The 72089-nt window shown below is 37.7% G+C and overlaps 2 protein-coding genes across 4 annotated transcripts; both read left to right on the top strand.

Annotated features, from left to right (window-relative positions):
* Window positions 1-36775: 36775 nt before the first annotated feature.
* Window positions 36776-37546, top strand: LOC121245816 (uncharacterized mitochondrial protein AtMg00310-like). The gene has a single exon (XM_041143686.1). The coding sequence runs from the start codon at window positions 36776-36778 to the stop codon at window positions 37544-37546; it is 771 nt and encodes a 256-aa protein (XP_040999620.1).
* Window positions 37547-41338: 3792 nt separating this feature from the next.
* Window positions 41339-60438, top strand: LOC121254285 (histone-lysine N-methyltransferase ATX2-like). 3 transcript variants are annotated; one of them, XM_041154277.1, is made up of 25 exons: window positions 41339-42292; window positions 42450-42501; window positions 42607-42681; window positions 42863-43082; window positions 44738-44861; window positions 44994-45098; window positions 45826-46028; window positions 46384-46476; window positions 46622-46719; window positions 47384-47554; window positions 48359-48502; window positions 48596-48643; window positions 49229-49346; window positions 49428-49493; window positions 49574-49635; window positions 49882-49938; window positions 53106-53174; window positions 53266-53464; window positions 53927-54211; window positions 55373-55434; window positions 55519-55596; window positions 56362-56457; window positions 57039-57142; window positions 57218-57364; window positions 57529-57648. In XM_041154277.1, exons 1-24 carry the CDS (start codon window positions 41682-41684, stop codon window positions 57357-57359), a joined length of 3282 nt encoding a protein of 1093 aa, XP_041010211.1. In that variant the 5' UTR covers window positions 41339-41681; the 3' UTR covers window positions 57360-57364; window positions 57529-57648. The 3 variants fall into 3 exon arrangements, with proteins under 3 accessions (XP_041010211.1, XP_041010205.1, XP_041010217.1); XM_041154271.1 differs by lacking the exon at window positions 57529-57648 and adding an exon at window positions 60155-60438 and having other exon boundaries at window positions 41340-42292; XM_041154283.1 differs by lacking the exon at window positions 57529-57648 and adding an exon at window positions 60155-60438 and having other exon boundaries at window positions 42196-42292; window positions 42450-42512.
* The last annotated feature ends 11651 nt before the right edge of the window (window positions 60439-72089 follow it).

Below are 72089 nucleotides of genomic sequence, written 5' to 3'. Positions count from 1 at the left end.
TACTACGGAAATAACTTTGATAACTATTTAGTTATCAGAAATCTAATAAATGCTATTATCATTAAAATAATCTTAACTTATCATAACATAATTTTATCAAATATGGCAATACGACTTAGATTCATTTCAAAAATTAACTTAATTATATTTAAATCTTATATCTCTATAAACTATTATTAAAACAATAATTTAATATTTTCAACATATATTGTAGTAGGAAATTCATAAATTTATTAAGCATTAGTAATTCATAAAGTATTCTTAATAATATCTAATTTAAAACCATCAAGGACTTGTATCATATAATCAGCTTAGTGTTTAAGAAAAATTAAATACTTATAATTTACAACTTAATAAAATACTTATATCAAATTCAAATAATGTAACAAGCGGAAAACTCATTTAATGGAATTAAAAATCTTTTTATTTACTATTGAAAGTAATATAATTATACTTAAAAAAAAAATCTTCAATATGCCTTTCAAATGCTATATGACAAGGGATTAAATTTAACATGATATAATTTAAATCCTCGTTTATTTTCTTTATACGATCTTATATTAAAACAAAACCTTCATAAATTAAGTATAATATATAGACAATGACCTAAAATAGAACCCTCCTAATAACAGGGATATTTTAGGGAAAGATCATAAAATGCATGGGCAGATTTCTGGGATTACAACCACCCCAAACTAAAATAATGGGACAGAAACACCATACTCACCGAGAGAGATGGCTAGGGACAATGAAAGCAGTAGCTGGACTAGATCGACAGTGTAAGGCGCGGTTGAAGAGCAGTGAGAGTGAGAGAAAGAAAACGTTACTCTCGGCTGGGAGGAAGAGAGAGTTTGAGGCTGGAAGAAAGAGAGAAAACAACTAAGAAAAAGAGGGAGAGAGAACTTGAGAGGTGGGGGCTGCAGGTCGGAACGTGAATTCTTAATCTCCAGAGTCATCTATTGCCTACAATGCTGCTTGAGGGAGGTGGGTGATCGTGCGGGGGCCGACGTGTGTCTGGGGCAAGTTCCCGTTTGAGGACATGGAGAGGTTGGGCCATGGGGGTTGTCCCGCGGTGCTGCAACTAGGTGCGATTGGTTGCTTCCATCATGCGTTCTGTATAGTCTTAAGGTGGAAGGTGGTTTGCGGAGAAGGAGATGTGCGGCAACTTGCTCTCAAGTTTGGGGTTGAAGTTGCTCTGTTTCAGTGTAGAAAAACAGAGGATGAGGATGAGGCATGCATACGGCGGTGCGTGAGCTAGAAGACTATATGTGGGAGGCGTGAGGCGGTGGTCCTCCGCTTGGATGCTAGTGGCAAAGATACGGCTTGGCAGCAGCATGTGGTTGCAAAAATGGGTTGTTAATTGTCGTCATGATCATGGTGTAGTAATGCCATGGGTGTGGAAGTCGTGCAACAGTGGAGGTTTTCTTTCTTGGTTTTATGTGGGTCCCGTTGCTGGCTATGGAAGAGCAGGCAACGTTTCTTACTTATGATGGTGGGTCCGTTACAAATGTTTGCAGCAAGCAGTATATAGTGGTGTTAGAAGGTGGCTACGGTGAAATTCACAAAGAAGAAAAGAGAGGGAGAAGGAGAACATTGGGTGCGAAGTGGGTGCACGTTTGAAACAGGATGTGAGTAGTGCATAAAGAAAAATAAACTAACAGAGAAGATTAGAGAGAGAGAGAGCATTTACAACATTAAGTTTATGTGAGAACCCGAAAAGGCATCGAAGGCGCACGAGAGAGGGAAATAAAAGGATGATGGAGAGCAGTTGTTGAGAGAAATTAGGATGTGGATAACGGGAAATGAAAACTGTCGAGGAAACTGTTCGGTTGGGGAGAGAAGAAAGGGAGAAAAACTTGAAGAAGATAAAATAATAGTAATAATAAAATAAATAAATAAAGAGTGCACATACTACTTATAAATGGAGCAGTTTTCCTTAGCAACAAAGTTTCTTTATGGGCTTGGACTAAAATTGGGTCTTCGTGTTACAATAAGGATTGGGAAAAGGGACATCATGTTACGTGCTGTGATTTCTCCAAGTTTCTGACAAGGTTCACAGGCCTTGCAGAAAGACTCCACATCTCTAAAAATGGTGGGCTAGTAGAGTCCACTTTGTAGAATTTTGGCAACAATTTTCTTAGCTGCATAATGGCCTCCACAAGCCCCAGTATGGCAAAAGCGGAAAACAGAGGTAAACTTATCATTGGGAATACATCGACGCACCAACTGATCAACATAATACTTAAAAAGATAAGGAGCATCGAAGTAATAAAATTGTACCTCTACAAGGAACTTACACTTGTCTTGAACTGTCTAATCATCCAGCATCCGATCAGTGACAAGGTAATTAACAATGTCCGCGAACTATAGAGCGCACAATATTGCAAAAAGATGCTCATCAGGAAAATCGTCATTCAAGAAAGGAGTGGATGTAGACACATCAGAAAGCTACAATCGTGACAGGTGATCGGCTACCACGTTCTCGACTCCCTTATCCCGAATAGTAATGTCAAATTCTTAGAGCAAAAGAATCCAACAAATCAGCCTGAGTTTGGCATCCTTCATTGCCAACAAATACTTAAGAGCAGAATGGTGAGTAAAAATGATAATAGGGGACCCAATAATATAAGAATGAAATTTATCTGAGGCAAACACAACAGTTAACAACTCCTTCTCAGTGGTGGTATAATTTTTCTGTGCATCATTAAAAGTACAACTTGCATAATAAATGATCAAAGGATTGTTGTCCACTCTTTGGCCAAGAGCGGTACCAAAAGTGAAATCACTAGCGTCAGTCATAATCTCAAACGACAAGTCCCCCCAAGGATATTGTATAATAGGGGCAACTGTTAAGCGTTTCTTTAGGGTCTCAAAAGCATGTTGGCACTCATCAATCCAAACAAAAGCAATATTATTTTGCAACAAAGTGCACAATGGTTTTGCAATACTACTAAAGCCTAGAATGAAACGCCAATAGAAGCCATCGTGACCAAGAAAAACAACGAATATCCTTCACTGTCTTAGTAATATGTAGTTGAAATATTAATTCCATCTTGGCCCTGTGAACTTCTATGCCGTGTTCAGAAACTAAATGTGCAAGTACCAAACTACTAGTGACCATAAACTAACATTTCTCCCAATTTACCATCAGATTTTTCTCCTCACATCTTTTCAAAACAGTAGCAAGATTTTTCAAATAGACATCAAAAGAATTACAAAACACAGAAAACTCATCCATAAAAGCCTCACACATGTCATCAAGCATATCAGAAAAAAATACTCATAGTATAACGCTAAAAAGTAGCAGGTGCATTGCATAAACCAAATGACATTCTTCTAAAAGTAAAAGTACCAAAGGGGCATGTGAATGTTGTCTTCTCTTGATCCTCTGGTGCTATGACAATTTGATCATAACCAGAAAACCATCCAGAAAACAATAAAAGCCATTACCAGCTACTTTCTCTAAAATCTAATCTGGGAAATGTAACGAAAAATGATCTTTTCTACTAACTGAATTCAACTTTCGGTAATCGATACACATTCTCCAGCCCGTTACCTTCCTAGTCAAGTTCAATTCACCATTAGCATTTTCAATGATAGTCAAACAAGGTTTTTTTTTTGGATTACCTGTGTTAAACTTACACACTTGCTATCGGAGGTAGGATAGATAATGCCCACAACTAACAATTTCAACACATTTTTCTTCACCACCTCCCTCATGGTGGGATTCAACCTCTGCTATGTATCACAAACTGGTTTCGCATCTCCTTCTAAAAAAATATTGTGGGTACAAATTGAAGGGTCAATACCCTTGATGTTTGCGATAGTCCAGCCTCTCATTCCTTGATGTTGTCTTAGCACTGTCAATAATTTGGCTTCCTGCTTCGAAGTAAGCTAAGAAGAAATGACTACCGTAAATGTGCCCTCACCTTTGCCCAGAAAAATGTACTTTAAGTCCTCGAGTAATGGCTTCAACTTCAATGTTGGGACTTCTTCTTTTGTTGACTTCATGCCTTCTAGAAAATCAAGAGCTTCAAAGACTGGACTATGCCAACTGCTTGTGTAACTCACATCTGATAACTAAGGAGGCCCATTTGTCTCTTTCAAATCTAATGACGAAGGAATTGTCTCGACAAAAGCCTCAGACTACTCGGGAAAGTCATCCTTAAATGCACCCCTGAATCATCGCATCCAGTAGGCATCTTGCAAGCGTTGAACACATTCATTTCCAATGTCATATTCCCAAACATGAGTTTCAGTACTCCATTTCGACAATTGATCAATGCATTAAAGGTAGCAAGGAATGGGCGTCCAAGGATGACAGGCACATGGTAAACAATGGAGACTAGCTGTTGCATATCAAGAACTACAAAATCTACTAGATAGTAAAATTTATCAACCTAAACCATCACATCTTCAACAATACCCCTCGGCACCTTGATTGATCAGTCAAGGTGCTGATAAACTGAGAACGGTAGTAAGTTCACACTTATTCCCAAATCAAATAGAGCTCTCCCAATGCGTGACTCACCAATCATAATGGAAATGTTGGGAGAGCCAAGATCTTTGAGTTTCTGAGGAGTCTCACTTAATATCAATGCACTGACTTGCTCTGTTAGGAAAGCTTTCTTATTTACATTCAACTTCCTCTTTATTGTGCACAAGTCTTTCAGAAACTTGGCATACAAAAGAACTTCTTATATAGCATCCAAGAGTGTAATGTTAATCTTCTCTTGCTTGAAGATTTTCTGAATCTCAATATTGTATTTATTCTTTTGGCCAGTTTCCAATTTTTGAAGATAGGGAACCATAGGTCGATACCCCTACTAGTTTCGGCCCCTGCACTCACAGGATTTTTTGACTCTGGTCTCACTTTCTCTGATTCTTTTTCAGTTTCATCAGTCTCTTTAGATCTTCTGGTGTAGGAGCAACTACTTATCTATCCATGGACATCTTAGGTTGGGAACTTCCTTTCCACTTCTCAAAGAAATAACAGCCTTCACTGTCTCAATAGCCTCCCCTAAGACATTATGCACTTGCTATCGTTGTTGCCAGTATACTTGAGGATTAGGTTGAGGTTGTACTAGAAATTTCTAGAGTGCTCAATATCTTGCTCATCTTATTAATGGTGGTCCGCAATTCATTTAAGGCCCAAGTGTTCTGATTGTTTGTGGTAGCCTGAATCTACATGAATTGCTGAAGTGTATTGGCCATCTCTGCCATACTGTCATCATAAGACTTCTTTGGTCGAGCAGATGGTTGAGGTTGAGAACTCTGAGCAGCTACATGAGACTAAAATCTTTGAAGTGCTACAAAAAGATAGCTCTAAGAAGTCTGATATGGCTGATACTGGTGTTAAGGAACTGCATGATGAAATGGCTGTTGAGAAAGTGGCGGAGACCGGCTAGGTTGATCATTACTCCATGAGAAATTCAGGTGATTCCTCCACCCCAAATTATATGTATCGCAGAAAGGCTGATTTTGTGCTCTATTAACCCAGTTTGCTGATTGCATTTGCTCAAACCCATTTTCTTGAAATACTGGCATAATTGGACAATCCTGGGTCTTATGGTTGGTTTCAGAGCATAAAGAACATGCCTCTACTGCTTTCACGACCTTCACTTTTTCTATCTCCCTCCCTAACCTCCAATATTCTAGTCAATGCAGCTATTCAGGCTTGAATGTCAATATCCTCCTTAAGCTCATATCTGCCCCCACTAGTAATAGCCCTCAATGGTTGTGTTGTCAACAAAACTCAATTAGTTTGAGTGTTCCATTGTTGTGCACTCTCGACAAGATAGTCAAAAAATGGTAATGCTTCATTAGGTTTCTTGCTAAAAAAAATTCTTCGTTGGACATAGTTTGAAAAACTGCTTGCGTTCTGGAGTGAGATCAGTGTAAAAATAGTTCACTAGCCAAGATTTGAAACTGTGATACAATCAAATGTTTACCAAATCCTTAAACCTTTCCCAACTGGATTGGAAAGTCTCGTCAAGTCCCTAATTGAACTAGCTGATTTGCTCTTGTAATAACTGAGTCCTCTGCGAAGGAGAATATTTCTGTAAGAAATCACGCTGCATGTCAAATCAACATAATTAGGCCTCTAAGAATTAAACTAAATTTTTGCTTTATCCTTTAAAGAGAAAGGAAATAAACGAAGTCTAATTAATTCATCAGTAATGGTTCTATTGATAAAAGTAGTGCAGGCCAACTCAAAGTCCGACAGGTGCTGATAAAGACTCTCGAAATCCATCTCGTGCAATTGAGGTATCATTGACATCATGTCATGCTTAATAGAAAAAGTAGGCGCATCATCAGGTAAAATAATACATGACGGTGTAGTGGTGCGAGTGGACTGCAAATAATCCTTAAGAGTGCATGGTGCAGGTGCAGCCATGGATTGTTTAGTTTCAGTGTCCTCGCTTGTAGAAGAAACATAAGAGTTATCTATCTCTGAGCTGTGTATATTACTCACAATGCTTGATGTAATTTTGAGCAACCTATTTAAATTGTTTCTCACCCAAGACATAAAACATCAGCCCAAATAGTAAGGTTGAAGCGACTAAGTTGTAGGTGACAAGTGAAATGTGCAATTCAAGATAAAGATAACGAGAAACAATTGAGAAAGGAAAAAAAAAAAAGAGTTTAAATTTAAGTCAAGCAACTTTCCCCGCAACGGCGCAAAAAACTTGACTCACTAAAAAATGAGCAGCACAAAGGCTATCCAAAGAGCAGGAGTGTGTCACGTAATAATTCAGAATAAAATTCCTAGGTCGTCTCCTCGGGAAAATTTGATGAAAATCAAACTCGTGCAAAATGGTGAAAATATTCACAAAAAAAATAAAAGTGGTGATATATGCAATGAATGGAAGAGTGCAACGAGAATGAAAAGGCACTGGTCATGGACCAGATTCATAGTTTTGGATTTTGAGTGTTGCAAGGAAAAGTAAAAGACTAATATACAAACCAGTTAACTAATAATTAAACTAAACTCGCTAAAATTAATTAACCAAGAAACAACTTACTAAACTAATTTAATTAAGAGCACATTCTTTTACAGCATGTATGAGTCCTTCCCAGCCTGCGCGTTCTTTTCTTTTTGTCGTGTGTGCATTTTTATTTTCCTTCTACGTGCGTGAGTTGGTTCAGTGGCATGAGTTCTTTTTTCTTTTTCTCCCCTCTTACATCAATGCATTTTTTGGCCTATATGAAAAAGTAGAAACGAGAAAAAATTAAAAGGAAGAATAAAATATCAGAGATGTATTGTGCATGTGTAACACCCCGCTCCTTCTTTTTGACATAAGTAAATTCCAATGACGGAATTTATTTCAAGGAGGAGAGGATGTAACAGTTCGCCCCTTCTTTCTAACGACTGTGAGTCTCATTCTGCGTGTCGAACCTCGATGATGTATTTCTAAAAATATTATGTGATTTCTAAAGCTAGCTCAGTGTTTTAAAGGCACAAGTATTTTAAATCGGATTTTCTTAGTATTATTTGACTAAGCCTAATTTTAAGTAAGACAATTATAATATTTTTTTAATAACTCCAAAAATTTTATAATTGTAGAAAATCATTTTATCAATGTGATCTTAGTTATTTAAAATATTATGGGATTTAAATTATGTTGAAAACTCTAAATTAATTAAATAGTTTTATTTTCTTAAAAGTAATTAGCAAAACTTCATCATTTTATTAATGATGAAATAATATTATTTTATGAACTAAAGTTTAGTTTAAATAATATTCTATCTTAATTCTCCTAAGTGTTTTAAGTTAAATCAATGTTTTAAGAGAATACCCAAGCCCTAGCCTCTTTCCCTCATTTCCTCCCTTCCCTCTCTCTTTCTCTCTCTCTCTCCTCCCGTTCTTCCTCAACTTACGCTGCAAACACCCCCTCCCCCTAGCCTAATCTCCTCCAGCTCAGCCTAGTGTCGTCATGCGCCACCCAACCTCACCGCCGCCACCTGCGACAAAGCCAGCCACCACCGAGCTCCCCCACGCACAACTCTCTCTCTCTCCCCTTTTGCGGTAGCCCAACCGAAATGGGTTTCACCCATTTCTCTCCCTCCTAGCACCGCCGCCGTCAGCCAGCACCGCGACCGAGCACCACCACAATACTTCCTTGGCCACCTTCTATCGAACCCAGCCGCCTTAGCTCCTCCCTAGACTGCACGCACGCAGCCTCTACAGGCACGAGTTCACCATACCCATGGCCGAGCCCCTCCTCCTAGGACCACCACACCACCACCAAAAGCCTCATCCCTCATCGGCGACCTCTCCTAGCCACTCTCATGCTCAGCCGAGCCTCCTACCTCCCTCGCGCTCTCTCCCTCTCTCACGGACACTCCTTCACGCATGGCCTAAATTCACCGTCATGCCACCTCCACCTCACCACCATAGCTTCACCGTACCCCTCTCAAGCTCTCCATGGCCAGCCAATGACCAGTCGAGCTTTCCCTCCATTTCTCCTATTTGAAACACACGGATTCCACTTGGAAACCCACGGCTCCGCCACCACAGCCACCATGAGACCACCCTTAGCCTCTCTTGACCTCCTCTAGCCTAGGCCTAAGCCCAAAACGCAACTTTACGTGGTGGACAACCACCATACATGGTGAGTTGCCCCTGTACGTGGCAAATTGCCACTGTACACGGCCATAGCCGCTACCCACGGACTCCCCACCATGTTGGCCACCTTTGCACAACCTAAATCTATTAGCCAGAATGCTAGATCCGATCCCCAAGATAGTCCCATCATAACGTCACAGTAGTGACCGCTACCGCCCAAGCTAATGGCTTTCGACGCCACTAGCCATGCCGAACAGTGAGTAGCGCATGGGTTGACTGCGACGATGGTATAATCCTCTCTCCCTCGTTATTTATGTTATACGTTAATTGGTTGGTTAGGTTGTGGAGTTCACTATGTAATGTGGTGATGTGATGTGATGTGTTGTAGATGTAAAGTATTGGGTGTAGTTAGAAACTATGTTGTGTAGTGTTGTGGACTGTGCTGGAAAGTGTGGTTGTGGAGTAAGCACTATAATGGTGACGTGACATTGTGTGGAATAGGAAGAGTACACGTAGAGTGTACTCTGTGTGGCGTAGTATGTGAAGGGAGTACACGTGGAGTGTACTCAATGTGGTAGAGTGATGCACCATATGACGTGTATGCCGTAGTGATGATGTGGCGTAGCGTGTGTGAAGGGAGTATACAAAGAGTGTACTCCATGAGGTGAAGCGATACATCATGTAAAGTGTTAGAAAGATAAGAATGGTTGCGTAGTTGATGAGCGTAGAGCATAATGTGTAGTGTCGAGAACTGTGGAATAGTGTCTCAAAATAGTTGTGATGTGGCCTGTAATCTAAGGTGACAGGTGTCACGGTGTAGTTGACTTATGGTTGAGAATATGTGTTATGTGACAGAATAATGTAAGAGTAGTGCAACGAAAGCATAATGGGGGAATGTTATGAAGTGACATGGTTAAACAAAAAGTCGTGCTTGTAATGTTGATGAGTTAGTGTAAGAATGGTGCAACGAAAACGTGACAAGATGTCACGATGTGATAGGAGTATATACTCATGATGAGTTAAGAATTGGCGTAGAAATGATGTAGCGGGATGTCAAGTGACGTGACAGGATCACAATGTAGCTTGAGAGTAGTCTCGAGCTATATGACGTGACGTAAAGTGTAGTTATGAATGGAGTCTTGTTGTGTTAAGTGTTGGGATGAACTGTCAAGAGGGACGAGTAGCATGAAGAGTCATACTAGCTAGGTTAAGAGAAGGTTGGTATCAGAGTATAGACTTATTTACTTAAGCAGGTGATCAACGTGTTATTTATTGGTCTTAAGTGATAAAGGGGTAGGGTACATGTGCATCTAGTTAGACACATGTGCCAGACAGATTCACCATATGTAATGGGTAATCTGTCCTAAGCATCCTTATACAGTGTTAAGCCTCAGAGTTGGCTTAAAGCCATGTGGCGTGTATGGATGAGAATGAGAATTTAGTATGAGTTAAAATCCATGAAGATAGTGACGAATGTATTGTCTAGGATTGGGATGCGTGACTTTGTCAGTCAGAATCATGTATCGGCATGTGGTCAATAGGAAGAGTAAGATGAAGGTCTTGGTGTCTTAACCCTAAGGTGAATCATGAGATTCACTCTAATGGATAAGCACTCGAAGTAGAATGGGTTGTTTACAAAATGTAACCTCAAGAAGGTCACAGAAAGAGGAAACGTGATAAAGGAAAATATAGAAAACAAGATAGAAGGAGAGTGTTTCCAAGCGAAGTGTAGTTCTACTTCTCATTTAGTTGCATATGCATTTGATAGAGAATAATGTTAAGGTTATGTATATGCATGTAGGTTGCCATCTGACACGCATATGAATGGATTGCATGATATGAAAGTAGCATAGAGTCTGGGTAAGTAATATGTTCATACTTTTCTAGAGTTTTCTAAAAAGTATGAAATGAAAATGATATGCTTTCTATTTACGATGCTTTACGAAATGAAATGAAACGATGTTTTATAAAAAGTGTACTAAGTGTTCAAAGGTATACGTATGTATTGCCCTTGTTGGCAGCCTTTTTTTATGCAACCAAAGTGTTAATTATATGCATTTGAATTGATGACTATACGCAATATCTATTGTATGTATTTTCATGAAATGAGATGTGAGACTTATGCCTTGTGCTTTAAGTTATGCTTTAAATGATGCGAAGAGAGTGTTTCAAACATCCCTATGAACCGATGTTAAAATGTCCATATGAACTGATGTTTTATGGATGCCATGAAAGATGATATTTAAGCCCATTCTTTTAAATGACTTTTTCATGAACGGACCGTTAAATGAAAATGACTAAAAAAGAAATGACTGAATGAAAGGAAAGGACTGAAAGGAAATGAACGTTTTAATGCATGAAAATACGTAATGGCCATGACTGAATGAATGATGGTACCAAAGGACTGGGTAGAGTGCAATGCCGGGTAAGTAGTACTAGTAGCGCACCCAGTGCTGCCCCTTGACTAAAAGGGATTCTCAACCCGTGGCCACGGGCGAAATCTAGGTCCAAAAGAAAACTGTTAACCCTAACACATAGGGCATAACAATGTGTACTGGCAAAGAGAAATGATAAGAAAGAATGTATGAATGCATTGAACTCTTTAAGAAATGAAAGCACTGACAGGAGATGTTTTACTAAAAGAAAACCCTTTTATAGAAAAACCTCATCTAGTGATGTTTTTAAAATGAATGCATGTCTCATGTATGTATAGTATGTATAGAATGATGAATAAATGACTGAAAACCTATGTTAATATATTCTAACTGTATGAAGTAATGTTTACTGAGTATTCGACTCATTTTAATTTTTATGTGTGCCCCTCCCCTACAGGAACTAAATTAGTAGAACGTGTTAGGACGGACACGACCCAATGGAAAGAGCACGGAAGTCTAGGCATGAGAGTTTTAAATATATGAGAGGCCTTTTTATTTTAAGATTTATGTTTTTCCGCTGTAAACATCTATTATTCTCAAATCACATTTTATTTTATAACAAAGAGTCTTGCACCCTAAGTATAGAAGTAAAAAGTTTTAAAACGAACGGTAATTCCTGTCGTCCTTTCTTAAAATCATTTTATAATAAATTCCACTACAAGGACGAGTGTTACAGCATGTGAAGAAATATTGTCCAATTAAATCACAAGTTATAAAATTAAGCATAAACTATGCTATCAACCCATTTAAATCACAACATAGGTTTAGCCACTTAATAATTTTTCCATCTAAAATTAACAATAATGTCATGAAATAATTGAAATATATTGGTTCTAGATGTATAAAATGTGCAATAATTCATCTCAATCACTTGGAGGATAATATATTTACTTACCCCCGTTTGGATAATGAAAGTGTTTTATCTCATCTCATCATTACAACTTTATCAAATTTCCACACAAAATATAATAAATAATTCAACTTTTTCAAATCTCAAAATAATAATAATATTAAAAAATAATATTCCAACAATATTTTATTCAACTTTCAACTTTTATCTAAAATTATCTCATCTCATCTCAGTATCCAAACCGCACCTAAGTCTAGGGGAACTTATTTTATTAATAATAATTTTTTATGTGTCTAATTTAAATTAGTGTACTTAATCAATGACACTTGATATTTGTGGAGTATCCTTTTAGAAAAATTTTGTTAAACAAATTTGAAGACTTATTTTATAAATCTGCTCCTACTAACACTTGATCTATTATGAGTATCTTTTTGGCAGTCATTGGTTGAGCACAAATGAAAATTTATTTTATGTATATGTTCTTGGTGTGTTTCCCTAATTGTTAATGGTTTTAGAGAAATTGAAGATGTCTACTGGAGCAGGGAGTTTTCTCCATAGTTTGTACTTATAATTGGGGAATCCTGTTTGGGAGGTTTGTCAGGATTAAGTCCATTAGATGTATAGTTTAGAGGTTTTTTCATAGAATTTTCAAATAGGGACATCGTTAATATAAAATTTATGAGTTGGCATATGAGTGTGACAAAACTTTGTTTATTTGACTTTTGATTTTCTTGAGTTAAAACTTAAGTCACGTGATATATTGTTGGAAGAAAACAAAAGAAAAGGCCAACTAGGGACATCCGGTTAAGAGAAAGCTACACAAAAAAATTGCTCAACTCTTGACTTGTCAATGGCTCAAACAAAGCTCAGACAAAGAGTTCGCTCGACATGAGTTCAACTATTTGTTCTAGCAAACTTTAGATAAAAAAATCCGCTCGACAAATGCTCGATTATTGCCTCAAGCTAACATTAGACGGAGAGTTTGCTCGACAAATAGCATGACATTTGCTCGAGCGCGAAGTACACAGATTGTTCATTGGATATGCGGGCAATAGTTGCTTGAGTAAAATACCAAAGAAATAATTTTTACCAGGGTTTTGACTCCATAAGTTATCTACAGAAATCCTAGATATATATAGAATAATATGTACGACTTTTAGGGTGTGGAGAGACCAAAGTATTCGTATTCATTGTATTCCTAAGAAAAAATCCTAAGGAGATTCATTGAGTATTCAAGATCGATTCTCTCCTAATAAATAGACCTTCATCATATTGTACTCTTCTTCGAATGTTACTAAGTCTATTGGTGTGTACGTGTTTTGTGGCAGGAAGGATTTATAATGTTGCCTAGGTGTAGAAATTGAGTTGGTGCTCGTGGTGAAACTATAAAAAGATCGGTGGTTTAAAACTACCATGGTGCAGAGAACGAATGAGATACTATTGGTGTTAAAAGCTAAATTTAGTTAATTCAATGGTTATGTAAGTGTTCCTAAATTGGCTATAAGAAACTAAATTTGTATAGTGAATTTTAGGTGGTAACTTACTTCTCGTTTATTTTCACAATCATTCTCATCTCATCTAATCATTACAATTTTATCAAATTTTCACACAAAATAAAATAAGCAATTCATCTTTTTCAAATCTCAAAATAGATATGATATTAAAAATATATATTCTAACAATATTTTATTCAACTTTCAAATTTTAACTTTTATCTCAACTCATCTTATCTGCGAAAGGCCTAGATTTAGAGAGGTTTTAGATTTTGAAGACGACTTTTAAATGAGTTTCCACTTTGTTATCAAAATTAATGCGTTGGTTTTTTTTGTGATCTGGTTCATTGATTGTTTGATTGATTCATTGTTAATTTAAACAATACAATATCTTCAAAAAACAATTATTAAGCAACCCTAGGTAATGTTTGGGACCTGGGCCATTGATTTTTCAACATTGAGCACGAAAATTATCATTCATATGGAAGGATAAAAATACAAGAAAATTTGGTCTTAACCCCCATATGCTCATTTGTGATTAGCCTCTGTCCTTTATTTTTTAGGATTAATTCCTTGTGGTATTCAATAATTTGGATTAGATACATATGTCATATGTTTCATCCATCTCAATTAACAAATGACACATGTCATTCTATGAGCCTGTTATGTTTAAATTATTATTATTTCTTATTTTTAAAATCCAAAAGGAAAATAAAAAAAACAATGTTTTATTAAAAAATGTAAAAGAAAATTAAGAAGATGTGGTTTGTGGGAGCAAATACCTCCTCCCCTCCCTCACGGGCGGGCACCAAATGGTGGTCGAGCTCAGGTCACCTCGGGGTGGCCACGTTCAGCCACCTTGTAGTGGCCAAAATACAACCATTAGGATCTGATGGTGGCCAGCAAATTCTGGCATGACTGACCACCACCAAGGTGGCCGAATTCAACATCCCTAATGGCCTGCCATCGTTGTGGTTGGATTTACCCACCCATCCAATGGCCATACTTTGGCCACCCCGCGGTGACCTAAGCTCGGCCACCATGTGGGTGGTCGTATCCGGCTGCCTTGTGGTGGCTGCCGGTGGGGGAGACCTCCCTCCCACAAATCTCAATTATTTTAATATTTTATTTTCAAATGGAATTTTAAAATTAAGAAAAGTAATTTGACATGTGGTAAGCTCATAGGATGACACATCTCATTCTTTGATTGAGATGAATAAAAAATATGACGGAGCGATCCAAATGATTTAATACCACAAGGAGTTTATCAATAATAAGAAAACACAAGGGGCTAATCGCAAGTGGGCAAAAACACAAGGGATTTATGTCCAAATTGCACACATGAAGCTTGATAGACCTCTAAACAAGAATGTCACAACGATATCACTAGCAAAGTAAATATCTCGTAAAGTAGATTCCAAAAGATAAATATATTGTACTATAAACTCCTAAGTGGTACACATGATATATTATTGGGCATTTTTACAAAAAGTAAGGACTCCTATTTATGTGTCAACATGTACTTGTTTTATTTATATAAAGAGAGGCAATTCATTTTTCAGAGGCATCGAATATGAATCTGTAAGTTATATCTAACGTACGTCTTCTTATTCTACTCCTAAAGTTCTACTCAGTTTATTATAATCTTGACCATTGTTGCCGTGTATTGTTTCCATTCTAGCTATAATAAAACCTATGTACTAGTATCTGCTTTAGAAGCCCATATCTCCCATGTGCCATTGGTTATTAGCAGGACAATTTATACCATTTAAAGATGTTTTTCTATCGATTTTGCTAAATTTTGTCTCATCTCAAAATATTGTATATAGGTCTCATTTAAATGTAAAAGATTTTCCAATTTTTTAAAACTCGGGTGTGCTGATGCAATCATACATTCTAACACTCTCATTTGTGGTGAGGATGTTATCTGCTATTGCGTGTAGTGCGCATCCTCTTAAACCACATCTTAACTCTCACCCTCCTCTGTCATCATTGTCTCCACTATGTGTTCGTGTGTGTGAGAGAAAGAGAACTGGGCCTAGTGGGAGCGACGGTAAGAGGGAGAGAGTCCAAGAGACCGGTGACAATGACAATGATAATAAACAGAGACACATAGGAAAGAGAGAGAGATTGGTGCGGGGAGGGGAGGGGAGGGGAATTTTAAAACAAAATTAATATAAAATGATGTTGTTTATTAAAAATACAAAACCCAAAATAAAACGGCATCATTTTGGAGACTTATCCTCAAAACGGCGTCATTTTATTAAAGAGAATTTGTTTTTTAATATATCTATATATAAACAACAAGTGGACTTGAGCCCAATCAGGATCCCATCACCCAGCAGCCCCAAGCGTGCGGACATTCAGCAGCATGCCTACTGTGTGCGGTTGAGGGTCAGACTTGGGGAGGGGCGAGCTAGAGGCAAGGGCCCACAATTCAACCCTATTCGTGGAGGTACATATACGTTATATAAACCCAATTTTGAATAAATAAGTTTTAACCTACAATGACATGAGAACTTAGGCTATGTTTGGGTGTCAAATCCATCTCAATCTACCTCAAACCAATTATTGATGGACCCACTACTTTTTCGACTTCCCATAAAAAGTTAAATAAATCTCAACCTACGCAATACATTCAAACACATCTCAATGGGACACTTAAAATACTACAATTCACGTATCGTTTTGGATCATTTGAGATCTCCTCAGGACCCAAACGCAATCTTAGTAAATAGGAAAAGTCAAATACTTTTTTATTTGATAACTGATTATGTCACACTTTGGCTTAAAGTTAGAATCATCGTATATTTGTCTCTTCTGTTTTTTTCTTCTTTTTTTTATCATTGAATTGAATAAATTCCATTTCTCTTGGTCCATTCTTCTTTTTTTTTTTTTGTCCTAAATAGAGTAAGACTTTCACTGAGTTTCATTTTTTCTACCAACTTAGTTTGGTTTTTTGGATTATTGAATAGGACTGAGCAAAAATCTAAAAAATCCAACTCCACATTGACAAACTGAAGTCGAAATTAAATTCTTTTTCCATTTTTCAGTCGGAGTCAGAAGTGTCATCGGACCGACTCCAACTCCAATCCGATCCGACTCCGACTCTCTACCTCCACCTCCGACTTTGAATACGACTCTAATATTGTACATATGTTATAAAAATATATGTATTTATCTATATATTGATCATATATACTAGTATAGTTATACAGTTATATAAAATAACTATAATATAAAATAATATACTTTTACTATAACATAAATAGATTAAATTGAACAATAATAGTTTAGTATATGTAAACAATGAGCATCATAGTATTACTACCATATAATACTAATGTATAATAACACTAATATAATAACATGTAATACTATAGTATAATAAAATATAATTAAACACTATAATATAAAACTATAAGTCTATAAGAGGTAAGTTAGACACTAGTATAATACAAATATAATGAGTTAATAACTTGTAATATCATTGTATAATAACACGCAATTGTTAGTAATCAGTACTATAGTACAAGTATAAATACTAACAATTATATTTAAACCCTATAGTAGTGTATTTATAATAATGTATAATAATACTATAGTACATGTAATACTAATATATAATTCTTTTCTAGCAAACTTCTTTTCTTTCTCCATTTGCTTTTTTAATCTTAAATCATTGCACATAGTTAATCCAGTTCTATTAATCTTACTTATTATATCACCATATGTAAGATTATGAAAATCAATAGTACCGTCTGATCTTAATAATGATTCTCGTACCTTTTGGGCGAAGTAATATGGAAGTCCGACTATGAACTTTTCCTTCCAGTATGGCTGTTGACAATCATTTCTGATCATAACTTTAGTTAGAAATACATCTTTGTACCAACGGAAATCAGATAATTGAGGGCATTTAAGATTAATCAATAAATCACTAGTTCTTTCTTTAAATTGAACGGGATCACCTACGAAGTGTTTAGTTAATGCATATATTAATGTATTGACAGCATCTTCTAGGGGTAAATCATTTTCCGTTTTAATTATTTGCATATTTTCATCATATTTATAGGCTGTTAATATGCGTGACCTTTCGTCATATGAAAGATAATGATCCCACCAACCCTTTAGTTGGCCAGTAAATCCTGTAACAATAATGTGTGCTACCTGATGATCAGTTTTTCTGTTACTTTTATAGACGTTGGCTATCATAATCATTTCTTGAAAATGATTTAGTATTTCGTATTCAGATAATCCGTCTATATTACATTCGTATAATACATCTGGTGCGAAGGCTGATCTTACTATATGTTCTCTTTCCTCGAATTGCATATCCGGTGGAGTAGGTCAGGCTGAAAAGCTATTTGAATCGTCCCATCCATTTTTTGATCTATATATTCGAGATTATCTTTAGAATTATTTTCTATCTTGGGTGTTGGAGTGATATTTTCTAATTGCCATTCATTAGGAAGTGTGACTTGATTCCAATTGATTTGTTTAGGAATTTGTATACTAGAATTTTGTGTGCTAGATTGTAATAATAATAATTTATAGTTTTTATAAATGGTAATTGTTAATAATAAAAACTAACAATCAAATTGAGTGATGAAAACAATTATAAGAACTATAAATAGAATGGTAATATAAAGTTAGACACTATAGTATGATAAAAACTATAGTATGATAATATATAATTAGACACTAGTGAATTAATATTTACTAATAATCAATACTAACAATTATAAAAACCATAAATAAAAAAACTTAGGGCTAAAACAAAGATTAAAATTAAAATTAAATTTAGGTTTTGAAAAAAAAGTGTTTAGTTTAGGGTTCTAGGAAAAAAGCGCAAAATTTAGGAAACTAGTTAGGTTTAGAAGCCCAAAACTGAAGCAACCTAGCCTAAATTGAGTCAAAACGACACCGTTCTGACTACAGTTTCTATGCTCCCCCAATAAAACGACGTCGTTTTAAAGGAAAAATGACATCATTTTGACTACATTACTTACGTTTCTACCCAACCCCTCGACACAACCTCACCCTCATTTTCTCTCTCAAATTCTCTTAGTCTTTGAAATCCTAACTTAGCCTGTCACCTTCTCCCTCCTCTTCTCCCTTTGCCATCACAGCTTCTGCCCCAACCCCTCGTCCTTGGCCACCACCCAGCCCGCGGTTAGCCTCCACCCCCTTATTGTCCCTTTCTCTCTTTAACCCTAAGTCCATTTTCTCTTCTAACCCTAAGTCCCTCTTTTCTCTCCTTATTCTCTCCTTCCAAGAACTAGCCTCCTTTCTCTCCTCATTATCTGAGTTGGTGGATATCTAAGGACGAGAACTGATATGCTGCGACATTTACCAGGTAAGCTTCGCATTTGATGATTTGCTTCTAAATTTGGGTCCCTGTAAATTACCCCTTGAATAAATTCATTTTCATTCGTATACTAATATTATTATTTTACTTCTAGATTTGGGATTTTATTGTAGTGTTGCATGCCCAACTTTGCTTCCAGATTTTTGGAAATTGGTTCACCACAGTAAGTCCCTCCACTGCCCCTTGACATATTTGGTTTTTTGCTGGCTGTGAATCCGTGATATGGTCGTTGTGATTTAAGACTTGGGTAATATTTTTGTCACTTGAATGTGTACCAATTTTAAAATTTTTTGTTCCTAGATTAGTTGGTTGTGAATCTGCGATTGGTTATGAATAAATTCATTTTCATTCCTATACTAATATTATTATTTTGCTTCTAGATTTGGGATTTTATTATAGTGTTGCACGCCCAACTTTGCTTCTAGATTTTTGGAAATTGGTTCACCACAGTAAGTCCCTCCGTTGCCCCTTGACATGATTTGTTTTTTGTTGGTTGTGAATCTGTGATATGGTCGTTGTGATTTAAGACTTGGGTAATATTTTTGCTACTTGAATGTGTACCAATTTTAAAATTTTTTATTGCTAGATTGGGTGGTTGTAAATCTGTGATTGGTTATGAATATGTGATTGGGTGGGAAGTAACATGCTGGTTGTGAATTTGTTAGCCCTTACCCCTCATTTTTTTGCTAGTTAATTTTTTATTAGTTCTTGGTTGTTAAAGTTGGGACTATTTATATATAATGCAAAACTTGGGGTTGTTTATATATGATGGAGAATTTGAGGCTGTTTTAAATTATTAACTTGCAAAGTTGGGGTTAATGTTGGGGTTGTTTATATGAGATGCAAAAGTTGAGCCTGTTTATATATGACACAAAATTTGGGATTGTTTTGAATGATTAACCTGCAACGTTGGGGTTATTTATATATGATGTAAAAGTTGGGGCTGTTTATATATGATGTAAATCTGGAGTAGTTTTGAATGATTAACCTGGAAAGTTGGAGCAAAAGTTGGGGTTGTTTACATATATGTAAAAGTTTGGACTATTTATATATGATGTAAAATTTGAGGCTGTTTTGAATGATTAACCTAAAAAGTTGGGCAAAAGTTGGGTTGTGTTAACCGTACTCTTTTGTTTGTGTTGTGTTTTAGTTCTTAAATCATGAATTGTGAAGACACAAGCGCTCCTACATCCACCTTTACATCTTGTCTAGAAGGACCACAACTACAACAGATTGTTGAGGCTCCCATAATCGAAGAGTCTAGTGAACAATTGGACTCTTCGGTAGGCACTCTTACTACCTTTTGTTCTACCTCCCGCCCTCGACCAGACGATAGAAACCCCAATAATAGGTCTAAGGTATGGGATCACTTTATAAGAGTGTCTGATTGTGATTTCAAAGGACCTACAACTACTTGTAACCATTGTGAGAGGTTGTGGAAATGTCATCCAAAAAGGTAAGGCACTTCGACCATAAAAGCACACATCCACCTCTGTCCTAAAAATCGTAAGTGTAAATTGGACAAAGGCCAACACTTCTTGGTCCCAGAGGCAAGAGTAGAAGGAGGAAAATGAGAGAAGAATCTAGGGATGACTAAGTATAATGAAAAAAAAAATAAGGTTGCCCTTGCTAGGATGGTGATAGTGAATGACGCCCTTTAGGGTTGTTAAGGGTCAATTGTTTCAGAACTACACTAAATTCGTTGATTCTAAATTTCCTATTCCTTTTCGTTTTACAATAATGAGTGATTATGAAGCTATTCTTAAGAGAGAATGATAGTTTGAAAAAAATATTTTTAATAACCAAACAAAGAGTATGTTTGACCATAGACTCTTAGACCTTCTATCCAAAATATTAATTACATGTGTCTCATAGTTCACTTTATTGATAGTAATTGAAAATTGCATAAGTAAATCATTTCATTTTCTCTTATTAGCGATCACAAGTGAGCAACGATTGGTCGAGAGTTGGAGGAGTGTATGCTTGATTAGGTCATTAACAAAATTCTTACAATTACAGTGGGCAATGCTACCTCTAACGACTCAGCTATTGATTGGTTGATAACACAAGAAATAAGAAGTGATGAGTGTGTTACAGATCACGAGTTTATTCACATGAGGTAGACTGCACACATTTTAAACATTATTATCAGTGAAGGTTTAAAAGATGTTGATGAATCAATCATAAGGGTTCACAATTTGATCAAGAATGTGAAGCCTTCTCTCCAAAGACTTGTCATTTTCAAGTCTTGTGTTGATAAGTCAAAAGGTTCATGCTCTAGTTTATTGTGTCTTGACATGGCTACTATATGGAACTTGTCTTATCCTTATGTTGGAAGTTGCTGAGAAGTATAAAAAAAGCCTTCTAACTTCTGCTAGATGAGGATCCGTACTCACGAGTTTATTTGTCTGAGGATGAACATGGGAAATGGGATTTAGGAGCGCCTAGGTCTGATGATTGAGAGACTATAAGAAACTTTACGAAGTTTCTTCATGTATTTTATAATGTCACATTGCATATTTCTGATACATTGTAAAGCACATCAAATCTGAATTTTTAAAAGCTTATTAATATTCTTGCAAACTTGAGTAGTTTTTTGTGACAATAGTAATCGACACTTGAGTTCAATGTCTTTTAGAATGAAAACAAAGTATGATAAATATTGGGGAGATCTTCAAAAGATAAACATGTTGTTGTCTATTGCTATCTTTTTTATTCACGTTGCAAATTGGTTATTCAAGTATATTGGTTCAGTCAAACATTAGGCAATGAGAGAGGTGAGGAATTGTAGAACTCTTCAAGAGGGATATATGGAGTTTTTATATGAATAGTATGTTACGTTTGGTGGTGGGTGCGCAAGTAGGTCTAAGTCAACTATGTCTCACATTCATAATGAGGGTAGTATATCCATGGCGAGTACTTGTACAATTGATCCCTTGGCCTTTTGAGAAACTTTCACAAAGAACGGAAATCAGCAACCTTGATGGATTGTAAGTCGGAGGTAGAACAGTATATGTTAGAGGATATTGAGGTTCATATGGAGAGTTTGACATTTTAATTTTGTGAAAGGTCAACTCTACCAAATATTCAATTCTTGCACTAATGGCAAGAGATATATTGACCATTCTGATTACTACCGAAGCATCTAATTCAGCATTTAGCATAGAAGGTCATGTTCTGGATCTGTTTCGGAGTTCTTTGGCCCCTAGAACTGTAATGGCTCTTGTGTGTTTCCAAAATTTGTTGAAATCTACTACTATATGCTTGAGTCAAAGTTATTTGGATACAATTGATGATGCATACAACTATAAGTTAAACTTAGGTAATATATTTAAATATTTTTTTTAGTTTTTGTTAAATATCTTGATTTTGTCATTGTGTGATACTAATTTATTATATTTTAACATCTTAATGTAAACTTAACCACCAGTATGACGAGTTTACTATATGGAGATGATTGAGGTTGAGGTGCATTTATGAAATTGTGTAACTGTTGTTTGTTCAATTTTGTTTCATTATTTTTATAAACTTACGTGGACCAATTTTATTTTCTTACTAAACTTGTAATATTTTATTCTAGCATAACTTGGAATGGCACTTAGAATTTAGTTTATTTGTTTGTTGCTGACAACATTTAATTTGGTTGGCTAAAAAAATTATCTTATTGTTGTTGAGTTTCTTTTATTGAAGAACTTAAAAAATGTTGATTGTTGTAGTCATAAGGAAATGACATTATGATGGATGATGGATGTGGGTTATTTGGATAATGGGTTCGTTTGATCATTTGGGAGGTTGGTTGTGTTTCAGCTCAACTTGTAACTGGAGGAAGCCTCTGATATTTACATTTATTTGTTATTGAAATGAGAACAATTTTAGTTTTGGCTTGTGTTAAGTTTTGAGTGAATGATTTAGGTTTTTTTTACGTTATAATTTTGGCCTGTGAGCCGCAGTGATTAGTTGTAGTCTTTATGATGTTTTATTTTGTACATTTTTCGGGTAGATCCTAACATTCTTTATATGTTCATATTTTAGTATTTTGTAGATACATGGTTGAAAACAACATCAATTTTAAAATCCATTTTGGAGCCTGGGATTATGTTAAAGTAGATGCTTAATGGTGTGTAACTAATTCATGTCACTTTGTTGGTTTCTAACTTACCATTAAGATCATTCTGTTTGTAGACTTGTAATGGTCACTGATTGATATATGCACTTATTTTGTTGTACATGAACAATGAGAAAATCTAACATTTTTATGAATTCATATTAGTAGACACAAATTCAATTATTCTCTCTGAGATCTATTGTTCTCTTCAAACTCAACATTCTCCACCTGCATCTCCTATTGTTATCTTTGATAAAATCACCATTAAACAAGTCCTCGCCTTGAAACAATGAGAAAAAAATTCCTATTTAACAAGAAAATTTTCTCACCCTTACGACCGTCATATTATAATTATTACGATTATTAGCAGTCATGGTAAAAAATGTTTTTAAAACAAAACAAAAATTTACATTATTCCTGATTCCTCCATTTTGACAAATTACAAGAGATCAGGACACTCCCGCGATGATTTTTATTATGGTGGGATCATTATGGATCTTAACCTCTTCTCTTTCCTCTCCCTCTCCAATAAATTTTTAAGATTTTCTCATCACAAAATGAATATCCACTCGCATTAAAACATTGTCCACCATTTCTTTTTTTCTTCCTCAAAATAAAATTAAACTAGATCATGAAATGAGAATATGTTATCAAATGTCATCCCTCTTTCCATAAGATTATGTTCTTAGCCCACCAAATTTCTGTCAAGTGGTGAAAAACATATAATTATAATCACGTCATAAAAATGTCTTCAAAAATTATCAAAACCCCTAAAGTTCTAATCCAACAGAGTAGATTTCAGGTTCAATTAGTATCCATTACAAGCAAGAAAGACTTGAAGAAATTAGCTGAGGCAATGTCACAAGTCTTAGATAGCGATGATGAAGAAGACTCATTGCATCAGGTCAGATTATCTCTATCACATCAAGCTCCACCATCACCAGTTCAACAAGTCTCTCATTCTCAAGCTTAACAGGCATCTCCTTCTTAAGTTCAACATGCTTCTTCTCATTACAACTTAGCTTACCATCTAGTATATCTAATGGATTCTCAAGATCCATTTGATCTGGAACTTGCAACTTATGACCCTCAGATTATCATGTGATTCGAAAAGACAAAAATCAAAAGCACTATTGATTATTGTCAGAAGCATTATCTCTTCAAATCCACCTCCGCATAAAAATAAGCAACCTTGCACATTATTAGATTACTGTTCAATTCCACCCATCTAGGAACATTATTGGTTCCACTATCCGCCAACGCATGAAGATTATATTTTAAGGTGTCAACTATTGACTATTGTGTAAAAAAGTTACTGTTCTAGTGTCTATAAAAGGGAGTTTGTAAACAAAACAAGGCATTTGAAAAAAGCTCATCTGAAGCCCTTCCCTTTTCTCAATCCTCACTTCATAAATACTCTCTTTGTGTAATACTTGCTTCATGTCTTTTGCTCTTAATCCTTTTGAGAATTAATCGCTTTGTAAGTATTATATTTTTAATAAAGTCAAATTTATCAGTTATGATTTCTATCTTATATATATAATTAATAATTCATACATCGATCAGTTATACCACCTGTATATATTGTATCATGCATATGACAAGTTATACCGCCTATTATTATATTATAAATCAATACATTACTTGGAATACGTTATTGTTATTTTTTTTTCATTAATTTGATTATTTTTAGTATATATATTATTATATCATATCATATCGGCTAGTATTAGACTCCTAATGAAATACTTTTTTTAAAAAAAATAATAATTGTTGTAAAACATGGAATGTATTTAATGGATGACCATTAGAATTATCTCATATTCACGTATCCATTTGATTTTTGTATTGTCATTCCCCAACTTCATTTACTCATTTAATATTATGTATCTTTCACACCTATAGAAATGTATCTTAAACAACATTTATAGTAGACTCACAATAAAGAATTTGAGAAAAATAATATTTAGTTCTTGAAAAACTAATTCTAGATATTGTGGTTTTTCAATTCTCTTATTATTTTTCTTTAATTTTAAAACACTTTATCAGTACGAGACTCTAGCCAATTGTCGTGTTATTTGACTTTGAAAGCTATATGTGAGATTGCTCTAATCACTGTAAGTCATTCCACAATTTTATAATATCATTTTATAATCATCATGGTATGTTCATATTTTTGAATAATGCTATAACATATATTTTATGCAATACTCTTTGAAATAAAATATTATATTGTCAATGTAATTCATATGATTTCATAGAGTTTATAGTTCTTGCATATTCTAAATCTGATAACATTTACTTATTCAATTTTTAATATATTTGTTATAGATAATGTCGAATCTTAAAAATTAGAATTTGTTGCTCTTGACGTTTTTAACAACAATTACTTATCTTGAATTTTGGATGCTGAAATCCATCTTGATGCAATGAATCTTGAAAATACTATCCAAGAAAAGAATGAAATGTCTGCAAGATTGTGCTAAAACAATGATTTTTCTTCGCCATCATTTGCATGAAGAATTGAAAAATGAATACTTTACTATAAAAAATCCAATTATTTTATGGAATAGTCTAAGGGAGAGATATAAGCACCAGAAGACCGTTATCCTTCCAAAGGCTCGGTATGATTGGATGTACCTGAGGTTGCAAGATTTTAAAATAGTGTCTGAGTACAACTCTGCACTTTTCAAAATAATCTCACAATTGAAATTATGTGGTGAGAAAGTCACTAATGAATATATATTAGAAAAAAACATATATCACATTTCATGCCTCGAATGTGATCCTGCAGCAGTAATATCAAGAGCGCAAGTTTACAAACTATTCTGAACTAATATCTTGTATGTTAGTGGCTGAACATAACAATGAACTTTTAAAGAAAAATCATCAATCTCTTCTAGCTGGTTCTACTTCATTCCTTGAAGTGAATAAAACTTCATTTCATAATCATAAAGGAAATCGTGGATGTGGTCGGGGACGTGGTCGTGGTAAGAAAAACTAAAAAAATAAGGAGACCGTACTCAAAATCACTCAAAGAAAAACTCAGTATACTACAGGAAGTGGAACAACACTAAGACAAAAAATGATGAAAATAAAGGCTCACAAAATAAGCCTGCGAATAACTATGAGGATAAATGCTTTAGATATGATATGAATGGACATTGGTTACGTACCTGTCGTACATCAAAACATTTGGTAGACCTATATCAAGTTGTCATTAAAGAGAATGAAAATGAGGGTCGAAATGAATTTTGCTGATCATAAGAATCTAGTAAATTCAACTTATATCCTAAATGGAATGGATCTGACCCATCTAGATGTTTCTAATTTCTTCGTGAACCCCAATGAAAATGCAGATTTTTTTATTAGTGATATTTTGGATAGAATAATTATTTTTCTTTCTTTGTCTTATAATCACATTATATTTCAGTTATTATCTTCGAATACATTGTAATTTTCATTTAAATTAATAAAGTTTTATATGTATTTTACTTTTATTAAGTAAGTATATATTTTATTGATAAATTGATCAATTTGAAAAAAATTGATGGAGATGTATGTCTAGCTGACAATTGTACCACACATACAATTTTTAAACATAATAAATATTTTCAATGTTTAACATTGAATAGAGTTAATGTCAATACCATATCTGGTTTTTCAAACCAAATTGAAGGTTCCGAAAGAGCAAATATAATATTATTAGAAGGAAAAAAAATTGTATTGGCGATGCTTTGTATTCTTCAAAATCTAGAAGAAATTTACTAAATTTTAAAAATATTCGTTGTAATGGTTATCATTTTGAAACCATCAATGAAGACAGTAATGAATAGCTTTATATTACTTCCATGATTTCGAGCCAGAAGCTCATATTAGAAAAACTGTCAGTTTTCTCTTCAGACTTCTATTATACAATTATGAGTACAATTGAATCAAATGTTGTAATGCACCCAAAATGCTCTGATTCAAAAATTTGTTGCTTTGGCATAATTGTCTTGGATATTCTGGATCAATTATGATGCGACGAATAATTGAGAACTTACATGAACATTCTCTAAAGAATGAAGATTCTTTTGCCAAATGATTATCCAGGTGCATTATGTTCTAAAAAAAAAAACTTGTTATTGGAACATCTCCTTCTAAGGTAGTAATTGAATTTCCATAACTTTTAGAAAGAATCCATGAGGACATATGTGGGCCAATACATCCGCCATGCGGACCATTTAGATATTTTATGGTTTTAATAGATGCATCAACTAGATGGTCACATTTTTGTCTACTCTCTACTCGTAATATTGTATTTGCTAGATTTCTTGCACAAATTATTAGATTACAAGCTCAATTTTCTGATTGTACAATGAAGCATATCAGATTGGATAATGCAGCAAAATTTACATCTCAAGCGTTTGATGATTATTGCATGTCAATAGAAATTCATGTTGAATATTCAGTTGTCCATATACATATTCAGAACGGTTTGGCCAAATCGTTTATTAAACGATTTCAATTAATTGCTAGACATTTCCTTATGAGAACAAAACTACTTGTTTCTGTTTGAGGACATGCAATTTTACACGTTGCATCATTAGTTCGGATTAGACCAATTGCCCATACTAAATACTTTAGTACAACTTGTTTTTGTTGTACTGTTTATGTTCCGATTGTACCTCCCAAACGTACTAATATGGACCCTCAACAAATATCTTGTATTTATATTGGTTTTGATTTTTCTTCTATTATTAAATATCATGAACCTTTAACTGATAATATTTTTAAAGCACGTTTTGAATATTATCATTTTAATGAAGCAATTTTTTCACTATTAGTAAAAGAAAATGTGTCTGAAGTACAAAAAGAAATAACATGAAATTCATCGACATTATCTCATATTGATTCTCATATAAATCAATGTGAACTTGAAGTTCAGAAGACTATTCATTTACAAGGTATTGTAAATCAATTACCGATCACATTTACTAGTAGTAAAAAAATAATAAAATCTCATATTTTAGTTGCTAATATCCCTGTGCGGATTGAAGTCCCTGTAGGACAATCAACATGCCTGAAATGTGAAATTTTATGTAAGTACATTAGAATTATGGGATAAAAATAAAATTATTGTCGGCAATATATTTTCATTTAAATTTACAATTGATATTACTAAAAGTAATGATGAAATTAAACTACAAATCATCGCAGAATGTCGACGTAGAAGTGACTGGCCAAAATGGAAAAATGCAATTAATACATAATTGAAGTCACTTACAAAACGTAAAGTATTTGGACTTGTAGTCTAAAACACCTAAAAGTGTTACATCTGTTGGATATAAGTGTGTATTTGTATGAAAATGTAATGAGAAAAATGAAATCGTGAGATAGAAAACACGACTTGTTGTATAAGGTTTATTGCAGAAACCTGGTATTGATTTTCAAAAAACATATTCTCCTATAGTTGATTCAATTATATTCAGATTTTTGATTTATTTGGTAGTAATAAAAAGTTTGGATATGCGTTTAATAGATATGGTTACCGCATATTTATATGGATCGCTTGTAACGCCTGTCTTTGTGGTGAGACTTTTTATAAAATATTTTTATAAAGGACGACGAGAATTACCGTCCGATTTAAAACTTTTTAATTGCATACCCAGGGTGCAAGACTCTACGTTTATATCATAAAGTGTGCTTTTAGAATAAAAGAGGTTTACAGCAGAAAACACTATTCTTACAATAAAATGGTCTCTCGTGCCATTAAAACTAGTGCCTAGACTTATGTGCTCTTCCCCATGGGCCGTGTCCGTCCTGATCATTCAGTTCCTGTGAGGAGGAGAGACATGCATAAAATTAAAATGAGTCGATGACTCGTAAGCATTACTTCATACAATTAAAATATAACAACATAGATTTTCATTCATGCATTCATCATTTCATACATACTATACGTACATGCATACGTGCGTTTGTTGGAAAACTTCACTGGACGGAGTTTTCTTTTGAAAATGGACTTTCTTTTCGTAAACGTGTCCCTCGTCAGTGCCTTTATTTCTGCAAGAATGCAGTGCATTCTTACATAAGTGCGTTCATTCGAAAACATCACTGGACGGGGTTTTCCTTTCAAAATGAGCTTTCTTTTCGTAAAATGTTTCCCTCGTCAATGCCATCATTTCTTAAAAGTTCGTGCGTTCGTGTGTACGTGTATACATGCGTTCATACATACATACATTCTTTCTTATCACTTTCATAGGCCAGTACACACTGTTACGCCCTGTGTTTTGGGGTTAGAGTTCTTCCTTTGGACCCGGACTCCACCCGTGGCCACGGATTGGGAATCCCTTTCACAGGGGGCAGTACTGGGTGCACTTCCAGTACTACTTAACCAACAATTCAATCTGCCCATTCATTGGTACCTTTTTCATTCATACATATGGCCGTTACGTGTCTTCATACAGTTCATGTTTTCATGTCTTTCTTGCTTTTCATTCGTTCATGCCAACTCTAAAGAGCTAGAGTTTTCATTCAGTTCTTTCTTTTCATTTAAGATTTAGTTCATGAGAAAACATTCATTTTCGTGAGAAAACATTTCTTTTCATGAGAAAACATCGTTAACAGTTCGTTCATGAAAAATTTCATTTTAAAAAGTACATGAGTTTAAACGTCAGCTTTCGTGGCATCCATAAGCGTCACCTTAAACGTCGTATTTCACGGCATCCATGAGCATCACCTCAAGGCGCACATGAAAGTCTCGGTTCGTAGGATTCGTAAAAGCATCCGTCTTCATGCCTTTCGTGCAGTTCATGGATTTTCTTAGAAAATACATACAATAGATAATCGTATAGTCATCCATTCACATGTGTACAATTAATACTTTCGTTGTGTAAAAAGGGGATGCCAAGGAGGGCCATACATACTTATACCTTTGAACAATTTGCATTTTCTTTCGTAAAACGTTTTTCATGTCTTTTCGTAAGTTTTCGTGAGAAAAGACGTTTCTTTTCGTTTCTTTATATATTTTAGGAAGACTCTGGAAGAGTATGAACGTAATACTTACCTGGACTCCATGCTACTTGCATATTATGCAGTCCATTCATGTGCGTGTCAGATGACAACTTACATGCATACACATAACCTTAATGTCATTCTCTATCTAATGCATAAACAACTTAAGCTAGAAATAGAACTACGCTTTACTTAGAACACTCTCCTTCTATCTCATGCTCTTACGAGCCCTTAACTATGTTAAAACCTTTCAGGGACCACTACGGTCACCACATCTTCCAACTCAAAGTCTTGCCTCGAGTGCTCATCCATTAAAGTGAACCCATGATTCACCTTAAGATTAAGGCTACGTTTGGATATCAAGAGTACCTCAAGTACTCTCACTACTATTCTTTACTTTATTATTACTTTTCACCTACTTTTTTACTATTCATTACTTTTTACCTACTATTCATTATTCTATTATTAATTTTTTACTACTTTTTCACTACTATTCACAAATATTCTCAACACTTCTCAGATATTCTCACTACCCAAACATAGCCTAAGACACTAAGACCTTAGTCTTACTCTTCTTACTAATCACATTCGACGCATGATTCCGACCGATGGAATCACGCATCTCAATCCTAACAATACACTCGTCACTATCTTCATGCACCTTAGCCCACACTAAATACTTATTCCCAACCATATAAGCCACACGGCTCAAAGCCAACTCTGAGGCTTAAGCATTGTGCAACTGTACTCAGGACAGATTACCCATTACATATGGTGAATCCATCCGGCACATGTGTCTAACTAGATTACATATGTACCTTACCCCTTTATATTAACATATGACACGTTGATCACTTGCTCGCAGGGACAAGGGTCATACTTCGATACCAACCTTCTCTTAACCTGGCTAGCATAACTCTTCATGCTGTCCGTCCCTTTTAACAGTTCATCCTAACACTTAAACACGACAAGGCTCCATTCACCACTTCGTCTTATGTCACGTCATATAGCTCGAGATTACATCCGAGCTACACCATGACCTTGTCACGTCACCTGACATCCCGCTACGTCATTTCTTACATCAACCCTTAACTCAACAAGAGTGCAGTTCCTTACGTACTCCTATCACATCGTGACATCTCGTCACGATCCTGCTACACCATTTCTACACTAACTCACCCATCACAAGCACGACTGTCAGTAACCACGTCACTTCGTGACGTTGTCCAGTCATGCTTCCGCTGCGTACTCTTATACTTATTCTGCTACTTCACGCATACTCCTAGCCATAAGTCCATCACAGTGACACTTGTCACTTCAGGCTACACCATAACTACTTCGGGACATTGTTCCACAATTCCTGACACTATTCACCACGTTCTACGCCTATCAACCACACAACCATCCTTTTCTTTGCGACACGCCACACGGAGTGTCGCTGCCTCGTGGAGTACACTCCACGTATACTCCATTTTCATACGTTACAACCTATCATCATTATGGCATACCTGTCATACGATGCATCACTCCACCACAAGGAGTATACTCCATGTGTACTTTCTTCATACACGCCATGCCACACAGAGTACATTCCACATGTACTCTTCCCATCCACAATACGCCAGGAGGGTATATTCTACATATACTCTCCTTATTCCATACTACACCACGTCACCATTATGGCATACCAACCATATGATACATCACTCTACCATATGGAATACACTCCGTGTGTACTCCCATCATACACGTTGCGCCACATCACCATTATGGCATACCCACTATATGGTGCATCACTCTATCACATGGAGTACACTTTACAAGTACTCCATTCACACACATTACACTACATTACCATTATGGCATACCCGCCATATGGTGTATCACTCTACCACATGGAGTACACTCCGTGTGTACTCCCTTCATACACGTTACGCCACATCGCCATTATGACGTACTGGCCATATGGTGCATCACTCTATCATATGGAGTACACTTCATGTGTACTCCATTCACACACATTACGCCATATCACCATTATGGCATACCCGCTATATGGTGCATCACTCCACCACATGGAGTACACTCCGCGTGTACTCCCTTCAAACACTCTAAGCCATATCACCACTATGACATACCCGCTATATGGTGCATCACTCCACCACATGGAGTACACTTCATGTGTATTCCATTCACACGTTACACCATATCACCATTATGACATACCCGCCATATGGTGCATCACTCCACCATATGGAGTACACTTCTCGTGTACTCCATTCATACACACTACGATCCGTCACCATTATGGCATACCCGCCATATGGTGCGTCACTCCACCACATAGAGTACACTTCACGTGTACTCTCTTCACACACGTTATGCCACACAGAGTACACTCCACATGTACTCTTCCCATTCCACATTAAGCCGGGAGGGTATATTTTACATATACTCTCCTTATTCCATACTACGTCACATCACCATTATGGCATACCTGCCATATTGTGCGTCACTCCATAACACACGTGTACTACATTCACACACTACATCACATCACCATTATGGCATCCTGCCATATGGTGCATCTCTCCACCACATAGAGTACACTTCACGTGTACTCCATTCACACATTACGTCACATTACTATTATGGCATCCTGCCATATGGTGCATCTCTCCACCACATGTAGTACACTCCATGTGTACTCCTTTTACACTACGCCACACAGAGTGCACTCCATGTGTACTCTTCTCATTCCACAATATTTTAGGAGGGTATATTCTACATATACTCTCTTTATTCCACAATACGCCACACACAGAGTACACTCAACGTGTGTTGTTCTCACTCCACATGCCACGTCACCAATACAACACATACTCCACAATCATATTACACGGCACAGTCCACAACACTGCACAACACACTTCTCAACTACGCTATACACTTCACAGTGCACTACACAGATAAGCCCAACACTTCGCTACACAGGATGCCCAACACTTCACTACACGATATATCACAATGCAACAAAGTCCACAATACTACAGCACAGTCTACAACCTAATCAACTAATCAACATCTAACATAAATAACGAGAGATAGAGGGTTATACTATCGACGGGATAATCCGTGCGTTGCTCGCTGATCGTCACAGCCGATGATGTCGGAAGGGTCGTACGTGGCAGCTAACCCATGTACGGTGACTGTTTGGGCGTTTGGATAGCTAAGTGTGGTCTTGGAAGAGCTCGTGGTGGCCTTGTGATGGTGGCAATGAGCGTAATACGGCAGATCTAGCAGTGTACAGTGGCATTCAGTCACGCGCAGTGACTATCCATCATGTGTGGTGGCTACTCACCGCATAAAATGGTGGTTTGGAACTGGGGTTCTGCTAAGGGAGGTCAAGGGAGGCTGCTGGTGGTCTCATGGTGGCGGAGCACGGCAGAGCTGTGGGTTTCCAAGAGGAACCCGTGTGCTTCAAAGCATGGCAATGGGAGAGGAAGGCTTGGCTGGTCATGGCTGGCCATAGAGGAGCTCAGAAGGATGCGGTGGAGCTCGTGGTGGCACTAGGGTGGCACCATGGTGACTTACGACGGCGGATCGGGCTTGGGAAGGAGGAAGAGTCCGTGAGAGAGTGAGGGGGCTTGAGAGAGGTGGAGGGCTTGGCTGACTTGGAGGAGCTCAAGGAGGAGCTGTGGTGGCCAGGGGAGGCGCTTGGTGGAGCTGGGACTAGCACACGGCGGCGCTAGGGTCATCGGTGGCCTCGAGGCCATGCGAAACCCATAAATGGGTTTTGTGCGTGCATTCAACGGAAGGGGAGAAAGGGCTTCCCATGGCTTGGGTTCCATGGGAGGGGTTCACCGGTGAAAGGGAAGGCTGTTGGTGGCAGTGGTGGCGCCAGAGGACGGCGCACGGTGGCGCAGTAGCATCAAACCCGCTCGAGCTATGCCCTGTCGAGGGAGAGAGGAAAAGAGAGCGTGCGAGAGAGAGGCTAGTGTGGGGAGGTGGAGTTGGTGGTGCCGGCGGTGAGGTTTGGCGACGATAAGGGGTGTGTACGACGTATGCTGGAGAGAGGGAAGAGAAAGAGGGCTGGAGGGAAAGTGAGGGAGAAGGAAATGGGGGTCTGGGAATTTATCCCAGTCCCTTCATCTTGGGATCCTCAAAACGATCTAATGATAAGAGATTAAAATACTGATTTGAAGATGCGTAAACATTAACTTAATTAAAAGCACTTAGAGGAATTAAGGTAGAATATTATTTAAACTAACTTTAGTTTATAAAATAATATTTTTCATCATTAATAAATGATGAAGTCTTATTTAATATATTTGAAATGATAAAACCATTAAATTAATTAAAACTTTCAACATAATTTAAATCTCATAATATTTTACATAACTGAAATCATTTTAATAATTAATATTGGAATGATTTCCAATAATTATAATATTTTTGGAGCTCTTCAAGAATATTATAAATGTCGCATTTAAAATCAAGTTTAGTTCAATAACACTGGAAATACTCTTTATAAATTTTTTCAGTATATTTAAAACACTGAGCGTGCCTTAGAAGTCAAATAATATATTTTTGAAACATGCCTTTGGGGTTCGGCACGCCTAACGATTCTTGCAGTCGCTAGATAGAAGGGGCAGACAATTTACATAATCTTTACCTTCGGGATTTGCTTAAATCATAAAGACGGAACGTATGTCAGAAAGAGGAAGCGTACGTAAGAAAAAATGAGCAGGGTATTACATCACTAGATAGTGATATATACATGAAAATTCCTAAAGGATATAAACTGCCCGAATAATATAATTCAAAATCTATAAGTATTTATTCTATCAAGTTACAAAAATCATTATATGGTTTAAAACAATCTGGACACATATGGTACAATCGTTTTAGCGAATATCTATTGAAAAAATGATTTGAGAATAATTCAATTTGTCTATGTGTTTTTATTAAGAAGTCGGAGCCTGGATTTGCAATTATTACAGCATATGTGGATGATTTAAATCTTGTTGAAACTCCAGAAGAGCTCACGAAAACTACAACTTATTTGAAAAATGAATTTGAAATGAAAGATATTGGAAAAACCAGATTTTTTTTTTATTTACAAATTGAACATTTTTCAAATAGAATTTTAGTTCATCCATTTACATATACAGAAAAAGTCCTAAAAGACTTTTATATGGATAAAGCTCGTTCTTCCAATAGTTATTTAATCACTTGATGTTGAGAATGACCATTCGTCCTTCAGGGGAAGATGAAGAAATTCTTGATCATGAAGTACCATATCTTAGTGTAATTGGTGTTTTAATGTATCTTGCAAATTCTGCAAGACTTGATATTGCATTTTCATTCAACTTACTAGTAAGATATAATTCTACACAAACTTGAAGTCATTGGAATGGAGTCAAACATGTTTTATGTTAACTTCGTGGTACGATCGACATAAGATTATTTTTTTCAAAAGAATTAAACACAGTTAATTGGATATGCAGATGCATGTTATCTATTTGATCCACATAAAAAGCATTATCAAACAGGATAACTATTTATATATGAAGGTAAAACTATTTTAAGGAAGTCTGTCAAACAAACAATAGCAGTTACTTCTTCTAATCACTCATAAATTATTGCAATACATGGAGTAAGTCGTGAATGCATTTGAATAAGATCAATAATTCAACATATTTAATAAAAGTGTGGTTTTTCCACAATCAAAGGCTGCCTAACAATATTATACAAAGATAATGCGGCATGTATTATATAAATAAGAAGCGTCTACATCAAAGGCGATAGGATCGAACATATTTCACAAAAATTCTTTTATACATACGAGCTTCAAAATGTGATAACATTGATGTCAAGAAAATACAGACAAATGATAATTTGACAGACTTATTTACTAAAATTTTACCAACTACAATATTCAAAAAGTTGGTACGTAATATTGGAATGCAACGACTTAAGGATCTTTCATCATGAATAATTGAAAATTTGCATACAGACGAAAGGAAGTCAATTATCACTTGGATTGTATTTTTTTTCATTCGCTAAAGTTTTTTCCATAGTGTTTTCCTTTGTAAAGTTTTAATGAGGCAATCATAAAATATTCAAAGACACATTAGAATGTTGTACTATTTTTCTTTTACCACAAAATTTTCCCACTTGGTTTTCTTTAGAAAGCTTTTAACAAGACATATTTTTTGCGTATGGTCATCTAAGGAGAAGTGTTGTAAATATATGAAATGTATTTAAAGAATGGCCATTAAAATTCTCTCATATTCATGTATTTTTATTTCTCATATTTATTTATTTATTTGATTTATGTATTGTTATTCTCTAAATTTATATACTCATTTAATATAACATATCTTTTATATTTATAAAAAGTGTCTTGAAGAGCATTTATAATAGATTCGTAACTAAAAAATTAAGAAAAATAATATTTAAATTTTAAAAAATTAAGAAAAATAATATTTATCAATGGATCTCCCCAAGACTTCTTCAAACCTTCTAGAGGAATTAGACAAGGGGACCCATTGTCACCCTATTTGTTCATCTTGGTGGCAGAGGTACTCAGTAATCTCCTCAATCATGCTGAAAGGGTAAAGAGAATACATGGTTATCCTATAGGTAGAGGCCAGATCATCATTAATCACTTGTTTTTTGCAGATGACAGTTTACTATTCTGTAGAGCAAAGGCAGAGGAGTGGGCCACCATCCACGATTTGCTTAGTCTTTATGAGAGGGCCTCGGGTCAGCAGCTAAACAAAGGTAAAACTGCTATTTATTTTAGTGCTAATACCTGAAAAGAAGCTAGAGATTTCATCTTGAGCATTGCTGGTACAAGAGCTACTTCATGCTATGATAAGTATCTAGGCTTACCTGATTTAGTGGGGAGATCAAAACATGATGCCTTTAAAAGCATTCTTGATAGAATGAGAAGCAAGGTGAGTAACTGGAAGTCGAAATTCCTCTCTCAAGCAGGGAAGGAGATCCTCCTCAAAGCAGTGATACAAGCTCTTCCAACCTACTGCATGGGTGTTTTTAAGTTGCCAAAGTCCTTGTTAAAGGAAATTAATAAAGTGATGCACCAATTCTGGTGGGGCCAACAGGATAGGGAGAAAAAGTTGCATTGGGTTTCTTGGAATCTCATGGGAAAGGCTAAGGAAGTTGGTGGAATGGGTTTTAGAGAGTTTGAGAGCTTCAACTTAGCATTGTTGGCTAAGCAAGGCTGGAGGGTAATTCAATACCTTGACTCGTTGGCTTCACAAGTTCTTAAGACCAAATATTTTAGTAGCTTTAATTTCTGCCAGGCCAAGATGGGTGCAAGACCATCTTTCATATGGAGAAGTCTTTTGGCTGCTAAAAACCTCATAATTAAAGGATCTATTTGGAGAATTGGAGATGGTAAGGAGACAAAAATTTGGAAGGATAGGTGGCTTCCTAAACGTTCCTCTTTCATGATTCATTGTCAAGGGCAGACTATAGATGAAGAAGCGAAAGTTGCTGATCTCATTAATGAAAACACGAAGCAATGGGATAGAGAGAAGATATTTAGCATGCTAGGTCCTTTAAATGCTACCATAATCCAAAGAATTCCCGTGAGTTCTACAGGTGCAAAAGACAAGCTAATGTGGTTAGGCACAAAGGATGGAGGCTTTACAGTGAAAAGTGCATATCACCTTCAGAAGGAACTAATAGCATAACAGAGAGGTCAGTCTTGTAACACCCCATATTTTAGTGTATTTTTTAATTGAAAGATTATTATTATTAATTTAAAAATTTATTCTTTTGTTTTAAAATTGGTTGGATTTTTAGTGGGTTTATTTTTATGATTTTTAATTTTGTGAAAATTATTCTAAAATGATTTCTTATAGTTGATTATTGTAATACATTTAAATTATTTTTCATATTAAATTAGCTTATTATTGGGTTTAATTATTTATTTTCATTTTAATCACTGCGTTTAAATTATTTTATTTCACTTGCTGTTTTAAAATCGTTTCTGTTGGATCATTTTTGTGACCCAATATGTGAGAATTGAACCTCATTTCTTTCCCTACATTTTCTCTTTCCTCTTTTCTTTTTCTTTCTTTTTCTTCTTTTTTTTTTCCTTCTTTTCTTTCTTTTCTTTTCTTTTTCCTGGCCTCTTCCCCGCGGCACGTCTCTCCCTCTCCTCTCTCCGTCCGTTCCTTCATCCTCCCAGCCCGCCGCCGTGCGCCGGCGGTGATCGACACCGGCCGGCCCTCCGTCCTCCCCAGCCACCGGCGACCACCACCCTGTAATCTCAGCCCCAACCGCGCCGCCGTTAGCTCCCACGAGCATCACCAAGCCGCAGCACTCCTTGTGCCGTCCCGCCACCTCCGGCCACCATCTTCTCACCACATCATCCTCGACCCCCTAGCAACCCAATGGACCCAACCCCACCTCCGATTGTCACCGGTGAAACCCCACCATCAATATTTCCGTTTTGGGTATTTTTTCACTTCAACTACCCTTTGCGCCGCCACCCACGGCCAACCACCACCACCACTAGCTTCACCGACATCCCTAGGCCCTACCTTATCAATCTCGGGTCTTCGTTTGCACCTGTTCAAAAGTGGGTCTTTGAGACCCTCGACCACAGTGCATTTGGCACTGTTTTGTTGCTGCTTTGTCGCTTCGTACAACTCCGTGATCTTTCAAAAATTATATTATAGCATTGTAAGTATTTTTCCCAAATAACTTTTGAGATTTAAATGTATTCCTGCGCTAATTCATATTTACTGTGAACTTTGTTGGTTGTGCCGGACTGAGTCTGAGGAGTAAGGGGGGTCGGTTGGATTGGATGATGGAGTTGTTAGTGTGAGACTGGTTTATGCTATGAAATTTGTTGGTTGTTTTGGGTTTAAATATTGGTGTTTTGAGTTGGACATTGGTCATGGTGAATATTGGTGATTTTTAGGAAGTGGTGATATATTTTGGGATTATGAGGGTTTTAAGTTTTGAGATATTAAAATAGGTTATTTTAGAAGTTTAGGATTAAATGTCGAAATCCGTGATTGATTGAAAACTTACGGAAATTATGTTATTATTTTTATAGGTGACGATTTATATTCGATTCGACATTTTTGAGGAAAATTCTGATAAGCTAAGTGGTTCAGGTAAGCGGGGTTCCTATGCTAGGCTTTACACGAATTATTTGAGACTGATGTTGATTTTCTGAAAACTTTGCATATTTTTGTGGTGAAATGAGAACTTGGGAAAAAAACAAAAACCAACCTCGGTCGTTTATTTGCATACTCATGAAATCTGTACGAAAAAGAGAAAAAATATATTCTGACATACATTGTGTAGACATGAGCTAAATTCTGTGATGTGATTTCTGAAATCTGAAAAATGAGCGATATTGAGAATATGAAAAGTTGTGCATTTATTTGAAAAGATATTCTGGCTTTTGTGTTCAGTGTGTGTAAACTGTTTGATTCTGTTTTGATACTCTGTATTATTTTGATATAACATCTGAAAACCTTTGGCATGGTGTACTGGTTTTCGTATCTGACTCTGTCTCTGCTTTGCTCTGCTCTGCTCTGTTATGCTCTGCTCTGTTTGGGTTGGTACCAACTTCTCTGTCTCTGAGTGCACCCACTTTAGAAACAAAGTGGTTTTATTGTGGTCTTTCATGTGTGCACACTCGGGGCTCCGAGAAGAATAAAGGAAATATTTCACCTCTATCTCTGCCTGGTTTGGCCACCGGGGTTAGCACAACCCTACCACGGGGTAAAACATGGTCTCTGCTCTGTTTGATGCTCTGTTTTGATCTGATGATGATACTCAGTTTATGTTATGCCAGAGTATTATGGGTTTTACGTGTCTTAAAACCATCGCTCTGTTACTTTTGAAAATATGTTCTGCTCTGCATGATAACTCTGGAAAATGTTTTGTTCTGCATGCTATACTTTGTAAATGCTCATGTTTGCACGCTAGCATATGTCCTCTGCTTACTGAGTTGTTGATAACCCACCCCCTATCTTCATAATATTTTTCAGATGATGTGGAGAGTCCAACTAAGGACCTGGATTAGATTGGTGTGAATGATTAAGCTGGGAGAAGATGTTAGAAGAATGAATTCTGATGTCCTTTAATTTTAATGTCTTTTCGATTTATTTATATTTTGGACTTGGGTTTTAGTAAGACTTATAAAAGTATTAGTTTGGTTTGTTATGACTACCGAGAGATTTTGGATGCCTTAGTTTATTTTGCTGCAGTAATGACTTTGTAGAGTTTTCAATGTGGTTTTTTAGACTACATGAGATTGAGTTTTGCTAATAAAGTTTTGGAGTTTTATTTTAGTTGTGTTGGGAAATATGTTCTTAAGTGACAGGTAGTAATTCTCCTGGGGTGTTACAAGTCTTCTCGAGGATACCAAAACTTTAAAGAGTGGACTTGCTGCTGGAAGTACAAGATTCCAAATGCTATTAAGATTTTTGTGTGGAGAGCATGCTTAGAAGCTCTAACGACAAAAAATAACCTTTTCAAAAAGAAGATAGTGGACTCTCCATTATGCCCAATATGCTACAGAGAAGATGAAACAGTTGCTCACGTGCTGTGGAACTGTGAATCAGCATTGGATGTGTGGTGCCAAGGGCCCATTGTGCTGCAAAAAAGTACGTTGAGGGCAGTAAGCTTCAAGGAGATTTTTGAACAGCTAAATGCCCAATGTGAAACTGAAACAATGGAACTTTTTGCTATGACTGCAAGGGGAATTTGGCAGAGGAAGAATAAAAGTGTATTTGAAGGTCCTTCTTGCATCCTAACCTAATATCCTAGAATGCGGCTCAACAGCTGGAAGAATATAAGGCTGCTCAGCTTGGCTCTAACTCAACAACTAGAAGGAATCCTATTCAAGCTGTGATATGGAGTCCACCTCCTACGGAAATAATCAAGGTAAACTGGGATGCTGCACTGTGGGAAGATCAAGATAAACTGAGAATAGGCTTGGTAGCAAGAGATCATGAAGGTAGAATTATAGCTTCTAAAAAGGCGGCTAAGGCTGGTTGTGTGATACCATTACTAGCTGAGACAATAGGAGCCTATCAAGCTGTCAAATTGGCATCCGAAATGAACTTGGAATCTGTGATCTTTGAAGGAGACTCTCTTCAGGTTGTTCAAGCAATAAATCTGCACAAAGAGAGATGGGACAGCGTGGGACTGGTGCTTGATGATACCAGAATGTTATTAGCTCAAGTAGTACATTGGCAATTTAACTTTGTTAAAAGAAATGGAAATGAATTAGCCCACTGTCTTACAAAGAAAGTTTTAGAACTCACGGTGAAAACTTCCAAAATAGTTGTTATTCCCAACTGTAATAAAATACCTCCTATGTAATTGAGATGAATGAAATTGTTCCTTTTACAAAAAAAAAAAAAAAAAATATATATATATATATATATATATATATATAACAAAAATTTGGGAGGATTGTGCCAGCAAGGTAGCCACAAAGTAGATTCGTTAAAATGCGGCCGTGTAATTTTCCATGCCATCGATTGCTGTGAGCGCTCTCTCTCTCTCTCTCTCTCTCTCCCTTTGTAGCACACACGGCGGGAAACCGATATTTTGGCGAAAACCCTCCCTCCAATTCCCAAAACCCGATCCTCTCATCCTCCTCTTTTAAATCCCTAATCCAATCTCCTTTCCCAAAATTTCGAAACCCCACTCACTTTCACTCTGAGAAGACGTGAGAAAGTTTCGCTTCCTATCCTCCATTGCCATTACTTTCCGTTCGAGACCGAGTGCGAGAGAGAGCAAAGGTAAGGCCCACTGCTTTTGCTTCTTCTCTCTCCTCGGTCGCGAAAATTCATGGCATTCGCTCTCAAGCACCAAGATGACGACACCACCGTCGACGTCCACAGCGCCATCGGCACTCCCGTTCGGTATCTCCCACTTGACCACGTCTACTCCGCCACCTCCCCCTGCTGCGTCAGCGTCAGCGTCAGCGCCAGCGGCTCCTCCAACGTCATGTCCAAGAAAGTGAAAGCCCGTAAGCTCATCGTTACCGATTACGACCACGATCCCGATCCCGATCGCAAACCCTCTTCCCCTTCCATCCATAGACGACCTCCTCTCGTCCACGTTTACTCTCGCCGCCCCAAAACATTCCGCCATTCATCTTTCTACGATTCTGTTATCACCCGCGAAGAGGCAACTTCTGAGTTTGATGGGAAGTTAGGGGGGAGATTGTTGAACAAAAAGAAGAAGAAACGGAGATTTGGGAGTAGTGAACTGGTGAAGTTGGGTGTAGACTCCAGCGTTTTACGCAGCCTTGATGGGCCGCGATTGAGGGATTCCCGAAATCGTAATACTACTAATAGTAATAATTCTAGTACTAACTCCCGGAAACGGAAGCGAGTTTTTTCGGAGAATTGTGAGAACGTTTTGTCCGAGTCACCTTCCACCAAGAGATGGGTCAGGTGTGTGCTTTCGCTTCAGTTCTGGAGGCATGAACTAATCATGCTTCCGCTAGGTTTAGCTTCAATCTACTGAGTTTCTCTCTCTCTCTCTCTCTATATATTGAAAGTTGTGAGTATCTGAATTACTAGGTGACAATTTGAATTGTGCCTCTATCAGGTTGAGTTTCGATAGTGTTCATCCAAAAACATTTATTGGACTACAATGCAAGGCAAGAACTTTGTAAGCTCTTTTTTTTTTTTTTTGACGTGGTCTTATTGAGTTTATATGTAATATGACAATTCTTATGGAATGAAAGTAAGTTTGTTGAGTACAGGTTTATTGGCCACTGGATGCTGATTGGTATTCTGGTCGAGTTGTGGATTACAATCCAGAGGCTAATCGACATCAAGTATGCAACCCCCCCCCCCCCCCCCCCCCCCCCCCCCCCCCCCCCCCCCCCCCCCCCCCCCCCCCCCCCCAAAAAAAAAAAAAAAAAAAAAAACACTTTTTGTTTCACATTGAGTTGTTGAAAACTTCTGATTATTTGGATTTGAATCTTCGTGGTTTGACATTCATTTGTGCCACTGCAGGTAGAATATGAAGATGGTGATAAAGAAGATCTGATTCTTTCAAATGAGAAAATTAAATTTTTTATCTCTCATGAAGAGATGCAACATTTGAACTTCAGTTGTAGTGTTAACAGTATGGATGGTGATGCCTATGATTACAACGAGATGGTTGTGTTGGCTGCTAGTTTGGATGACTGCCAAGATCTTGAGCCCGGGGATATTATATGGGCCAAGCTTACTGGTTTGTGCTTAATCTTTGTTTTTTGTTTGTTGGCTACTTTTAATCTATTTTTGTCAAGAATAGAAAAACAGAAAAGAAAAGCTTGAAGAGTTTCTTGAAAGAGAAGTGTTATTCATCACCCTTTAATGTGGCATTAGATGATTTGAAAACTATTTATCATTCATTACTTATCATTAAATCATTTGATACCACATAAGGGATGGTGAGAGGATAGTAAATGGAATTTCTCTCATTGAAATAGGCAGAAGGCACTTTTATTTCATGAACCATTGAAAATGGGAAAAAAATCCTCTCCTGTTATTTATTTTGATCAGTAAAAATAAATCCTTTGCTGCTATTAAGTTTTGATTATCGGCTTTTGATGCCTTCCTATGTGTTAACTAGATCTTATGCTAATAAATTTAGTTTTCTATGAGTTGCTGCGTCTTTTTGACAAACATTTAAGTTTTTCATCACAACATTTTTCATCATAAGTGCTTATACTATCTTTTAGATCATAAGCCCATATCTATCTTGTGTACTTGAGCTATGCCTGTTCTTATTAATACAATCATTTACTTATAAAAAAAAAGAAAGATCATAAGCCCATATGATGATTGGATTTTTATAAATGGAGCCTCTTGGAATTATTATAAAGGGCAAGAACTTTTCCCTCCTAAGCAATGTAAGATCCCATTTTTGACCTTTCTGTACTCAACCTGGGGTATTTCTTTTTTGATTGGCACTGGTTGTCCGAGACTCAAGCCGGGTATTATAAATTTAGTTATTTTTTTGATAGGTAAGAAAATTTTATTTAGAAAAGTACATAGGCATAGCCCAAGTACACACCAACTATACAGATGCAGAAATCTAGGTTAAAAGTCATGAACTAGAAAGAGAAACAAGAAAGTCGTGGACACTAGTTCCATTAAAAACAATAGCTGAAGCCCAATAAGTATAGTAGGCTATAAATTGGTAATTGCTTCCTCATTAAGTATAGTAAAAGTTCTTCCTGGTAGATCCTTGTCTTATGTTATTATGGGTTTTAGGATTTCGATGACTGCCATGTGAGCACTATACTTTAGTCCTAAGTGATAAAATTTTTTTTGATAAGTAGTCTTAAGTGATAAAATTATGTCAGAAGTTTGTTGGATATTTTTTTCTCTTGAGATTTACTATCTCTTCGAATGCATCAATGTTTCACAACTCCCAATAATTTAGCATCTACCTATAATGCTTCATGATAGAGATAAGTTATTTTTTGTGGCAACTATGAGAGATAGCTTCATGTCATATACTGAGTTTATGTGAAGTGCAAAGTGCATTGTTTAGCTGTTACTCAAAGTTACTGATACAACTGAACAATATATATGTATATATATTTTTATTACAAATTGTACCATGCACAATTAATATGCTTTTTTCCCTCTTAACCTTTTATAGAAAAATACGTCTTTTTCTGTATTAAGACATGCTTTCATATGATCCCTTTGCTTGTGACTTATTTTATTCTATTTTTTAAAGTCTTGTATGGCTTTTGGTACAGTTGGTGTTTAATCTAGAAGTTAACTTGCAGTTTATTGTATGTTATTTAATTTTTACTCCTGTTGTTATACTTTCATTCATCTTTGAGTTTAATTTTACACCAACTTCTTCTTTCAATTGTTTTAGTGCAGGTCATGCTATGTGGCCGGCAATTGTTGTGGATGAATCACTCATTGGTGATCATAAAGGGTTAAGCAAAATTTTGGGAGGACAGTCAATTCCAGTGCAGTTTTTTGGTACACATGATTTTGCAAGGTTTGTGATTTTTTAAATTAGACAGAAATTCTATTTTTTTTTTTTTTTTTACGCGCACTGGCTTATTGAATGCATATATGGTACCTATTTCTTTTAAGCTGACATTGCAGATATTTTCTTGTTTTTATCTAGAATTAAAGTGAAACAGGTTATCTCATTTCTCAAGGGACTCCTTTCTTCTTTCCACCTGAAGTGCAAGAAACCTCGTTTCATTCGCAGCTTGGAAGAAGCGAAAACGTAAGTTTATATACGAGAGTTCGTTTTCAGTAGAGGTGACATGATTCCATTTTGCAGTGAATGTTTATTTTTCATGCAAGCCTCCATCACTCCTTACGCATTGTTGATGAGCCGTTGTCAGGAGTTCAGTTTTAAATATTTTATTTGAAAGTGCATCCTCAAAACCATGCTTATTTGTTCACAATATTGGGATGCCTTAATGTCAAATAGGTTCTCTTGGATTATTCTATGGGTGATCTTGTAATCTTGTTTTAGCATCCTTGTTAATTATGTCATATGTGATTGCAATCTCAGTAATTTTGCAATTTGTTCATAGACCTGGGAAGCAAGTTTCCATTAGCTAACTTGTTTCCCATACATGGTTGTACTTACTGTCTTGTTTGTAACTTGTAATAAGTCATAATGACTATTAAAATATTTTTGGGCTTTAGCATATTAATAAGCTACATTTTTTTTTTTAAAAGTATATTTATAAGCCACATATATTGGATACATTTAGTTGTTAGTCACTTCATCTAGCTTTAAAGGTATTCTGATTGCGTTAAATGCTCCTTGATCCTGACCATTTGACCTTTGCCTTTCATTCTTAAAATAATTGTGATGTCAAGTCCTTGTTGAGAAAATTTAGTTTCTACCATGTATTGTCAGTTTAATCAATAGAGTTTGGTAGGCTCTCTTTCTTGCACACTTGAGATTTCAGCTACTGCAATCCTGTGGATTTTTTCAGGTATTTGAGTGAACAAAAGCTTCCAAGAAGAATGCTACAGCTGCGAAATGGAATTACCACTGATAATGTAAGTGCAAGTGAAGATGATGGAGGGAGTACAGACACTGGTGAAGATTGCCTAGAAGATGTAGAGATTGATGGGGCATCAGAGGGCCTTGGTACTTCTTCCTATGTAATTGGGGATTTGCGAATTATGAGCCTTGGTAATTCTCTATGGTTTGACGCTGCTCCTTATAAGATAGGACATTTTATAAAGTTGCTTGTCTCGTGTTTTGTCCAATTTTTCACATCACATTGGGGGCTGGGGTTATCATTGAGAACTTAGTTTTTGGGGTTGAACTGAGGACATGGCACTGCCTTTTTTTCCTTCTTTCTTTGGCATCTTGAGATGAGAAATATAATACTTGTCTTTTTGTTTCTCTATATATTACCCCTTTGGGATCTGATAGTTTTACTATTAATTGCCAAACTGCATTTAAAGAAGAATATTTAAATTATTTGGTTGATGGGGTTTGGAGATAGCCATTCTGCTCATGACCATTTGAAATATTCTTGCAGGTAAGATTGTCAAGGACTCGGAATACTTCCAAGATGAGAAATCCGTTTGGCCTGAAGGATATACTGCTGTGAGAAAGTTTACTTCAATGAATGGTGGAGCATCTTTACAGATCCTCTCTATATATCGTTTTTGCTTATCACCTTGCTAATTCCATAAATCATGCTTAACACTTCGTTGATCATCTTCATCTTTATGCCAGTGTCATAACATCTTTGCATTTGGTTTTGAGGGTTTCAGATCCCAGTGCATGTGCCTTATATAAGATGGAAGTGTTGAGAGATGCTGAATCAAAGCTTCGACCTCTATTTAGAGTGACATTAGATAATGGAGAGCAGGTTAGTGTGTAGTGTGATGAGAATGAACCCATGTTTTTTAATTCATGGCTGCTCTGAACTCTTTTATTGCATGGCGTTGTTTATGCTTGTATCTTTGGTTTTTAACTTTTCTTCACCAGTTTATCCTATCTTGTATCACTGGTTTCCTCACCATGCATCAATGACAGTAGATGGCGCTACTGCATCTAAATTAGGATTTTCTTTCTAATCTAGAACTAAAATTCAAGCATGTGTGTCTGTGTACATTCTTACAAGTACCTATAAAAAAACTCACATGTTTAGTAAGGCAGTCACCTTGACATATGTTCTTGATTTGGGTGCAGTTGTAGGAAATGATTTCATTATTAAAATAGGTAGAAAGTGACTGACTCCTCAATGAGGTGTTCAATAAATCCATACCAATGTGCTTTCATTTCCGTTTCAATGGACATTTGCAGGAACCCCTTTCACAAATAATAGCAGATTGTGTTTTTTTGGATTGGGCCAAAGCGTAAACTATGTTTCTGTTATGTTTTTCAATATCCTTTTTTACGTATGGTTATACTTGAATTACTGCATAGTTCATGTACACCCACAGAGACCGAAGATGCCCATGTTCATGGTTTTTTATTTTATTTTTTATTTTTTGTGACAAGTCATTTTTTATTTTCTATTCCCTTTACAGTTCAAAGGATCCACTCCATCTGAATGCTGGAATAAAATATACAAAAGAATAAAAAAAATACAAACAAGTAGCTCTGATTGTTCTAGTGCTGAAGCTGGAGGAGAGAGAATCTATAAGTCTGGTTCTTACATGTTTGGTTTCTCTAATCCTGAAGTTTTGAAGCTAATACAGGTACAGCATCAAATAACACTGCCCTTTTATTCTCATATTTTGCACTTATCTCCATTTCCCCCTTCTGAGATAGACTTTTGCTATGTCATGTCTAGTTAATGAGTTAACTCCAGAATTGACACTGTATTTTGGTTTACATATATTTAAGCATAATTGTTTTTTTCTCTTCAAAATTAGATGTTTTAAATTAAAGTGTTCTGTAAACTGTGAATTTTCTGTCACTTTAAAGGTTGTTTTTCCTTGAAATTTGGAATAAACATCAGACTTCTGCAACTACCAAGGCAAAAGTTGTCTGATTGTGGTGAGTCATGTGAAAATTTGCATAAGTTTGTTATCTGACTTGCATCTATGGATTGAGAATGGTCTCCCTCTTGTGAAGACCTTAACGACTTCTGCCTGTAGCTCCTTGAGTAAGTTTAGGTTTCATGTTTTAGGTTTTATTGGAAATCTCGCAAAAATTTCTTTTGGGTATAGTTCTGCTGACGCTTTGCATGTTTTTGCTACAAGTAATGATAATAATAGTTAATAGTCATTTTCTTCGACTGAAGTTTTGCATGAACTTCTACAGCATGTAGTTATAGATGACATTTATTTTCTAAATGGATGAATCTTTTTTGTTGCTTTGTTAATAGTTCTCTAGTAATCATAAGCAGGCAAATGCATCTCTGTTTACTTTTAGTACCATCTTGAAATTTTTTGAGATGCACTGAGACTATCTCATTGCTAAATATTCACAAACTTCTGCTCTTCCTATACCATATACTCTAGTATATAGCCTAAAATCAGTGTTCATGGTATTGGCAGGGGTCATCTAAATTTAGACTTTCTTCAAAATTCTGTGTCTGCAAGTTGGCCTCTAGAAGATATCAAGACCCGCCTGTTGGGTACAGGCCTGTTCGTGTTGACTGGAAAGACCTCGACAAGTGCAGTGTTTGTCACATGGATGAGGTGAAGCCAATTTTCTTGTGCATGATGTTTCATTGACACTCTTTTGTGCCGTATGCGGCATGGTTTATCTGATTGATATTCTCTTGTTTATAGGAGTATGAAAACAATCTGTTCCTGCAATGTGATAAATGCAGAATGATGGTAAGGGCTGCTTCATTTATTTCTTTGATGCATGGGATGTTTGGATCATCCGAGTACAGAACTTGGTCTTAAAACTATGGGCACTATTTACATCATCGAATGTTATGCCAATTAATGAGGAATTTTCTGTTTGAATTGCCTATAATATTGTGTGTTGTAATATCTATCAAAAGATCATATTTACAGTCCAAAAAATTGCTCAGTCTGTGCTTTTCTCAAAAAATTTCCTCTACTTGAACCCGTAGGGGTTGGCTCAAGCGGTAAAGGCCTTGTGCTTAGGGGTATGCTCCCCCAAGTCAAGGTTCAAATTCCCTTGGGTGCAAACAATCTCTAGGGGCCATTGAACTGGGGGATTTTCCCCTTTAATTACTCGAGGTGCATTTGCGGGAAACTCTTTGCTGAGGGCATGTGCACTCTCGCGGTTAGTCAAGATGTTGTTCCTGGACACCCGGTGCCAATTCCTCTACCTGATTAGTTTATTCATTTCTTGACAATCTCTTATTTTGTGTTTTACCTTTTTCTGGTTGACTTCATTTGCAAAAGTGCTACTGCCCATGTAACTCATATCTGCCTTTGTTTGCTTAGGTCCATGCTAGATGCTATGGAGAATTAGAACCTGTCAATGGAGTGCTATGGTTATGTAACTTATGTCGACCCGGGGCTCCCAACCCTCCACCTCGTTGCTGCCTTTGTCCTGTTATAGGTACTAGCATATAATTAAAACTTCCTTTATGTAAAGGATTGGATCATGTAACATTGAATGTGAGAAATGATTTACCTTTAGGGGGCGCAATGAAGCCAACAACTGATGGGCGCTGGGCTCATCTAGCTTGTGCTATATGGATACCTGGTTTGTGAATACATTGTTCACGTTTATTGTTATTCAGATATTTTACTTCAATAGTTTTTAACTCACTATGTATACTGCAGAAACTTGCTTATCGGATATAAAAAGAATGGAGCCTATTGATGGGCTAAGTAGAATCAATAAGGTATCTCTTATCATTTTTCATATATTTTCATCTTCCCTTGACCTCCATTTCTTTATTTACTTTTTCAAATTTAAAAAAAAAGACCTTCACAATATTTTTTTGTGGGGATTAAGTAAATTGCATTGTGAACTCTTTAAGTTTGTGCTATGAACCTTAAGAATTCTAACTGTCTAAACATTCAGTGAAGTGTTTTTCCTTTCCTACTAGTCTTTACTTGTTTATTCATTTCTTGGTGTGTTTAAACAGGATCGCTGGAAGCTGTTATGCAGCATCTGCGGTGTATCTTATGGAGCTTGCATTCAAGTAATTTCATGATTCTTATCATAATGATGGTTAATTTCAGTGGTCATGGTTAACTTTGTTTTTCACATTTAGTGGCTTGTGTCATTATAACTCCTATACTCTAAATAGGTCAACTTTTCTTGCTTATCTCATGACACATTTGGCTTGTGTCATGGTTATGGTTGACTGTGTTTGGGCCTCATGCGAATTTCTTGTTGTAATGATACTATGTGAAGGCACTTCCTTTCTTGACATCTTTGCATGATGGCCCAAAGAACTTTAAACTGTTAGCATTCCCACATAAGATTTCTCTATTTACTTATTTAGATTTTTTTTTTTTATTATTAATCTATTTACTTTTGAGAATGCACACATTTTGTACATGTATGTACAACAAAATTTTGTACGTATATGTTTTAAACATGCAACTGAAGTAGCAAAAGAAACTGTCATGCCAAATTTCACTGTGCATGGAGATTGCTGGAGGTTAATATGGAGAGGCCAAATCCCTACTCATTTAGGATGAAGGTAATATGAAAGAAACCATACCCAAGCAGTATCTTCCAGATTAGCAGATCCAACTCTTCACACCTTTCTCAGCCTAGAATCTCCATTTCACCAACTTGAGACAAACCATGAACCCTTCTATGTTATTAGGTGGAGATAGTTGCTGCTCGTTGAATTAATGGAGAACTTAATTTGGATTTCTAAAATATAGTAGGTAATAGTTCCAACTCATGTAGGATGGGGTAGTATGAAAGAAATGATGCCTGAGCGATATCTTCCTGATCCAACTCTTCATGTCTTTCTCTGCCTAGAACTACAATCTCAACAACTCTTGGGACAACCATGAAACCTTCCATGTTATTTGGTGGAGATAGTTGTTGCTATTTGAATTATTCAAGGAATTATTCTATACAGATTGTCTTTCACTAAACCTTGGTGTATTGGAGAAGATTTTAACGTCACTCACTTTCCAAATAAACGAGTAGGAGGTCCTAGCTCTAACTGAGCAATGATGGATATTTCTGATTTTATTTGTGAGCAAGAACTTCTGGACATTCCTCTGGTGGGTGGCACATTCACTTGGTCTAGTAATAGAGAACATTCCCATGGAAGATCATATGGAAGACTAAGGCCCCCTAAAAGCTTCTTTTTTTGTATGGACAACTTTGTTAGGGAAGATTCTCACCTTAGATAATCTAAGGAAATGCTGATTCATTGTATTGGATTAGTGTTACATGTGTAAGAAAAGTGGTGAGCCTATGGATCACCTATTATTGCATTGTGATGTAGCCATGAGCTTATGCAATGATATCTTTGCAAGAGTGGTACTCTTTTAGGTAATGCCAAGAAGGGTTGTTGATTTTTTGGTCAGCTAGCAAGGCATTTGGGGTAACTCTCAAATTGCAGCTATGTAGAAGATGATACCGACTTGCCTATGGTGGTGCATATGGGTGGAGAGGAACAGTTGGAGTTTTTGAGGATCATGAACGGATAATGGATGAGCTTAAAACTTTTATTCTTCACACTTTATTCCATTGGTTGATTGTAATAGACTTTGATGGCATGAATGTACATGATTTCTTGTATCTTTAGATAGTCATGCATAGGTGTGGCAACAAGATTGGGAAGTTGTTAGCTTTGAGGAATTTTTTAGTCTCTTGTATTCTATGACAACATCGAGCACTCTCGGTGTTGATTTGCTGTGGTGGGTACCAACAAGTAAAGGAACATTCTTTGTTCGTTCTTTCTATAAGTCTTTCACACAGTTGTAGAACATCCAGTTTTCATGGCAAAAGATTTGGCGAAACAAAGCACCTCCTAAAGTAGCATTTTTTTGCTTGGACAATATCTCAGGGTAAGATTTTGACGACGGATAATTTGCGGAAGCCCGAGGTGATTATAATAAATTGATGTTGCATGTGTAAGAAGACTGGTAAGACAATGGATCATCTCTTATTGCATTGTGAGCTTGCTAGGGCGTTATGGGATGAAGTTTTTTGCAAACTAGAATTAGCTTGGGTTATGCCCGCCTCAGTGATAGGGCCAGCCGGACAGTGCTGGGAGGTATCCCACAAATCAAAATTATGTAGAATATGGTTCCTATCTGTATTCTGTGGTGTTTGTGGTAGGAGTGAAATGATCGGACATTCAAAGACAAGGAGTGCACAATAGAGGAACTTAGATCTATTTTTATTAGAACCTTGTTTCTATGGGCATTAGCTGTAGATTTTAATGGCCTTGATGTTCATGACCTTCTTTTATTCTTTGTTTCTTCCTAGATAGGTGCTATCTCTTGTATACCATTTTTTGTACTTGGGTTATGTCTATTATTATTAACACAATCGTTTACTTATTAAAAAAAAAAAGTGTGGCTCTTGTATATGTCCCGTGTACTTGGCTTCTCCCATTTTCAATAAAATTCTTATTTACTGATCAAAAAAATAATAATTACCTTTTTTTAGACTTAAAAATTTATTAACATCAATAGGTGTAGCCAAGTACACTGGAGAAGTTTATTACTCAATAGACTATTTTGTTCTCCAATTAGGAAATTGAAAAATGAACTTGATAATTGTGTCTGCTACAGATATTTTTATTGCCAATCTGCTCTGATTTAACAATTTTTCACAGAAAAGAAAAGTTAGCCCACTTTAGAAAGTATCCTTTTGTAGTTTCCAAAAGTTATCTGGAAAGAAAATGATATTTCCTGAAAAATGAAATTTGGTATTCCTTTAGTGATTGCAGCCCATAGAATGAAGAGTGTAGGGCATGAAATAAGTAGGACTAACCAATTATGAAATAACTTTTTCTGTCAATGGTTTTTTCCATGGTACTTAAAAGCATGGAACATGCCAAAATAATAAAATACAAATGTAATCTGGATTGACCGACCTAAATACAGTATATATATATATATATATGTGTATGTATGTATGTATATATATATATAGAAATGTTTGGTTTGCATAGAGATCTCACAAAAGTGGACTTACAAACTGACGTGGCTTGATGCGAGACTTCATATCTACTTTTGTAAGATCTTTGTGTAGATCTACCACTTCTTATATATATATATATATATATATATATATAGATATATCTTTTTAAACGTAAGTTTACATTTGTGGTCTCTCTTCCTTATTTCTAGTTATGAATTCTTTCTAAATGGAAATTCTTTGCAGTGTTCAAACAATACTTGTTATGTAGCGTATCATCCACTTTGTGCACGTGCAGCTGGTTTGTGTGTCGAGGTAGATTTTCCTCTCCATATTATGTCTTCAGAGATGTTTCTCATACGGTTCATCCATATATATTAATCTAACTTCTTTTATGATTGTCTAGCTTGAAGATGAGGACAGACTATATCTGCTAGCTGTAGATGATGATGAAGAAGATCAGTGCATCCGATTGCTATCGTTTTGCAAGAAGCATAGGCAACCCTCTAATGAGCGTTCGGCTGGTGATGAACGTATTGGGCAAGTTGCTCGTCAGTGTTCAGACTATACCCCACCATCTAATCCTTCTGGCTGTGCTCGCACTGGTATGTTATTAGACATTCAGTATTACTGTGTTTGTCTTTGTAGTACTGTTGCTATATGAATTTGCAAATTGTTATCTCACTTCTCTCTCTCCACCTCTCTATCACACACATGCAATATTGCGGTTATATTGCTCCTGTGCCAGTTCTTTCTCCATGAACTGTTGGCCTGGTTTTTTTTCTGACACTTGCCTTGCTGTTAAACGGATGTTAGGTTATTCTCTCCACCATTCAGCCAACAAAAGTTGATGGTATTATGTCTTTTAAGGGTTATAAAAAAAGGGCACGTGTTATAATTAGCACTTCCATTCTCTTTTCTACCGTAGCTCCCACTGCTACTTCTATTTCTCACCAAGTCATTGCCATTTAACTTTTGCATTTGCCATGAAATTCTGTTATTGCTGCCTATACTCTCAGTTGATTGGTTTTTATTTATGTTAATCTTTCCTGCCCATCATTTGGCAGAACCTTACAATTACTTTGGTAGAAGGGGGCGGAAAGAGCCAGAAGCCCTTGCCGCTGCCTCCTTGAAGCGCTTGTTTGTACAGAACCAGCCTTACTTAGTCAATGGTTATGGCCAGCACACATTTTCAGGAAACTTCTTGTCTTCCAATGGACTCATTGGCTTCATGTTCTCTTCTACCCTACAGAGGCTGAAAAGCTCTCAGCTTAATGCTCCTAACAACATACTCTCAATGGCTGAAAAATATAGACACATGAGGGAGACATTCCGAAAGAGACTAGCATTTGGTAAGAATTGGTTTTACTTTTAGCAAGCTTTTGCTGGAATCAACGTTTTCTATTTCTGTGTTCTTGCCATCTTTGTTTTTGCATGGAACTTGCTTATCATGTGCTTGATATATTCCATATATCCATTATATATAATTTATAGTCTTTGTTTATTTTCACCAGTATCTTCTCTTCCATCCAATGACTCAATATTGCCAATATGAATCACCAAAAAATATATTGTTTTCTTTTCGGTTGATGCAAGTTTTATATTGCTGACCTTGATGATTTGCTCAAAAGTATTGTAGATTTTGGGCTTTTGGTAGTGTCATCATATTCTTTCCGAAACTACTACTCTTTCAAGCTGTTAGGCTTACTCTCTAAAGCTTGTAATTATTTAATTTGTTCCTTCAAAATGCTGGGTAAATTCACTAATTATAAGAAATTAACACATTATTTGTTTTCATGTGCTTAAGAATACAGTTGCGAGCTTCTTGAAGTGGAATTTTTGTAATAAGAATTGGGTGTATTCTGGCACGAGTTTCGTATTTGTTACCAGGCGTACACCTGGGAATTTCCTTTTTTCTTGGAAAATATACAGTAAATGATGCTTTCTAGCATCATGCTGTTTTGTTGATACCATTTTATTTTTTAACACGATGTGAAGGAAACAATTTTCTTTTCTTAACATATAGTTCTCCGTATCTGTTCCATTCTTGAATTTGATGGGTGCTGCTTTGTCATAGTTGTGAGGCCTGGGTCAACCAATCATGCTCCAATACCATGTAAAAATATTGGAAGATTGGTGTTGCATTATCTAATATCTTCAGTTATGGAAATATTATTTTTTGGGGCATTATACTTGACCTCCTAAACTATTGACCTTTTGCAGTGACGTGTAAACCACAGAAATGTCGAGTTGCACCCTTTACCAGATTTTGGCACTAAAATAGGGGGAGGTTGAGCATTGATGTATTGATTTTTACCTGCATTTATACTTAATCTTTTAAACACTGGCATTTGACCTTTTGTATTATGTTATCATGTGCTTTGCAACAAACTATTTTGTATTTTTATTATTACTAGGGATATGTATGGGTCCAGCACTAGACAATGACCACACCTACACATTTTATGTATGTCTAATTCTGGATTCTGTGGTGCACTTTATTTTAACAATAGGGAAATCAGGAATCCATGGGTTTGGTATCTTCACAAAGCATCCACATAGAGCAGGAGACATGGTAAGTAATCTGCTTATCATTATTTTAGGATCCTTTATAAAAGCATCATGCATTAAAATGAAGGATAAATCGTACTTTATGTAGGTGATTGAATACACAGGCGAACTTGTTAGACCTCCTATAGCTGACCGGAGAGAGCGCTTTATATACAATTCATTGGTGGTAGGTGTTATTTTTTTTTTCTAATAATTTATGTGCTTATCTGTATGAGCATTATATGATTCATTGAGTATTAAGTTCATCTCTGGTTAATCTTCTTAAGTCACTTTTTAAGGTTACATTCGTGGTGCATTTTCCCATTGATAGAAACCTATACAGTGAAGTCCTTGTATATTTGATGATCTTCTAGCTATACAGTAAATTCCTTGTATAGCTGATTATTGGGAGATTTTAAAAGCCGTGTATTTTTGAAGTTTGGATTTAATAAAAGGAGAATGGCTTATTATTTGTGTGGATGGAGTGGAAATGAGAGCATAAAGGATTGTGGCTCCTGTTTCCTTTGTTTGAATCTATTCTCTTGTGTAAGGGACAGGATTTGCAGATTCGGGGGTTTCTCCCTAGGGTCGAGTTTGAAGGGCCAGCCTAATGAGGTTCCATGTCATAAAAAAAAAAAAGTTGGAGTTTTGAAGGAGTTCTCAAATATTTTTTTCCCAAGAACTTTGTATGATTTGATGTCTTCCTTGGGCAGTTTTTATTCTACTTTAGCATCTTTGAACAACAGAAATCACTTGCTCCTGCTTAGTTTTGGGCTTTTGGCACTCTGTTACCTGAATAGTCTTGTTTCTGTTTGCACTTGAGATTTGTTTTTGTCTATTCATAGATGTGGGAAAACTGTTCTATTTGTTTCTTGCTTTGGTGACTGCTGCATGTGCCAGTGAAATAACAAAAGGCTGCTCCAAAAAATGTTGATTACCTTTCCTCATGCAGGGTGCTGGGACTTATATGTTTCGGATTGATGATGAGCGAGTCATTGATGCCACAAGGGCTGGAAGTATTGCTCATCTGATTAACCACTCTTGTGAAGTGCGTATCATCTGCTTTTTCTTTGCATATGCAGTTTGTGAGTGATGTGAAGTATTTTTTATTTGGAGTAGCCTTTAAATGTATGATAATCCTCTTTAATGATTTACATTGTACCAATCACATTAATTGAATGAGTGATAATCCTCTTTAATGATTTACATTGTACCAATCACATTAATTGAATGAGATGCTAAGTTGTTGTGACTGCTTGTGCAAAATGCTGAAATTTGGGACTGTTCTGGATCTCTTCTCCTAGGATCCTGCTTGGTCAGGTGTGACAATGGGTAGTGGCCTACTGTTCTCTCTTGTTATAAAATCTTGAGGGAGCATATTCCTGGGGAGAATAATTTTGCACCCATGATAACATAACTTCAGCTATGGTGCTTTTGTCTAGCCATTCACATAATCATACTTGAATGCTAAGTTTTTAGTGGAAGCAATGATGCCGAAGTTGAGATTATTGTGTTTTTTTTTTTTTTTTTCCCATTTGTTTGTTTGCTTGTTTTTCTTTTTCTTTTTGATTTGGGGGTCTGGATTTGGGTTGTTGATTGCTAACCTTTTTAAATTTTTCTTGTGTGCAGCCAAATTGCTATTCAAGAGTTATAAGTGTCAATGGTGATGAGCATATAATTATATTTGCCAAGAGAGACATCAAAAGATGGGAGGAACTCACATATGATTATAGGTTTTCTTCAGGTCTAAATATATGCAGTTGTCTTTCACATTTTATAGGTGCTGAATTTCTATCTCTATGTCACAGATTTTTTTCAATTGATGAACAACTAGCATGTTATTGTGGCTTCCCAAGATGCCGGGGTGTAGTTAATGACATTGAATCGGAAGAGCGAGCAGCAAAGCTATATGCACCTCGCAGTGAATTAATAGATTGGAGAGGAGAGTAAAAAAGGTAAGCAAACTATACATAAAATCTTTTTTGTCCTTGTCTTTTTGCTCGTAAAACTTACCAAGAAGCAGCTTGATTCAAGTTGGGTATTCAAGAAATGAAATAAGAAGTTGAGATCTTGTACATTATGACATGCTGTTTCACAATAGGAGTAATTTTTTATGCAGCATCTAGATTGTTAAGTGATTACAACAAAATTTGGGAGGGTGTGGCTTCTGAAGAATAATTTTATTGTTCAGTGTATAATGAAAGACTAAAATCCCGTAGCCTCTAGTCAGATAAAAAAAGGTACGTTCTATTTATAATGACAAAATGTGCCGATCAAATGCATTGATCGAAAACAAGGACTTTGCCGTCCATTTTTTGTTTAATTATAAAATTTTGTTTGGTTAAAATGCTTGGAAGAGAGCATGTTTGGTGAAGTGGTGAAATACAGAAAATCTTATGTTTCAAATGCAAAATTTAAAGCTGTATTGTCATAGCTGTACACAATATGGGATGAAATTAAAATTTGCTCTCATTGCTCCTTTGTTTTAAAGAACTCTAATGACCCTTGAGTAATTTTGGTGAGTTTTATGTGAGAAAAGAGTGCATCTTTAGTCTGGTCTTGGTGCAAAACAGTGATTTACACCTATTAATGGGAGGCTACCACGTCAGCCTCCCCCTCTTTTCAAATGGACCTGCTGCACTTGATCGTTACTTAAAAGCACAGAATGTAACGAAACAGAACAGTGCATGAGGATAAACACAATCTAAGCTGTGAGGCTAGCTTCTCTATGTCACCTGGGGAAGGTGGAAGTAGAAAAAATGGGGGAAATGAAATGATAGACATGGTGGAGGTGGTAAATGGAGTAAAACCTGGTATTGGTGCTGGTGTAAGGCACAGCTTTAGGAGAAGTTGAGGTAGCTGGAATGGGTTTGGGACAAGTGGAGGTGAATATAATGAGAACTCTAGTGTCAGAGAGTGCTAGAAGTTCTTGAAAAAAACAAAGATTGGAGAAAAATTTTAGAGATGAGTGATGACAACTAGGTAGAGATGAACGGGGGAAGGTGGGGGAAATAACCAACCATTAACTGTGGTGAGCAGCTCAACCTTAATTAAAATTAACTTCAACTTCTAAAAGAACTAGGTACAAAGCTTAATTGAGGAAGGCAATGCCCTGTGTTCTACTTTTAAGTTGATTGTACATAAGCTGCTCTGGAACCACTTGATGTTTCTTTACATTGAAATACTTCAAAGCTAACTTAACTAAAGATGCAACCATGTAAATTAGCAAGTGAAGCTAACTGAACTAAAAGATGCAACCATGTATGTTTTGCCACGTGATGTATTTTCACATTGAAATACTTCAAAGTGAACTTAACTAAAGATGCAACTATATAAATTAGCAAGTGAAGGTAACTGAACCTAAAGATGCAACCATGTACCTTTTCTTATAGGTGAATTCAAATTTTATTAATAATAACAGTAGGCATAGCCCAAGTGCACGGGTCATATAAATGAGACACCTAGCTGGAACTAGAAACTGATACAATGAATTCATGGAGGCTCAGTCCATTAAAATCTATGGCGATCAACCAAGGGAACAAAGTTGTATTGAAGAATGTTTTGAGTTCATTGAAAGTCTGTTAACAATATTTGAAGTTTCTATTGTTTCTTTTCCTCCAAATACACTAGAGTAAGCAAATGGAGGCCATCTTCCTTATGGATGCAATTTGTGAGATGCAATCGTGTAAATTAGAAAGTGAAGTTGCAACGTTTGTGAAGCAACAGTCAAATAGCTTGTTATAGTTGGTTGCACTTCTGATTTTGTTCCCTTGTGACTGGCCAGTGCCTCAAGGAATCCATGTCTAGGCTGTCCAAATATTCCATCAACTCTTTTTTTGCTTTCAGTGGCTGTAACATCACGTTTGATAATTGCTCATTTGAGTTTCAGCTGAATCAGTTTTTGCATCACGTATTTTTATATTTATGTGGTAATCAATTTCTTTAGTGGTTTAAATGCATATTAATACCTACACAATTCTTGTGCATTTTTGCTCATTACCCTGTGGGTTTATATTGATTCAACCCATGTACTTTACTTTGAGTCTGGTTATGAAGTATCATGGTTGGTTGTTTCTAGAGAATGATTTGCCATGTTTAAATTTTATTTAATTGGTTGATTACTTGATTGTCATGTTGCATAAGTCTGTTAATCAGATGCTGATTTAAAAAAAAAAAAATTGAATAAATAAATCCTACTGAACAAAATGTGAAGTCAAAATTATGTCCACTGGATGAAGTTCGAAATGAGTTTTTTTTCCAAGTAATAGTATATTTTAAATCATATTTGAATTTTAAGTGCGCCAATAGTTATTAATTATGTGACTTGTCCTGAAACATGAATATTTTTCCAGAAAGCTCAACATATTGATTCTGGTCCTTTATCACATCAATTTAGGGTTGGTTCAAGTGGTAAAAGCTTGAGCTTGGGGGTATGCTCCCTTAAGGTCAAAGGTTCAAATTTCTTTGAGTGCAAACAATCTCTAGGGGTCATTGGAATAAGGACTTTTCTCTTGAATTACTCGAGGTGCACTTGTGGGGGAAACTCCTTACCAAGCGCCTGGGCACCTCTGGAATTAGTCGGGACGTTGTTCTTGAACACCTGGTGCCAATAAAAAAAATTTAGGGTTGTCTACCATTTCGCATTGTGGTTCTTCTAACATGTTTTTGCCTTGTTGACCTTGATCTCATGACTAACTCTTCATGTTCTCTTTGTACTGATCATTTTTTCCATTTTCCTTTTGCAGAAGTTTCTCAATGTAAAGATATGTTTATCTGAGATGCTTCTGAAGAGATCTTTTCTCCAACAACCTACTCATCGGCTCTTATTTTTTATTGAGGCAGATAGCGGTGTAGGGTTCTGATTTTTCTTCTCTCATCTATTTGTTACACAACCAAAGAGCTTTTTTCGCAAAAGCTTTTTAATCTGAGCAAACCAACTTGAGAATGGTATCAGGAAAAAAAAAATTATTCTTAACAAAAATTTATTCGAGCATGAGTAAAGGTGTATTAGTTTAATTTTACTTCTACCTTTTCCCTCTTATATTTTTTTTCCCTTCACTTTGCCATCGGTTGGGCAAACCAATTTTCATGCAATGGAGACAACCTTCTGTGAAAAAGAAAAGAAAAAAAAAAGGCAAGTTGAAAGTCAAAGTGCTTTATTAATGATTCCATATTTTATTTGTTTGGGAGGTCTGTAACCCGGTCAAATTGCATACGTTGGCTGCCCTGCTCCCGATGTCTTGCCCAAGTTACAAAGAAATCCAACCAAATCCCCAAATTGCGACCAAATCATGTGTTTTTAAACTAATCGTTTCACATCGAATAACATCCAATGAATTTCTATGGTATTTGCATCAACCAATTAAGATTTGGATGGAGTTAGCAATACGAATCTCGCCTTTGCATGAGACACTTTTTGGGCCAATAATGTGTGGATTTTTAATAAACTTTGATAGGGGTCGCACTCAATCTGAGTTATTTTGAACTTATCCAAGAAAAAGGAAGTTGCTGCAATATGAAAAATCTTGTTACTAGAGTGTATCAAAATTCGCTAGTGTTCTTACTTGTATTATAAAGCCTGAAAGGCTGAAATGAGAGATAGACACGTGAATTTCATGGGTGTTCCAATTTTTGCTGTAGTTTGTACGAGCTTTTTAGTTGACATTGGATGCATAATAGCTATTTATATCACTCACTTCATGTGCACATATTTACTTACTCTTAGCCCTTAAGGCTCAGATCCTAATGTTGTATCTGTAAAGGATGTGTCCCACTACCAGCTGTAACTGTCCACCTGCAAATTGTTAAGTTGGTGGCACCATGTGCCTGAGACACCTCTAATGTCTAAGTCAGTAAAAAATGATGAGTGATAGTTTAATAATACTCAATAATCTGTCTAGAGAATTACATGTTGTCTCTATATATAGGCGTGGAGAGTATTAGATCAGTACTGCTAATTGACCAACTTCATCTGAGACTTAGCCATAATAAGACTTATCCCTAATATCACGAAAATATTGGATCATCACTCTTTGTATTCCCAACGTAAGGGTCTCTCTGCCCTAATAAATAGGGCGGCTAGACTCTAGGCACGATCCATAACTCTCTTTATGAAAGATGGGCCTTGGGCCCCTAGTACTTGGGCCCTAGTTTGGACCGAATCAATATTGTCCCTTCTAGTTATCCCGCTAATTCCTCTCGTGTGTACACGTGGAGAATTTCTTTTTCTTTTCCATATATAACCTAATCCTACTCAAAGAAAGGATTTGAGATCCATGGGCTACGTAGCCCATTAATTACCTTGTTCGTCGTTTCCACTCCCTAAGGAGAGAGAGATTTGAAACTCGAAGAACGTGCATATGTTACCCTCGAACTGTCGCCATGTTCTCCCCTTGTCACGTCATTTAGTCAAGCTATGATGGTGCGCAGTCCTTACTTTTCCTCATTTTCTCGCCTCTTCTCATTCTTTTGTCTTCCCTCCAATCTCTCCCTTTCCTATTCACGTTCTTGAGTTCCCTAACTTCAACTCCCCCACTTCCTACTTCTTTGCTTGCAACCTTCCTTCCTTTCCCCTTCTTCCCTGTTCATTTGCCATGATGATGGCCCAACGAAATGTATCATAGAACTCGGAGTCTTCTACCATGAAAGACATTCCACGTTTCGAAGACCCCCAAGGATTTGGTGACTCTGCCCAACTCCTATGGGATCCAAGACTCGATACTCCTCGAAATTCCTGGCCACGACTATGTCGATGAAGAAGGGTTTTGCCGAAAAGGTTTCTCTACCTATCTGCGCCCTCACGCATGGTCTAAGATTTCCCTTCTGTCGCCCAATACGTGACGTTCTTGATCTTCTGAAGTAGGCCCCTGCGTAGCTTCACTCTCATACATGGTGAGTTATTCTTTATTCTTGTATCGTGTTTCGTTTAGTCTTGGAGCCTACTTGGAAAGAATACCTAGACTTAACTGCCAGGGAGTTCTTGGCTTTTTATTCTTTAAGGAGCTTTTGAGGTAATATTTGCAGTTTTTGGATCAAAGACCACCGATTGGCTCGTTTTGAGAGCCATCATTCTAATGCCAAAAAATGGACGAGGAAGTTTTTCTTCATTTTTGGTGTAGGCTGAGAATTTCCTCATTCAGAGGTTGTGCGCCGAGAATTCCTTGTCAGGGGCACCTAGAGTAAGGTCCTAGATGACAAAGGTCTGGTAGCAGCTTTAGGTCCCCTATCCGAACGGAAGCAATCATGTGTTGACATGGTCGCCGCCTGGGCTGCTAAACACGAGGATGAGATTTGGACTGAGGTCCTTCTGACACCCACCAATATTGATCGTTTCTTGGTGATGCTTGATTGTTCAAATGTTAAGGCTCGCCTGTTTCTAACCAAGGTTGTCACCCTCTCTCCCCCAAAGAAGCCTTCCTTAGAGTCTACTCTAAAGGCCTCGTGGAAGCGCCCTCGCCCTACCGTTGTGGATACTCCTTCTCCCATTTTGAAAAGAATAGTTGTGGGCGCAGGTGTTGGCACCTCCCCAGTGGCCAACCAGCCTCACAATACCTTTCCTTCTCCTTCGAGTCGTTCTGCTTGACGACCTCGAGGGCTTGATGGGTCAAGCCCTTTCTAATCTGGCGATCGCCTCCTATTATGACCTCATTTCTCAAAAAATCCAACTCAGCATCCAGTCTGGCGTTTGAGTTCCCTACGTTTGAAGTTTCTGATTTACCAAAGGAAAGCAGCAAGGTCAATGTGGATGCAGACACTGCCTTTTCATTAATCCTTGCTAACCGGGCGGCCCACAAGGGAACTTAGGGCGGTGCAGATGGTGCCCTAGGTGACCGTGGTGCCTAGGGTGGTGACGCTCCTATTTTAGAAGAACTTGAAGAAGAGAGTGAGGGCAAAAGTTCAACTCCCCACTCTTTGCCCACTATTGTCTCAAGGGGAGAGACTATTCCTCTTGACCTGGGTACTGACGGCGACTTGGTTTCTATCCCCTCTCATTTTCCCTCCTCCTTTGGGGATGATGTTGAATCCTCTCCCTTAGAGGTGGGTGTTCCTCTAGGTGGCCTCGTGAGTGAGGACTTCAGCTTGGGGGATGTTGAACTCGCTTACACTGACATTGTTTGCCCGATGGAAAATTTGGGTGACACCCTTGGGACTGGGGCAGGCTCAATGGTGGTGTCTCCTGAGGCTTTCTCCCATGATCCCCACTATGGTCCCGAGGCGAGGGATGATGGGAGGTGCTTCCACCTCCTCTGGTCTTGCTAGGGATGAAGTTGTCAGCAACATGGCTAGTCGGCTAAGGAATTTGCTCTTTGGGGTACCTTTGACTCTCTCTCTCTCTCTCTCTCTCTCTCTCTCTCTCTCTCTCACTCTCAACTCTCTATGGTTTTACCTTTGTAGGGTGTCGACGATTTGGCAGCTAGGATCATGGCAGATCGCGTTAACTTGGAGGATGAAGTTCGCTTTAGAGGGAATTTGAGAAATGGAAGGCTAAAAGGGCGGAGTTGGAGATCCTACTCAAGCAAGCGGATGGCTACGCGCACTCTCTTGTAGGTGACTTGGACATTCTTCGCGACAAGGTTGTCCACCTTCGCGATGAACTCCGTCGCGTTAGGATCGGGACAGCTTCTCATTGGGACTACTGGACTCAGAGTGTGACTTTTCCTAAGCTCAGCTTTCCCTTGCCCGGGCGGAGTTAGAGTCAGAGTGGAATCGTGCGCGCTCTGAACTCTCAGCCCTCAAGGAGGAACTAAATTCCATCCGCCAGGGGTTGTTTAGTTCCCAACGGCGCTATTCCGAACTCAGAAAGGCGCTGGTGGCTTTAGAGGAAAGCAAGCGGCAAGCTAACCTTGACCTCTCCGAGGTGTGCGACGCTCTAGAGGAGCTGGCCAAACGACATGAGGAATACAGAAAAAATCGAGCTGATGCAGAAGAATAACGGAGAGGAAGCGTAGCGAAGCACTTCTTCACATGGATACCTGATTGAAGGAACAGACCCAGCAAGTGAAGTCATTGTAGTTTGGCTTGGTTGCTGTGAGGGAGGAACTTGTCAGCCTTCACCCTCAGCTGGCGTTGGCGCGTAGCGTCAAGGATCATGCTTTTGGTTATGGATATGGGGTTCGTATGTTGTGGCTTAGATCACACTTGTTGGCCAATCCCCGTACTGACATGAGGCCCTTAGACTTAGCAATGTTTAAACCTGATACAGCCTCACGTCAGTTTGTTGACACCTTTGGTCGGGACATCATGCCCGATGCCTTTGATTGTTCTCACCCACCTCTAACTTTCGGCAGTCCTAGCACTTAGCCTTTTATAATAGTTGTCTTCCACTTTTGCAATTGTAATTGCTTTTTGTAAACAATATGAATACTTCTGTACTTGTGCATGTTGGGAACACTTAGCCGGGTTTGGCTTTTTATCATGTTACACTTTGCTTTGATTTCAAGAGGCTCTTTCTTTTTACTCTGCGAGTGGCTTGTACTTGTCATTGTCGTCCTCTGCGCTCCTTTCCTTTGAATCGAGGTTGGTGTTTAAGGGTCGTGTGGTCTGTTGACCTCTGTGCCCTTTTGTCTTGAACCACGAGTCTTTGTACTCGATGTTAGTGTTTAAAGGTCGCGTGGTCTATTGACCTCCGTGCCCTTTTCCCTTGGCACCTCAAGTCTTTGGACTTGTCATTGGTGTTTAAGGGTTGCGTGGTCTATTGACCTTTGTGCCATTTTTTCTTTGCACCACGAGTCTTTGGACTCATCATTGGTGTTTAAGAGTCGCGTGGTCTGTTGACCTCTACGCCCTTTTTCCTTGGCACCACAAGTCTTTGGACATGTCATTGGTGTTTAAGTGTCGCGTGATTTGTTGACCCCACGTCCTTTTTCATTGGCACTGTGAGTCTTTGGACTCGTCATTGGTGTTTAAGGGTCGCATGGTCTGTTGACCTTTTTCCTTAGCACTGTGAGTCTTTGAACTTATTATTGGTGTTTAAGGGTCGCATGATCTGTTGACCTCCGCGTCCTTTTTCCTTTGCACCGTGAGTCTTGGGACTCGTCATTGGTGTTTAAGGATCGCGTGGTCTGTTGACCTCTGTGCCCTTTTTCGTTGGCACCCCAATTCGTCATTGGTGTTTAAGGGTTGCGTGGTTTGTTGACCTCCGCACCCTTTTTCCTTGGGTGGGTTGGCACTGGCCTGGAATGGACGCTTTATTTACTACGAAACATAATCAACAATTCAACAGTAGAGTTCTGAAAAATCAAGAATTTAACATAATCAAGGGTAAGATTTCTTCAATTGTTTTGCATTCCAGGGGTGTTTCAGTTCTTTGCCTTGGCTATCCTTCAAGCGGTATGACCTAGGCCTTTGGTTGGCCATTACCACGTATGGTCCTTCCCATCGGGGTCTGAGCTTGCCCTCTTCTTTTGTGGTGACCCTACTTTCTCTTAGCACCAGGTCTCCTATCTTGAATGTCCTGGGTCTGACTCTTTTGTTGAAATAATATTCTGCATTTTTCTTGTCGAGTATCATTCTGACTTCAGCCGCCTCTCCCTCTTCCTTTAGAAGGTCGAGGAGTTCTTCCATAGCTTCATCAGTCTCGGGTGTTGGAAAATGGTGGGTTCGGTAGCTTGGCAGATCGACTTCCATGGGGGGTATGCACCTCTCCCGTATGCCAAGATGAATGGGGTCTCTCCTGTAGGGGTCTTTACTGTGGTCCTGTAGGCCCACAATACTCTTGGTAGTCCCTCTGCCCATTCCCCTTTCTTGTCCATAAGTTTCTTCTTCAGAATTCCTAGAAATGTTTTGTTCATAGCCTCTGCCTGTCCATTCTCATGTGGGTGTCTTGGGATGAACATTTGATCTGTATCTTTAACTTGGCACACCACTCCCGATAGTGCTCTAAATCAAATTGTCGCCCGTTATCCGAGAATATGCTTTGCAGAATTCCGTATCGACAAATGAAATTTTTCCACAAGAATTTTATCACAGCTCTGGTCGTGATGGTTGCCAAAGGTTCTGATTCTGCCCATTTCATAAAGTAGTCCATTGCTACGATCATGAACTTGACTCCACCTTTCCAGGGCAGGAAGGACCCAACTAGGTCAACCCCCCATTGGACGAATGGCTAAGGGGCGGTCATGGAAGTCAGCTCTTCTAGGGTGGGCGTGTGATACTGGTGCGTACATCTGACACTTGACGCACTTCTTTGCAAATTCTTTAGCGTCTCTAAGTGTATTGAGCCAGTAGTATTCTGCCCTTACCAGTTTTCTGGCCAATGCCTTTCCCCAGGAGTGGTTTCCGCATATCTCTTCATGTATTTATGCTAAAATGTACTGTGCTTCTTGAGGGGAGATGTATCGTAGTAGGGGTGGTGAAACCCCTCTTATAGAGGATCCTGTCCACCTTTACAAATCTCACTGCCCCTCTTCTTACCTTTCTTATCTCCTCTTTCCCCTCGGGGAGTTTGCCTATGTCCAGGTACTTGATGATGTCGTCGGCCCACTCGGGCTCATTACCGCCTACCATGTAGACTTCTGGTCCTATTGTTGGGACTTCTATTACTCTTCTCTCGGCTTCCCAAAGGAGGGGGGAGTCCTCCATCCTCGAGGCTATAAGCGCCAGCCTGTCTGCCATGACCTTGTTTTCTCTAGGCACTTATGCTATGCTAAAATAGGAAAATCAGTCGCGCGCTTCCCAGACTTGGCTCAGGTATTTCTTTAGTTTTTCTCCCTTTGTGGCGTATATTCCCAACACTTTATTGACTATTACTTGTGAGTTCGACTTCACCTTGACCTCGGTCGCCCCCAAGGTTTCAGCCAATGAGAGCCCTGCTAAGAGTGCTTGATATTCCTCTTCATTGTTGGTGGTTATGAACATGAGCCCATGTAGCGATGCTCTTACCCTTCGTCGTTGATTATGTGGATTCCTACCCCTCCGCCAGCGTGACAAGAGGAGCCATCCACAAAAAGGATTCACGGTTTTCCTGTCAAGGCGATGACCATTTCTAGTGGAAAACCTGAGAATTTTGCAATACCTGCCCTTTTACGACCTTTCTTAGCAATTACTCGATGGCGAACTAGTCGAGCTCGATGGACCACTTGATTTGTCTGGTCTCTACTATAGCCTTGCCAACAGGTTTTCTGTGAGTACTTTGATTGAGTGGGCCTGGAAGTATGGGCGCAACCTCTTGGCTGCTGTCACCAAGGCAAATGCCAACATCTCCACTTGTGGATATCTGACTTTTGCTCCCTTGAAGGCGCGACTTGTGTAATACACAGGCAGTTGCGCCGCCCCTTCTTCCTTGACCCGAATGGTTGAAACAGCGTGGGGGTATATTGCTAGATATGTATAGAGCGTGTCTCCTTCTATAGGTTGCCTTAAGAGTGACAGATTGATCAAATGCTGCTTCTGCTTTTGGAAAGCTTCGTCACAATCCTTGTTTCATGTGTACCTTCCGTGATATCCTAAAGAAGGGGAGGCATTTTTCTATGGATCTAGATACAAGCCTGTTCAAGTCCGCTACTCTTCTCACTAGCCGTTGCGTGTCGTTTAGATTTCTTGGCGGCTTCATGTTCATGATTGCTTCAATTTTTTTTGAGGAGGCTTCAATTCCTCTTTCTGACACGATGAACCCTAGGAACTTACCTGACCCAACTCCAAACGCGCACTTCAATGGGTTTAGCTTCATCTTGTATTGTCGTAGTACTGTGAACGCTTCTCTTAGGTCAGCCAGATGTTGGGCGGACTCTTTGCTTTTGACTAATAAGTCATACACATAAACTTCCATAGTTCGTCCTATTTGGTTTTTAAAGATCTGGTTGACTAGCCTCTGGTGGGTTGCCCCTATGTTCTTAAGGCCAAATGACATGACTTGGTAGAAATACAACCCTCGGTCTATGATAAATGAGGTTTTCTCTTCGTCTGCTGGTGCATTCGGATTTGGTTATAGCCTGAATAGGTGTCCATAAAGCTCAACATTTTGTGCCCTACAGTGGCGTCTATGATGAAATCAATTCGTGGCAGGGGGAAGCTATCTTTTGGGCAGACTTTGTTTAGATCGGTGAAGTCCAAGCACATTCTCCACATTCAGTTTGCTTTTTTCACCAGGACAACGTTTGATAGCCATTAGGGGTAATGGGCTTCCCTGATGAACCTTGCAGTGAGCATGCATTCTACATCCTTGGCAATGGCTCTATATTTCTCCGTACAGAATGAACTTCTTTTTTGACGCACCTTCTTGTGCATGAGGTCCAGGAACAGTTGGTGTTCGATAATGTTGTTGCCGATCCCAGGCATATTTTTGTGACTCCAGGCAAATACATCCATCCCGGTGCATTACTAACAGTTGCTTTAGGGCCTCTTAGGTTTCTAGGGGAATTTGAGTTCCAATCCGTGTTGTTGCATTGGGGCAATCTGGGTAAAATGTTACGATCTCCAAGGGCTTATTTGCCTCTACTTGTTGTAAGTTTTGCTCGTCCTTCACCTCCATGCCCTTGTCCAAAAGGACTGTGGAGGGTGGGGGCAATGTAGCCTGGCCGTCCTCTTGGGCAGCTTGGTCGCTGTTGCCTGCGATATTGCTTACTTCTCCCCCTTTACTTCTCATTTCCTGCACAAAACATTCCCATGCTAGGGCTTGTTCGCCTCGTGTTTCTCCCACTCCTCCTTCAATTGGAAACTTCATCTTGAGGTGCTACGTGGACGTGACCGCCTTGAGATTGTTCAGTGTTGGTCGCCCTAGTATGAAGAGGGTGCCTTCATGACCAAAAATCCAGTCATGGTGGTCACGGTGTGCATCCCTCTTCCTGCCTTGACTAGGAGGGTAATGGCGCCCACCGGTTGGATCAAATCTCCAGAGAAGCCCTTCAGTGGCTTTGGAGAGGGTCTCAGTTTAGTGGTGTCTATGCCCATCTTTACAAAAGCCTTCCAATCTAGTATGTCTGCTGAGCTCCCATTGTCAATGAGAATGTGCCTGGTAGTGTAATTAACTACTATGAGGGTTACTACCAGCGCATCATCATGAGAGTATAATATTTCTTCACAATCTTCTTTCCCGAAAGAGATAGCTACTAAGATGTCAAATTTTTCGTGCTTGGGCGACCTGTCTGCTACATAGATTTCTTCGTATCTCACCCTTAGGGCGTACACCCTCCTACTAGACGAGGATGCGCCGCCCCTAGCAAATCCGTCTACTATTGTCCTGATTTTGCCTAGGGGCGCCCTGTCCCTATCGTTATTTTGAGGCGCCTTGTCCCTATAATTATTATGGGCATCGTCCCTCAATGGGTGCTGCCTATCAGGGTTGCTACTTCTACATGGGTTGTGTCCTCTCTCAAATCGTCGTTTAGGCTTTGCTCACTCTGCGACCATTAGTTCAAACTCTTCAGTGCTTGCCAGTTCGGTCACCCTTTTCTTCATGGTTGTGTAGTCCTTTGTCCAGTGAGTCTGTTTGATGATATTTGTAGTAGCGCCTGCCGGTTTGGGGTTGGCGGTGTTCTCTTTCTGATTCTTCCTTTTCTTGCACATTCAAGTTATTGTGGATGAGTCTGGTGTTATGCTCTTGTTGCCTTTCGCGCCTCCTGTCTTGGTGGTTTGGTGCAATTTTTCTCTGCCCTGAATTTCTTTTGCGTTCTGCCTTTGGCTCCCATTTCCTTGGTTCTACAAGAGCTTGTAATGTATCTTCAGCATTGACGAAGTCATCCGTCCTATCGATAAACTCTCTCAAGGTAAATGGGGTCTTTCTAGCTAACTCAGCCATGAACGGGCTGCGTGGCCAAATTTCACCTAACAGGGTGGCTAGGATAATCTTCTCATCTTGATCAACTGTTGTCGACCTCTCTTTATTAAAACGGGTGAGATATGTCTTTAGGCTCTCCTCTTCCCTTTGGTTGACGGTCAGGAGGTATGCCGCAGGGTGCCTATGCCTCCTGCTAGGCATAAATTGTGTTAAGAATTGTTTGGCTAGCTCGTCAAAGCTATTGATCAATCTCAGCCAAGGTGTTCCAAACCATCCTCTTGCCTTTCCCCTCAGGGTTAGGGGAAAAGATCGGTAGACAATTTCTCCTAGGACGTCGTAGAGTGTGAAATGCACCTTGAAGTTCTCCAGGTGTGCTACTGGGCCCTTGCAACCATCATACATCTCTATCTGTGACACTTTAAACTTCGACTGTAAGGCATATCCATGCAGCTTAATAGTTGTACTATCGAGGAAGATCCCCTATCTTATTTGCCATCTCCTCGTACTTGCTACCTACGTAACTCGCCATGTAGCTTCTTCTTTTCCACATCCTCCACATTCACTCCCCCATTGTTATGTGCTTCTCTTTCTCTCTGTTTGCTATGGCTAGGCATGGTAGCATCATTGAGCTAAATATTGCGGCGCTTTAGTTCCTCGTTCTCTATCCTCAGGTTTTCCTTGGCGTCTAGCACCATCTTTAGCTTTTTTTTTTTTTTTTTTTTTTTTTGTCACTTCTAACCGTGTTTCCATATCTGTAGGCATTGCGTCTTGGTCACGAGTTGCTTGAGAACGTGTCACGGTCAGCATGAGGGAACCACGTTGAAGTACGATGAGAAACTGAAATCACAGATTACAGATCTCACAGACGGTGCCACTGTAGAGGACGTGTCCCACCATTGACTGTAACCGTTCACGTGCAAATCGTTAACTTGGCGGCACGATGAGCCTGAGACACCTCGATGCCTAAGTTAGTAATAAACGAAGGGTGATAGTTTAAGAATACTCAATAATCTGTCTAGAGAATTACCTATTGTCTCTATATATAGGTGTGGAGAGTATTGGATTAGTACTGTTAATTGACCAACTTCATTTGAGACTTAGCCATAGTAAGACTTATCCCAAATATAACATAAATATTGGATCATCACTCTATTTATATTAAAAACATAAGGGTCTCTGCGCCCTAATAAACAGGGCGGCTAGACTCCAGGCACGATCCATAACTCTCTTGACGAAGATGGGCCTTGGGTCTCCCCAAGTTGGGGCTGAATCAATATTGTCCCCTCCAATATCCATCTTTAGAGAGTACATGTAGATGGCATTTCTATTTAGTAAATGGAAGGGTCGGTGGTGGTGTGAGAAGAGTTTGATAAGTTATTGATCCAAATAAAAGTTTGTTGAACCCTCGTTGAGATACGTCACTGGAAGGACTTTAATTCCACCATAAGGGCTCGCGGGGTGCTACAATGGGCCTGGGTCATGGTGGCCCGACGAATCACTCCACTTAAAGCTCAAACCCCTCTAGTCCAATAGGGCTCATGCCAGTTTGTTAAGGACATCAACGCTCGCTCGCTTTTCTTGGGACAGTTGGGATATTCATTCATTCAAAGTGAGTTAATTGTCCTGTCCGAAAGTTCTGGGGTTCGAATTTCAAATAGTGCGTGAAATAGTTAGTCCGAGTGATCCTAAGAAGTTAGAAGCTCTATTTAAAGAATCCAAGTACGCTAATGAAAGCTCTGGAATGATTTGGCTCTAAGAAGATTCCTATCATTATTGACTTAGGCATCGGAGACGCCCCATCAAACCCCCCCAAGCCACCTTACTCTTTTGTTGCAAGAGATCGATAGTGCATAGCAGTGAAACATGTCCTTAGCAGTTGGCGCCGTCTGTGGGATTCTTTTATCCTGAAAGTAGCGTGCTTTTCACATGCACACCACAACTCAATCTCAGGCAACTAGAGATCAGGA

This window comes from Juglans microcarpa x Juglans regia, chromosome 1D (genome assembly GCF_004785595.1).
Source record: "Juglans microcarpa x Juglans regia isolate MS1-56 chromosome 1D, Jm3101_v1.0, whole genome shotgun sequence".
Classification (NCBI taxonomy): Eukaryota; Viridiplantae; Streptophyta; class Magnoliopsida; order Fagales; family Juglandaceae; genus Juglans; species Juglans microcarpa x Juglans regia.
Note: the sequence above shows the minus strand (reverse complement) of the source record. Positions and strands in the feature narration are given on the sequence as shown.

Bases quoted from the DNA above. Each gene is read 5' to 3' on its own strand.
- LOC121245816 (XM_041143686.1), top strand. From the start codon at position 36,776: ATGAGAAGCAAGGTGAGTAACTGGAAGTCGAAATTCCTCTCTCAAGCA.
- LOC121254285 (XM_041154271.1), top strand. From the start codon at position 41,682: ATGGCATTCGCTCTCAAGCACCAAGATGACGACACCACCGTCGACGTC. The intron at 49,939-53,105 runs GTAATTTCATGA...AATTCTTTGCAG, and splicing joins CTTATGGAGCTTGCATTCAA to TGTTCAAACAATACTTGTTA. The intron at 56,458-57,038 runs GTGCGTATCATC...TCTTGTGTGCAG, and splicing joins TGATTAACCACTCTTGTGAA to CCAAATTGCTATTCAAGAGT.